This window comes from Orbicella faveolata, unplaced genomic scaffold (genome assembly GCF_042242905.1).
Source record: "Orbicella faveolata isolate gen_17 unplaced genomic scaffold, um_ofav_v1 contig_26, whole genome shotgun sequence".
Taxonomy (NCBI): domain Eukaryota; kingdom Metazoa; phylum Cnidaria; class Anthozoa; order Scleractinia; family Merulinidae; genus Orbicella; species Orbicella faveolata.
The window spans coordinates 6,553,624-6,625,413 of record NW_028301554.1 but is presented as its reverse complement, the minus strand read 5'-3'; the positions used below and the strand labels follow the sequence as shown (position 1 = coordinate 6,625,413).

The 71,790-nt window shown below is 41.6% G+C and overlaps 5 protein-coding genes and 3 pseudogenes across 5 annotated transcripts; 5 read left to right on the top strand and 3 right to left on the bottom strand.

Moving 5' to 3' along the window:
• Window positions 1-19,415: 19,415 nt before the first annotated feature.
• On the bottom strand, window positions 19,416-21,365 carry LOC149107864 (uncharacterized; annotated as a pseudogene).
• Window positions 21,366-33,061: 11,696 nt separating this feature from the next.
• Window positions 33,062-35,234, top strand: LOC149107863 (uncharacterized). The gene has a single exon (XM_089295950.1). The coding sequence runs from the start codon at window positions 33,792-33,794 to the stop codon at window positions 35,232-35,234; it is 1,443 nt and encodes a 480-aa protein (XP_089152076.1). The 5' UTR covers window positions 33,062-33,791.
• LOC149107862 (uncharacterized) lies at window positions 35,231-36,174 on the bottom strand. The gene has a single exon (XM_089295977.1). The coding sequence runs from the start codon at window positions 36,155-36,157 to the stop codon at window positions 35,237-35,239; it is 921 nt and encodes a 306-aa protein (XP_089152103.1). The 5' UTR covers window positions 36,158-36,174; the 3' UTR covers window positions 35,231-35,236.
• A 198-nt stretch (window positions 36,175-36,372) lies between these two features.
• On the top strand, window positions 36,373-38,470 carry LOC149107861 (uncharacterized; annotated as a pseudogene).
• A 2,380-nt stretch (window positions 38,471-40,850) lies between these two features.
• On the top strand, window positions 40,851-42,291 carry LOC149107860 (uncharacterized). Its single transcript, XM_089295987.1, has one exon. The coding sequence runs from the start codon at window positions 40,851-40,853 to the stop codon at window positions 41,274-41,276; it is 426 nt and encodes a 141-aa protein (XP_089152113.1). The 3' UTR covers window positions 41,277-42,291.
• A 131-nt stretch (window positions 42,292-42,422) lies between these two features.
• On the bottom strand, window positions 42,423-45,710 carry LOC149107859 (uncharacterized; annotated as a pseudogene).
• A 2,452-nt stretch (window positions 45,711-48,162) lies between these two features.
• Window positions 48,163-51,010, top strand: LOC149107858 (uncharacterized). The gene is made up of 2 exons (XM_089295954.1): window positions 48,163-48,220; window positions 49,321-51,010. Exon 2 carries the CDS (start codon window positions 49,341-49,343, stop codon window positions 50,961-50,963), a length of 1,623 nt encoding a protein of 540 aa, XP_089152080.1. The 5' UTR covers window positions 48,163-48,220; window positions 49,321-49,340; the 3' UTR covers window positions 50,964-51,010.
• Window positions 50,991-53,790, top strand: LOC149107857 (tetratricopeptide repeat protein 28-like). The gene is made up of 2 exons (XM_089295937.1): window positions 50,991-52,558; window positions 53,522-53,790. The coding sequence occupies exon 1, from the start codon at window positions 51,006-51,008 to the stop codon at window positions 52,554-52,556; it is 1,551 nt and encodes a 516-aa protein (XP_089152063.1). The 5' UTR covers window positions 50,991-51,005; the 3' UTR covers window positions 52,557-52,558; window positions 53,522-53,790.
• Window positions 53,791-71,790: the final 18,000 nt, after the last annotated feature.

Here is a 71,790-nt window from a genome sequence, read left to right as displayed (position 1 = left end):
GAGGTATTATTGGTTTGGGTACTTGAATTTCGTAGCTCATTGAAACATTTGTCTGCATTTTTGTCGATAAAATCGATAATCAGTTGAAAATCTTGTGATTATCGACTTTTATCGACAAATTTAACTTGTCGATTGACAATTATCGACCAATATCGAGTACTATCGACTTATCGGCTACGTTTTCCATGATCGATTTTGATCGACATGTTACGTCCTGGTATGGAGAAAAGCATTTCCAAGGAGTATGTTATACAGCCAAGTTAAATTGCTTACCCACGCAATAACAAGTGAGAAAAGACCCGTAGAAAAACTTTCTTAAACAGTACCCTATTAAGTTTTAGTTTACCTCGGGTAGGAGCTTTTCATTAGCTAGGAATTGCCAGGCTATTTCAGTTTTGCAGCCACTGCAGCTATTTTTCTTTGCACCCAAATCCAACCAGACGAAGGGAAATACCTTCCAAAACTTAACTGATATCATAAAAGGCCACTTCCTCGCAGCTTCAGCGTCAAAATATGTTCATATTATCAAAATCTGCTCAGAATTATCCACTGCCATGTATCCCGCCATGTTAGATTCTCTTTCCTTTCAGTTTCTTTGGGTCGACACGGACGCGTCACGGAAAAAATTCGCGGGAACACTGTTTCACGCGGGAGCTAACGCGAAATCACGTTCATTTTAGCAATGAATCATAGCTAACCATATATATGTCATTTGCCAGCCTTGGTCGGTCCGTATTGGGAAAAGCTGTGCTCGAGATCTTGAGCACAAGACCAAGGACCGACCAAGTCCGGCATTTAGCGTGTCCGACCAAATGAAGATTTGAAAGGACACATGACCCGTTAAAGAGGAAAAATTATTTCCAGCACTGCATTGGGTTCACGTACCCTAGTCTTACGAGTAGGCAACTACTAGAAAGATAAAAGTAAGCTCTACAAGAATTACAAAACACAAAATAAGGACGCAGACAACACGATATGAAACGGTACACCCAAGGAAGGCTGCAGAACGCTGGCAATGGCCGCCCTCGAAGGACCCGGCGAATGCTAATACCCAGTCTACCTATAGGGCAAAATATGCTCCGGAGGTCTGTTACTTGTCGTCCCGTATACTTGCATATTTGCTCTGACTTAGCGGGACTTATGCCCACAAAAACTTAGCTGGAGAAACGGGGAGGGACAGGGGTAAAGACAAGTTTTGTTTTCAACACGCGTATCAAAATGTTGCCAAAAGAGTGACTTCTTGTAAATACTACGGATAGGTATCCAAAATGCAAAAATTGAATTCCTTCAAACTTTTTCACAAGAAAGCCCTCTGGAAACTATTTAAGAAAATACAACTTTTAGTTCGTTTGGATTTATATTTTTCAAGTAAAGCGCTTTTTTAATTTTCACCCTTGGAGAAGCCCTCGAACCACTGAAAAATGTACTTCGTATTTGCGACTCGTGTAAGAAAACTAAAACAATTATCAAATCTATTTTGATATTACACAATTCAATGACCCTTCCTTTACAAAGTACCGTTATTAGAATTGGAAAAGATTCAAACCTAAATTTTTTTAAAAAATTCAAATTTACCCTCCTAAACAGCATTATCAGAAAGCTTGATTTTGGGAAATTTCAACGGCAAAACTCTCTACCTGGTACATGGATTCCGCTGTAAAGATGGTATTTTATAGAAAGAATAAGGCTTCCTCTATCGTTCTGTGAAATAAAATTTTGGGGCAACTTAAACTGCGAATTTAGACGACCAAAAATATTTACCGTACTCGCTTGAAGTTTATGACCTTTGAACTTACAGTTGTCTTCATGAATACAAGAGATAACCTAAACAACAGTTGGAGTTTTAGCCTGAATGCGACCCTTTCCCCCATTTAAATTATTTGTAGTTATTCTTTATCTTCTGTGGGCAATTTTATCGAAAGTAATATTTTTTACGCTGAAAAGGAGTTCGAACTTGTTTATGAGTACGTGCGTATTTGTTTACTGAGGCGGAAATTTGTGGATATTAAATTTATTCCATCTAAGTTCTATTTCGTGTGCTGCAAGGCATTTCGTGTTCTCATTAAAACAAAATGATATTGCCAAGTAGAAGGTTTTCTTCTCAGACTTTAAAACAACATATAACTTTTGACTTACCGTCCACCTGCATGGCTTGATTTACTCAGCAGCGTTACACCGGGTGTGATAGCGATGAGATGGCGTGACGATAATTGACAAATCACTTTTCGCGAATCGAATTCATCAAAATATATTTATTATATCTTTTGACATCATAATGCTTCGAGACTACTTGATAAAGACTCTTGTGAAATAAGTCTACAAACTCTCAAACTCTCATTACGGTGAAATGAAGAACCTGGATCTACTATTTTTATGCCGCGGTCGTGTGATCCTCGAGTATGGTATCACATGACAATAACAACTAAAAAATGGCCACCTGCAGTTATTCTCAAATCGTCGGTGGCATGTGCATCACGTGTGGTCCTAGGGTTTCAAATCCCGCACATGTTCAATTTGTTAAAATTGATAATGTGGCAAAGATATTCGAGGTGTGTTCAGAAACGGCGGAGGTCTGGGTATCTGTCCTTGTTTCTAACGGATATCCCTCCTCGTTTGTACAGAAGATCACAAAGGCACGAACAACCCCAAGAAGAGAGCCCGACGCGGAATTTAAATCCACTGCCGTTTTACCTTATGTCCAAGGAGTTTCGGAGTCTCTTCGCCGCTGCCTAGAACAACAAGGCATTCTCACCGTCCTCAAGTCCGACACGACACTTCGGTCACACTTAGTGCGACCAAAGGACACCGTCAACCCAGCTAAACAAGATGGTGTTGTCTACAGGATTCCCTGTGAGTGCGGCAAAGTCTACATCGGGGAAACAGGGAGATCTATGCAGGAGAGGATCAAAGAACACGACAGGGATATACGACTCGCCCGTACCCAGACCTCCGCCATTTCTGAACACACCCACGAGACTGGCCACTATCCTATCTGGAATGTGATCAAGTTTATTGATCGAGATCCTCACTGGTACACACGTAGGGTCAAGGAAGCTATTCACATAAGACGTCACCCTAATAACATCAACAGGGATAGTGGAATTGCAATTCCTGAAGCATGGATGCCCAAGATCAAGAAACACAACAACAGGAGAACAGTGCAACAGCGGACCACTGAAGGCTGATTTTCACTAGAGCATAAGCATAAGCACAAGCATAAGCATAAGAATGAGCACAAGTGAAAACAGCCACGACATAAGCATAAGCATAAGCTGAAACATGAGAAGAACGAACCCACTTCTTTGCCTTGTGCAGTTTTCACTAGTAACGCGCTCGACATAAGTATAAGCATAAGCAGAAGAAAAACGAACAGCTCCGTTTTTCTTGTGCTTGTGCTTATGCTTATGCTTATGTCGAGCACGTTACTTGTGAAAACTGCACAAGGCAAAGAAGTGGGTTCGTTCTTCTTATGTTTAAGCTTATGCTTATGTTTATGTCGCGCCTGTTTTCACTTGTGCTTATGCTTATGCTTGTGCTTGTGCTTATGTTCTAGTGAAAACCAGCCTTGAGGGAACAGCTACTCGTCGGAACAATGAAACAATAGGAGGATCGAAATGCACCAATCACAGCCGACCTTTGTGATATAAATGATACCGTGCAATCAGTCGACCTTATCGCCTGAAGAAGACTAGCAGTAAGCAGTCGAAACGTCGCGATCTACATCTCAAGTGACTACATGCTGAGACAAACGATTGATAATACACTTTATTATGAGAGCCTGCGGGCAACAACATTTGAGGGTGGAGTCTACTCGACTGAACCAGATTTATCCCACGATCCCCTTTCTGGTTCTTCTTATGTTGTATCCATTGCTCTGGACAGGAACAGTTCTTTTTGGTGTTACGCCACCTTATCCCCCATAGGTCCCGATGACGAGGGCATACTGTTGTGTTCAAAATACCTTCATCCACGTCAAAACAACCTCGGAAACAAAATGTGTGATATACGTTTACTGGAAGTTTAGTTTAATGGTAAGGGTTTCGGAAAACCATGCGACAGCAACCTAACCCCGGGGATGTAAGCCCTTGGATAACATTGAGAAAGGCATCACAGAAAATGTCACGCAGTTTTATAGGACTCCGCTTTCTTACGCAATATAAATGATACGTGAGAATATTTCGGTGACAGAAGAAAGCAGAGGAGCCATCCGCGTTTTTGCTCAGTGAATGGGATTCAATGCTGGTAGGTGCCTTTATACCTTATTTAACAAGCAAGAGGACAACAATGCGATAAGTCATCAGATTCGCGGGTTTTCATAATAACAAGCGGGGTCTACTTAACAATTAGACCCGTAGCCCATGAGGCGAAGCCGAATGGGCTATTGACCCGTGGCCCTTGAGGGCGAAGGGTCTAATTGTTTTAGTATAATAAAGTTAGCAAATGCAAGTTGAAGAAATATTTATTTGGGAATAAAACAAAAGAAAGCGTCACGCTCGACGGCGCCAATTTCGCTACTCAGTGACTATTACTAATAGTCCCCTAGTAGCGTAGCCAATCAAAATGCAGGATTTGCATTAGTCCACTAGTTGGGTGATACTAAAAATTATTATTATTGTTTCAGTCATCTCTGTAATTCCCTTATATGTTACTGCCTTAAAGTTTCTCTTGACTTATCTCTTGTAGTGAGGCAAGCCGACAAGTATTCCCCCCCTGCCCCACCTTTAATTTGTAGTCCCACTTCTCCACGTGGTTAGTATTGGGATTATTTTTGTGGGAGAAACTTGTAAATAGCCGGGCCGCAATATAACTCAAGAAACTATAGTCTCAAGAGACTATTACGCTTTTGCACGGTCAGCTACATTCAAAGAGTGCCATTAGATTTTGATTTCGCGTATCATGAAATCACGCCTTATTGGGCCTCATGGTGATTGTCTGTTACCGTATCATTCAGTATTTTCTCGATAATCTTTCGCAATATTTTCGATCTAAAGAGAAAATTGAATTACGAATACACTGACCTGCTCTAGCCAACAGTAGCCTTGCTTCGTCCAGAGAAGAATCGCTCACATCAATAGCCTTCAAATCACCTTGAATGTCTTTGTCACATTTTCGAATTAAAACACATTGAACATGTGCGAGATTCGTAACACTAGGACCGCACGTGCCACCAACGATTTGAGAATAACTGCAGGTGGCCATTTCTTAGTTGTTACTGTCATGTGATACCACACTAGAGGATCAGACGACCGTGGCATAAAAATAGTAGATCCAGGTTTTTTATTTCACAGCAATAAGAGTTTCAAAATTTGCAGACTTATTTCACAAGAGTCTTTATCAAGTAGTCTCAAAGAAAGATATTATATATACATATTTTTTGATGAATTCGATTCGCGAAAAGTGATTTGTCAATTATCGTCACGCCATCTCACCGCTATCACACCCGGTGTAACGCTGCTGAGTAAATCAAGCCATGCAGGTGGACGGTAAGTCAAAAGTTATATGTTGTTTTAAAATCTGAGAAGAAAACCTTCTACTTGGCAATATCATTTTGTTTTAATGAGAACACGAAATGCCTTGCAGCACACGAAATAGAACTTAGATGGAATAAATTTAATATTCACAAATTTCCGCCTCAGTAAACAAATACGCACGTACTCATAAACAAGTTCGAACTCCTTTTCAGCGTAAAAAACATTACTTTCGATAAAATTGCCCACAGAAGATAAAAAATAACTATAAATCATTTAAATGGGAGAAAGGGTCGCATTCAGGCTAAAACTCCAACTGTTGTTTAGGTTATCTCTTGTATTCATGAAGACAACTGTAAGTTCAAAGGTCATAAACTTCAAGCGAGTACCGTAAATATTTTCCGTCGTCTAAATTCGTAGTTTGAATTGCACCAAAATTTTATTTCACAGAACGATAGAGGAAGCCTTACTCTTTCTATAGAAAACCATCTTTAAAGCGGAATCCATGTACCAGGTAGAGAGTTTTGCTGTTAAAATTTCCCAAAATCGAGCTTTCTGATAATGCTGTTTAGGAGGGTAAATTTGAAATTATTTTAAAAATTCAGGTTTGAATCTTTTCCAATTCTAATAACGGTACTTTGTAAAGGAAGGGTCATTGAATTGTGTAATATCGAAATAGTTTTGATAATTGTTTTAGTTTTCTTACACGAGTCGCAAATACGAAGTACATTTTTCAGTGGTTCGATGGCTTCTCCAAGGGTGAAAATTAAAAAATCGCTTTACTTGAAAAATATAAATCCAAACGAACTAAAAGTTGTATTTTCCTAAATAGTTTCCAGAGGGCTTTCTTGTGAAAAAGTTTGAGGGAATTCGATTTTTGCATTTTGCACACCTATCCGTAGTATTTCCAGAAAGTCACTCTTAACTTCTATACTAAGAAATAACTGCTCTATACTAAGAAATAACTGGCGAGTTTCGTTTGGGATTAAACTGCGTTTTAACAAGGAAAAATGAAATAGCTGATAATTGTGGAAGGCCACTTCGCGCAATGGTACAGATAAAAGAAAACAGATGAAAAAGCGCTTGAGAAGTTGCACATAATCAAGACAAGCTTAAAGTATCGTATGCAATATTGAAGATAGAGTACACGCCGAGGATGTGTCCTGCAATGTAATTTAAACAGTTGACGCAAGTTAAAAATGTGTCGCACAATGTTGTAGATAGTAAAAACACGTTACTTTCATGTTAACTTTATTGCACAGGATGTTGCAGATAGCTAAGACAAGTCGTAATTGTTGCGCGCGTTAAAATTGTTTTGCACAATGTTGAAGACATCTGTTCTCCAAGCCGCAGCAACACGCAAATTGTATCACATTTATACGGCGTGGATAGTGAAATGCTATCGCTTGAGAAGTCAATCTTTGAAAACTACAACTGCGGGGACCAATGCCAGAGGAAAAAAAGAACAGCCGTGTTGGTAAAAACCATGCATCAAAAGGGTCTCTATTTAGGGTTAGAGTTGCCTACATCCTGGCCACAGTTCCTGCAACCTCGTGCTCTGCTGTAAGGTCTTTCAGCGCCCTTCCGCGCATTAAGACATTTTTAAGATCCAATAGGACAAGACCGACTTAGTAGCATCGCTGTTATTACAGCTGAAAGAAAAATAAGACAAGGGATTATCTACTGACATATTTGGACGTTGAAGTTATCTTCATACTTTTTTACGTTTTATATCTCACTTCGTGCTTTCGTAGATTCGAAATTTTGATCTCGATTTACTGAGTGTATTTGCACTATTCTGCGTGCTCTCACGGCTTGGTGAATTAACGCAACTTCACAGGCTTAATCATCTTGCATCTGTGACCAACAATTTTTATTCGCGCGAGTTATGTTCAACACCCCTCTTCCCCCCCCCCTCCCCCACCCCACTGTTTCCAACATAGTTTTTTCTTACGTCGTAACTAGACATATGTGGCACCTCATGAGTCCGTCTGATAGGAGTTGTTCTTTATTAATCCGTGAAAAACCTAAAGAAGCCAGGATTCTCAGATCATGCGCACGTCTTAAGGCCAACATACAAGCTGGTAAGGCGGGGAGGCTGGAAGGAAATAATGAACCAGAGACTCGGGACGAGTTTAATCCGCAATGGTTAAGTAAGAGTTCAGGATGTTTTAATCAACTGGATCAATCATTTTGCAGCCCATGTTAATGCCGAAAGAGGAGAAATTGCACTTTCTCCAGTAGGACCTCCTAACAGGCTTCCAGAAGAAGAAGATTACCTATTGACGATGTCTGACATTGCAAAAGTTCAACTGCGAGCTAAACTGGTGGTACTTAGCTGCTGTCATAGTGCACGTGGGCAGATTAGAGCCGAAGGAGTCGTTGGGATCACTCGAGCGTTCTTAGGATCCGGTGCACGGTCCGTTTTGGTGGCTCTATGGACCATAAGTGACGAAGCAACAGAGCAGCTAATGTGTCGTTTCTACGAGCATCTTGTTCGTGGGGAGAGTGCCAGTGAATCTCTTCACCAGGCCATGAAATGGATGAGAGGTAACGGCTTTAACAACGTTCGCGATTGGGCGCCGTTTATGCTGATGGGAGACAACGTGACATTTGACTTTGGGATATAACGGTAAGTATTTTTTGGAAACAAAACGCTTTTTTGGCGGAGGGAGGGGAGGGGCAAGCTAATAAACGTTAACGAAACTGTCGCCATTGCATGTCATAAGTTAGGAGATCCAAATCCTGCTAGACATGTCAACAACGGTTCTTGAAATCGTTTGCATTTAGAACACTCGCGCAACGATTTCATCTGTTGGTAGTTCTCTCGAAGCCTCGCCCTCGCCAGTGAAGCGTGAGTGTTTATACTAACCATGTAAATTATCAACTGGACAAACAATGTGATTTATAGACGCTTTTGTTTGATACTTTTCAGCAATAAACTCTAACAACTGAGTGCGCACTCTGATCATGAGTGTCTGTGTAGCCAAGGGTTATTTTCCTGTTCTTACCGAGACGCATGGTAACAGCTACGTTTCCAGGCTTTTAAGCGTTGTAATTTAAGATTGCGCTCACATGCATCAAATAAACACTGTTTAAATTCGTTGCCACTTTTTCTCCGTGTGAGATGTCCTTCGAATACAGACAATTTTGAATCAAATGGACGAGTTAGGTTTTTCACGAAATAACTCCGTGGCAAGTCTTATGAACGAGAAAGGAAAGTAATAGCTAGAGATCAGAAAGTGAGTAGTCATTAGTTAAAGATCATCAACACATTGTCCGGGAGACAGGTGATGAGTATAGACCAATCGTCTTGATGTGACACTAAATTCTCAGAACTTACGTTAACAAAACTATATGGTAATTGAGTAGAGAGAATTAATTTTATCTGAGTGTTGTTTAAGCCTAAATCTCTTCGATTTAACTCACTATCGCCGCTAAGCGACTGGTGGTTCCGTGTCGGTTGCAAGTTTAGGGCCTACTTACATGGTGAAAAGTTGTCCCTGTTGAGAATGTTTCCCACTCACCCCTCCCGCGACCCACTGTTACCGAGCGATTATAATGTATGAAAAATTAAAATTTCCTTCTTACCAAGCCTAGAATTTGCCTTCTCCTTCAGATAAGTGTTTGCTTGATTCCAGTTGTTTTTCACCTAGGAGTCACCTCGCGCACGACACAACTTCTGACTAGCGATTTAAACAGTGCGCCATTACTTTTAAAAAGTGTCGTTTATGGTATCATATTAAAAGTTCCATTTTTTAAATTGTTAGTGGGGATGAGTTTTCTCTTTGTGTTTTCGTCACTCAGTTTTTGACTTTTACTAATGTCCAGGAACTCAACAAACAAAAACACAACTGAGCAGGAAAAGTACTTTGCTGAAGCGTATTGGATTGTTTGCAGATTCTGTTCATTTGCAAAACGCATCAATCACTGACTTTAGGTAGTCCAGTTGAGAAAGCTGTGTTTGAATGCTTGATAAATGATATTGATCTCCTTATAATACCATTTAATTTAATTTGCCTCAGGCAAATATCTTGTATTACTTTAGACTAAGCGCCTACTGGCGCCTCGAGAACTGATGATGACTTTAGGGTAGTTACTGTCTCTATAGTTATATTAATGCGTTTGAAATTTAATTCAATCTAACTTTAGCACTAGATAGTTTTTGATGTGTGTTCTAGTGCCTCTTGTAAATAAAGTGAGATCATTTTTAACATCACACAGTTTACTCGCTATCCCCTTTCTTATCGGTTCAGAGCTGTAGTCCAGACTGGAAACCATGCATTCCTGGTTTGCCTTCACTAATATGCAGCAGCTAAGTAAATGCATGCCGGGATCAAGTGCATGATTTCCGGGAGTCAACGCGCGGTGTCTGAGCATCTTGTATATTTGCACAAAAAAAATTATAAATGTTTCTATATTGTATTTTCCGCAACGGTAATTAAGAGGATATTTTCTTAGAAACAATGTAAAATATTAACCTGTTACTAGCCTAGCTTGCTTAAGCCGTACTGGGGAATAATGGCCCAAGGTCGTTGCATTACGGACAGAGCGAAGCGAGGTCCATACAATAACGACCGCGCGAAGGCCAATATTCCCCAGTACGGCTCGAGCAAGCTAGGTCAGTAAGTAGTTTATTATATGACCACCGGGACGTGCTTTCAAAAAACCAAAAATATACGTGTTATGACCGTTTCCATGGAAACGGTTCTTATGGCAAAATCCCGACCCAGAAAGAACGAAACAGAACGCTGAGATCTGCTTAATAACTACCTTGCCATAAAATACAGGCTGCTACTGATAACATTTGTCATTAAATATTCCGGATACTACAAAAACCTCCTCTAATAGGCCGGTAACTCCAAGAATCAAAACTCCTGGCAGGAGTAATCTGCTAGAATTCTATTACTGACCTGCTTTAGCACATGCGTCATACTCCTGCCGAAATTGTCTAAGTAGGACTTTACGTTATCCCACAACGAAAACAGCTCTCTAAGACAAACAAATGTATATATTTATACTGCCTTATTGTACAAAGAAAAACAACAATTGGTGGGATGTTTTGTAGGAGTAGCATTACGTACCGATCAAAGTCAAATTCAATCGTTCTGATATAGCTTGATTGACAGTAGCTCCAGTAAAACTTCGTTGGAATTTCCTCGATTGATAACTTGGTTTTCCAAAGTGCATCAAATAATTTACACTCGCGAGTACCAAGTTACCCTACCAAGGGAGGGAGGCACTGAGGATAACGACGAATGAAATCGGAATTGCTTTATTTTGTAGGGCATTTCCAGGCGTACCCATCAAGCATGCGTGAAAATACATTACGCAGGCGGGATGCGGGAGATTTTAAATAAGTTAATGGCGGAATGCGGAAGAGAAAACTGAAAAACGTTCTTCCTCTGTAAACTTCACAGTCTTTCTAAACAAATTTCTTAAACCGCACTTTATGATCAGCTGTTTTCTTGGAATTTCTGGAAACGCCCGAACCTGCAATTCGTACTTTTCACTTTTCAAAGGGAACCTACTGTAGTAAGTAGCTAAAATGGTATTGTCTACCCTCTCAGTTGACAATAATGTAGAGCTGTGACATTCATAAAAACCGAAAACGAAGACTTATGGCTAACTCGAAGCTGTTTGATTATGTGATGTCGTGGTCTGTTACAATGGAAATTAGGAAGAATGCATCGATCGCATCGATCGTGGAAAGTTTATTATGAAGTGACTGACATAAGTGGTAAATTCACATTCCCCCGTGTCTTAATAATGCGCATGAAGAATTAAAAAAAGGTCGAGAGACATCAGCTAAATTCTTCTTAGCCAGCGAGCGAGCTCACGTTGGAGCACAAGGGCGCGTGGCATAGCAGCGAGCGAGAAATCCGGAAGCGAAGCCGCGACACGAGAAAGTAAACTTTGCGCCTCTTCACCAGATTCCTTCCCGCCGGATCGCATTGCTCTTCGTCGCTCGCGTGCGTGACTCAAAGGTGAGCCTTCTCGCAGGCTAAGTTCTTCTAAGGTCGCCCTCTGTCTTTAAAGCATGTCAGATAGGAAAAGATGTAACACACCCTAGATAGTTTTTTTTCTCTAGTCGAAGGGGAAGTAACTCAATATCATTTCAGTTTCTTGTTGAGCAATTGTTGCGTGAATGTTTGTGAACATGCTCAAATGTCACAAACGGCCTTATGACAAAATCACCTGAACCCAACAATTTCGTTTTTGTCTCCACTTGGCACGTCAGATGCTGTGAAACTGAAACTTTTTTATGAATGTTAATTACACGAGCGACCCTATTATGAACAGTGACACGCGGAAGTCTCTGTGCAATTTTTCTTGAGGAAAGCGGACGGCTGAACACAGACCACTGTGCAACGGTAAGTTACTCATTATTTTGTTTAAAACAATATTTGATTACAAGTTCGACTGATAAAAATTACCATACCAATTTTGCTCATTCGGGATATCGAAAAAAGCCTCCTCGTATAGTTGTATGGCCTAGTGGCTGTTATCTTGAGGTCCTAAATCAAATGCTCTTGGCACCAATAATTTGCTAGCAGATTGTTCCAGTGACCCACATAAGCAAATGCTTTATTTCCCTCTTAACCAGTTTTTCGAATTTACCACATTCAGAGTTGGGAGTAGACTGCAATGAATCAATCTACCCCAAGTAGAAGTGAACACCTTAATCATGACAGGTTGATCCTGAACTGAGGTTTCTTTTCGCCACAAACAGATGTTCTATAAATACTGTCCTTCCTGTACGGAAGACCAAAAAAAACAAACAAAAAAAACAAAAGCAATATTACGTACCGCAAACACGAATTGAATCGTTCTTATATAGTTTGATTTAGCTCCATTAAAACTTCTTTCGATTTTGTTCGATCTTGATAACTTCAAAGCCGCGTATTACATTAAGCTGCCGGAAGGACGAAAATACTAAATATAACGAGAAGAAAAAATATCAGGACAATTTCTTTAGACGGCCTCTCGAGGCGTATTTCCTGCCGCTTGAGACAAAATCCACTCCTCACAGTTCATTTTAGTAACACCGTGGAGTTAAGAAACGATTCGCAATTTGCTGTTTGTCAATGCGTATCCCGCCATTAATTATTAAAGAGTGCATATTATGTTTTTACGAAGAAGTGTCATATTTCGGATCTCGCCTCTTGTTCAAACCCATCGCGCATTCCACCAAACCCCTGCGAAATATATATCATCCTTTTTCCTGAGTGTTTCATAGAATTCACTTTCGACCCTTTCCGATGTGAAATTCCCTGTGGTAGGTAAAAGTTATTCTTTATGTTTTGGTCTTTTCTTAACCAATTAACAATTGAATGTACTCGAGACTAATAGCAAACTCCAAGCTGTTTGGTTCTGTGACTTCAAGGCCTGTTACAACAGGAATGACGACGGATATCATCAACAGACTGACACAAATAGTAAATTTACGGTGACCCTGTATATGAGATTGTCTTTTAATACTTTGGCATTTAAAAGATTGATTAACTGAAGTATCAAACCATATTGGTCATGACGAAATTATTCCGAGCGGTCTGGTTTTTTATATCGGTGAACATAGAAAAGGTCATAAACGGCCGAATGCAAAAATCACGTGCAGACAGCAATATCATTTATTTTGTTGTTCCGCTTGTGACGTCAGATGCTGGGAAACTGAAATAAGTTTACGGATGAATAATTTGTGTGAGCAACAGAATTATTAACAGTAACACACAAACACGCTTCTGCAGTTTTCTTGAGGAGAGCGGACGGCTGTATACAAACTACTGCGCAACGGTAAGTAAGTCGTTGTTGTCGGCTTCTGCTAATGAAATTTTACCATATCCATCTTGTTTATTCGGGATATCGCGAAAACGTCCCAGTTAATTTTATTGCGTCTTGGTTAAAGCAGGAAGGTCTCGAACGAAAACCTTTCCTAGCAGTAATCTGCCAGAAGAGGATATTTGAGCTGCCTTCGCTAGCTTAAGTTATTACTACACATCCTTCCCGACTTCAGGCTTGAGCCAATAGACTGCAATAAATCGATAACACACCTTTTATTATAGTTAGGTAAGGAAGAAATTGTCCATTTCCCGACCCAAGAGGACAATACACTGAGTTCTCCTTCCGATACCTTCCTGGAGGGGGTGGGGGAGGCACTTAGAACTACGAGGAATAAAATCTGACCAGTTAGTTTTATTTTGTTTGGGCTCTTTAGGTGCATTTTGTGTTTCGTGAGCTAATAACGTATTCCCTAAGAGATCAGTTTCGCTCGCACAAAAGTACAAAATACGTTTCTCACGGGAATGCTTCGTAGTTTTCAGTTTTTAAAGGAAGCTCTGCTATGGTAAGCAGCTAATCTTGTATTGTTTGTCCTCTAAGTTGACAATAATAAATCACTACCACATTCATAAAAAAAAACATAGGGAAGGCTGAATTCGAACTCGAAGCTTGTTTGTTCTGTGATTTCCTTAGCAGACGTCATAAAAGGCTTTATCAGTCAAACTTCACGTGCATACGGCAATGTCTTTTTCGTATTTTGTTTCTCTTTCCTCTTGTGATGTCAGATAATTTGAAACTGAAATATTTTTGTGGAACCATAATTTATGCGAACAGCACGCTATACTGTAACAATGTCACATAGACGCCCCTCTGCAATTTTTCTTGAGGAGAGCAAACGGCTGTACACAGTCTGCTGCGCAACGGTAAGTTAGTCGTAATTATATTTTGTTTCTAACATTGTATAATTTCGGCCTCCACTGTTAACAGTTACCATATCCATCTCGCTTATTCGGGATATCGCGAAAACCTCCTCATGTAATTGTATGGCCTAGTGTGTATGGTCTCGATATCGCGAATCAAATGCTTTTGCCAGCACTGCTAGTACTCTATTAGTGACCTGCTTTAGCTAATGCCTCATGTCCCTACCAACCGGTTATGGAATACATTTAGGGTTGAGATAAGACTGCAATGCATCAAGAACACACCTCTATGATCATCTCCACCAGGATTTTTCAAATGGGGGGGGGGGGGGGTGGGGGGAGGTCACACTGTGTCAAAGTGAGAGTACTCACCAGATTGGCATGCCGTTTTTGCCACCTGTTGTAGGTTGTTTCCTTAAAGAAAACTTAAAAAAGGGGGAGTCACAAGCATCTTAGAACCCCCCTCCCTAAGCTACGCCCTTAAAGTAGAACCTAACTCTATCACAGAACGGGTTTCTTTCAGTTACGAAATGCTGTACACATACTGGCCTCACTGTAAGGACGATAACTAATACAAATTTGACATGTTTTGCTCTAGCAACATCAGGAACCAATCAAACTCGAATTAATTCGTTCGCATATATCTTGAATAACCTCGCCAAAAATAAGTTCGATTTTCTTCGATTGATAATTTGGGTGTCCACAACAAATCAAACGAGACAATTTATACCTGCTCGCATTATGTCACCCTACTGGGGAACGGAGGACGGAGGGAGACACCGAGGATAACAAATAAACTCTGAACAGTAGTAGAAATAGTAATCTTTTTGCCTTGTTTTGTTTTGTCTTGTTTGTTTGTTTGTTTGTATCTTTGTTTCTTTGTGGCCACCAGAGGAGTATTTCGTGGTCATTGAGCTAATGCGCGCTCCTTACAAATCAGTTCAGTGAAACTGTAGAGTTTCCAGAGAAAGTGCGATTTCCTGTTTTCTATATTATAATTCCGTGTCTCACCATGAACTCTAAAAGAGTCCCGCCTCCAGCTCGCCGAAGAGGGCAGATTATCTTTCCACCAAGGTATTTTTACCCCGTATCCTTTTTTTAAACCCACGTCCCGGATACCCACAAACGCATGCATGATACAATCAAAAACATGCTTCCTCTATGAACTCCATAGTCTTTCTTAACTAATTTCTTGGAGCGCACTTTATGATCATTTGTTTTCTTGGAATTTCTTGAAACACCCGAATCTGCAATTCGTACTTTTCAAAGGGAACCTACTGTAGAAAGAAGCTAAAATGGTATTGTTTACCCTCTTGATCAGTTGAGAATAATGTATAGCTGTGACATTCATAAATACCGAAAACGAAGATTAATGGTAAACTTGAAGCTGTTTGATTCTGTGATGTCGAGGTCTGTTACAATGGAAATGAGGAAGAATGTCATCGATTGCATCGTGGAAAGTTTATTATGAAGTAACTGACATAAATGGTAAATTCACAATCTCTCGTGTCTTTTTTTATTTATTTATTTATTTATTTATTTATTTATTTAAAGTAACACGTCTTAACAAATTACACGTATCACAAATTACAAAAATTACAATAACAAAGTACTCTGGTATTGCTACTCCGATACTACAATGTACATTACTTATTTACATCAGGTGTTACTTACTTACATTAGGAAAACGAATAACATAAAGTAATTAATTAATTCTGACAGCACACATTAGCTACAATTAAATTAAACAGGATAAAAAGCAAGAAATAAAAATAAAAAGAGAAAGAAAAAACAATAAAAGGAAAGGAAAACTTAAAATTACAAAATAAGCAAAGAAGCAAACAAACAACTAGTAGCGCGGGGAAGGGGGAGGAGGGAGAATTTCTAATCTTGATTTAATACAATTAAAAGTAACTTAGTCTATAAAGTTTGTGAGGAGCATTGTTACGTTACGAGTACTTTTTCGGTGTTAATTTACAAATTTTCAACTTTGTATTTATAGTTGATTCTAGCAATAAAGTGAACTGTTGTTTAGTTTACTTACATACACGTAGAACTTCATAAAAAGGAGGGTGTAATTGAATTTTCTCACTAGCTCCATGTATGTTGGGTGTTTAAAGGTGGCGAAAAGCGTTTCTTTTGTATCTGGTTTAAAGTTTGAACCATTCTGAGTGTTAAACCAATTAATGACTTTGCATGTGAAGGTTTTTGTAAATTCGCAGTCGATGAAGGTGTGATTTTTGGAGTCTGGCTCACCACAGTAGATGCAGTCACTGTCTTTTTTTATCCCATATCTGAAGAGTTCTTTCTTTGTAATGACAATCCTATGGATAAGTTTGAATTGGAATTCTTTCAACTTATTTTCTTTGCATGTTTTTGAAGCCCTTTTAAAAACATCTGTCCAATTCTCAGTGTCTATTGAAATATCTCTTTTCCATCTTTCCGGCCAGTATGAGGTGATTGGTGTTTCTTAACAAGAAGTAGGCGGTAATAGTCTCTTGCCTTATACGTTTCAAAATTGATTTGATTAGTTTCGTTCACTAAAAAAGATTTCCAGTTTTCTCTATAATTAAAGATCGAGTTTTGCTCTAGGACTCGCGCTCTGTTCTTCAAGCTCACAGGAATTGCACTCAAGATTTGATAGAACTGGAGAAAGTTTGTGTTACAATGATATTTAGCGTGAAATTCTTGAAAAGTTAGGTATTGACCGTTTCCATTAAAAAGCTGTTGGATCGTGTGGATACCCTTGATAAACCATTCCGTTATAAATAGCGGTTTTCCATGAACTAAGATTTCTTTGTTATTAAAGAGAATGGTTTCGGTTCCTTGATCATAATTGTACAGAGTCTTGATTTCATCAAATGCAATAAGTATGTCTCTGTAGAATGTTGGAATGTGCCTTAAATATTTGACATCGTAGTTACATCGAAGCACGAAATTGAGACCGTGTTTGTTAAAAAAAAATAGTCCGGTACTACTTTCCAATTGCAGTTATCTTTAAAGAGAAGTCTTTTGATCCATGGAAGTCTGAGCGATTTTATCGTAAGTTCGATGTCAACCATCCGTAAGCCTCCGGTGGAAAGGTCTTGGTACATACTAGTCCGTTTTATTTTGTCCTTCTTATTTTTCCAAAGGAAACGAAACATTTTATCTTTTACCATTGGCACTATTTCCTTAGGGACGTTAACATTTGAAATTGAGTATATTAAGTTAGATAACCCCAAAGATTTAATTATCAGTACTTTTCCATAGAGTGTTAATCCTCTCGATTTCCAAATGTCTAAATTTGTCTGCAGTTTTTGTACTTTCAAATTAAAGTTCATCTGGTTATTACCTTTTTCGTCATAGGAAATATGGATTCCCATTAATTTTGTGAGAGTATTCATCCATTTCATCCCTAGTAGTTTGGTTATATTATTCAACCGTTTCCTAAACAGAATGCTTTTGTTTTCTCTACGTTGAGCACTAATCCAGAGCAATTCCCAAAAGCGCTCATAGTTTTCAGTGCTTGTTCAGCAGAAGCCACATCAGCACAAAATAAGTTGGTATCGTCTGCAAATTGGCTTAGTTTGATCTCTGAGCCCAAAATTCTGATTCCTTTTATGGTTGAGTTTTGTCTTATTTTGTTTGATAGTATTTCTGCTGTCAGGATAAACAGATATGGCGAGAGTGGGCATCCTTGTCTAACTCCTCTAGAGGGTTTAAACCAGTCCATTGCAAAACCGTTGTTCAAAGCTGCGCTTTCTATGTCCATGTAGAAGATCTCGATCCATTTTCTTAAGCTATCACCAAAATTGAATTTTTTGACAGCACTTTGAATACAAGACCATTCCAGTGAGTCAAAAGCTTTTTTAAAATCAACTGATATTAATATACCTGACGTGTTGTTCACCTGAGTTTGCTCCATAATATCACTTATTAATCTTACATTTTCTCCAATATATCTTCCTTTTATGAAGCCCGTTTGGTCCCGATGTACGAGTTTTGAGAGCATTGGCTCAATTCGCCTTGCGATGGCTTTTGATGCAATTTTATAATCCACATTAAGTAAAGTGATCGGTCGCCAATTCTGTAAAAGCAATAATTCAGCGTCGTCTTTCGGTAAAAGCGTAATTATGCCTCTACGCTGAGAGACCGATAACCTCCCATGCTCGTATGCTCCATTCAGGCTTGCTAATAGATCTGCTCCTACAAGATCAAAGAAATGCTTATAAAATTCTACCGTAAAACCATCCTCGCCTGGTGATTTTCCGTTTTCAAAAGTCTCCAATGATTTTTTACATTCTCCGTAAGTCAAAGGACCGTCTAAAGCATCTCTTTTTGCATCGTCTAATTTAGGAATTTCCATGCTTTCGGAAAATATTTCAAAGCTATCCTATGCATCTGTTGTTTGAGAATTGTACAAATTACTATAATATATTTGGATCATTGATAGAATTTGTGTTTCATCAGTAGTTGTTTCATCATTTTCCAATTTAATTTCGTTGATAGTTTTTCTATTATAGTTCTTTTTTTCCAAATTAAAAAAGTATTTTGTGGCTTTTTCGCCATCTTCTACCCAGCGGCATTTAGATCTGAAGATTGCAGCTTTACATGTACCTTTATTATTATATTGATGTTGGAGTTCTTTTTTGAGGTCATCATATTGTTTAAGAATTCCGTCAATGTTATCAAGGTTCTGGCTATTGCAGATTATTTTATCCAGCTCATCAAGTTGTTGTTTGATCTCCGCTTCATGCTTACGAATCGCCTGTGCCTTTCCTTTAGAGAACGAAATGGTTGTGCATCTTATTTCCATTTTAATCAGTTCCCAAAACAGCTGTTGTTCATTTACATAATTATATTTTTCGCGAATCTGAGGATATAATTCTAGAATTTTGGTTGTGTATTCCTCGTCCACTAATAGAGAATTATTGAATTTCCAAAAACCCGGTCCTCGAGGATTCTCGTTCGGCCACGACAATGATAATAATATCGTGTTGTGATCTGGTGCTACTGAGGTTTGGATGTCCACTTTTTAAACAAATTTTGTCAAGTGCTTGGATATTAAAAAGAAGTCTATCCTTGATTTCACGCCTAACGTTTTAGACCTGCAAGAGAACTTGCTAACATTCGGATAACGAGTTCTTTGTATATCGACAAGGTCAAGGGTATCCATGGTGATATTTACCAAATTCCTATATGCTGTTGGCCTCCAAGGAGAACCACCTTTTTTGTCTTTTTTAGATAGCGTACAATGCCAATCACCTCCTACTACAAGAGTTGTAATTTCCGATTTGTCAATTAAGAGACAATTTAGTTCTTGAATGAAACTTACTTGTTGTGTGTGGTCGTTGGGCGCGTATATATTACAAAATGACAATTTTAGACCGTTGTAAGTGAGGTTAATTAAGATTATTCTACCGTCCGCGTCACTGGATATGAAGGTCACTTTTTCTTTCACCGCTCGATTAATCAAGGTACAAACACCTTTGCTATGAGAAGTCCCGTGAGAAAAGTAAATTTCACCTCCCCATTCATTTCTCCAAACGGCTTCGTCGCTTACTTTGGAAAACGTTTCTTGTAGAAAATAAAAATTGGCCTCCTGATCTTTCAAATACGTAAAAATGCTCCTTCTCTTAACCGTATCTCTGAGACCTCTCACATTCAATGAAATTATCGAACATTTGTGTAGGTGTAATTTATGCATTTAAGGATAGATTTTTGGAATAAAAAATTCGGTTCGCATTCCCCCTCGTATTTACAATTGTGAGCACCAAAACAAAACAAAACAAAAAAATTACCAATAATGAATTTAAAAAACAGACCTATTTAAGGAGTTCCTTCGCTTAGCAATCCAGTCCGTAGTCCCTTCTTTTATTTAGCAGTCCTTTGATATTAATACAGTTTAGAGATCGTCCAAGTCCTCTACACGATAAATCCTTACCGGTGCTCCGCTTGGCGATGTCTTTACGAATATTTTTCCATCCATTGTCCAAGTGCTGGTAATGATGTTATCTTTCTTCATCTTGTTTGCTTTCCAGAAAAGCTCTCTTCGATAATTCGTAAGATTCTCGTTGATGAATATACGCTGGTCTTCTCGAGACGCGAAAGCATAGCTTGGAAATACGTCAGAGGTTTTCATGTTTTTAAGCTTGGTTCTCGCTTTGTAGAGAAGAGATTTTACTTTGTGGTTCACGAATTTGACAATTACGGGTTTAGCAGTTTTTCGTTTGAGTTTGTGTGATATTTCTATACCTTCCGGTTTGATATCGACGTTTATGGCTTCTCCGATACGGATAACAACTTCGTCGGTTGATGTGTACGCGCCTTCAGGTACGCCCAAAATTTCCAACGAATTCTTACGAGAATATTGCTCCAGGTTGTCATATTTTTCGTCTAAGTTATTCATTTCTTCAATCTGATCCTTTAGTTTCATTCTTGTGTGGTTAAGCTTGTTCCTCAACGTGTCATTTGCTTTCTCGGCTTTGGTAAGTTTCGTTTTAAGCTTCTCCGTTCCCTTTGGTTGGCATTTAGGGCGGATTTCAGCTCTAGAATTTCTTGCTTCAGTTCTTGGTTTTCCCTGAGTATCGTTGCAACTGTAGTTTGTATGTCAACTAGCATCTCCTTGATGTCAATTAGGTTTGGTTCGGGCTGAGTGGCTGCAACAGTTGGTACTTCGCCGACACTATCCGCCATATTGCATCGTTTCGAAACGTTATCTTCTTCTTCCAATGAACCTCTTTCTCCTCTTTTATGTTTCCCACTAGTCTTCTTCATTGAAATTCGCACTACATAGCATCACTCCAAGATGTGATTAAGGTCGAAAATACCAAGGAAATACTATAAAAGAAGGAAACTTAAGCTTCGCTCAGAAACTACGTCCGACCATGACGGGCTCACGCATGAATCTTTCGTGTCTTGATGATTACAAATCTTGTTAATTACAAAATATCGAGCGACAGTTAAATTTTTCTTAGCCTGCGAGCGAGCTCACGTTGGAGCACAAGGGCGCGTGGCATAGCGGCGAGTGCGTAGTCGGGCGGCGAAGCTGCGAGACAAGAAAGTAAAGTTTGTGCCTTTTCACCAGACTTCTTCCCGCCGCATCGCATTGCTCTTTGCCGCTCGCGCGCGTGACTCAAAGGTGAGCCTTCTCGCAGGCTAAGTTCTTCTAAAGTCGCCCTCTGTCTTTAAAGCATGTCAGATAGGAAAAGATGTAACACACTCTAGATAGTTTTTTCCTCTGGTCGCAGGGGAAGTAACTCGATATCATTTCAGTTTCTTTTTGAGCAATTATTGCGTGAATATCTGTGAACATGCACAAATGTCATAAACGGTCTTATGACAAAATCACGTGAACCCAACAATTTCGTTTTTGTTACCACTTGGCACGTCAGATGCTGTGAAACTGAAATGCTTTTATGAATCAGCAATGTCAATTACACGAGCGACCCTATTATGAACAGTGACACACGGAAGTCTCTGTGCAATTTTTCTTGACGAAAGCGGACGGCTAACCGCAGACTACTGCGCAACGGTAAGTTACTCATTATTTAGTTTTAAAAGAATATTTGATTTCAAGTTCGACTGATAAAAATTACCATACCCATTTTGCTCATTCGGGATATCAAAAAAAACCTCCTCGTATAGTTGTATGGCCTAGTGGCTATTATCTTGAGATCCCAGATCAAATGCTCTTGGCACTAATAATCTGCTAACAGTTTGTTAGTGACCTTCATAAGCAAATGCTTTATTTCCCTCTTAACTAGTTTTTCGAATTTACCACATTCAGAGTTGCAATGAATCAATCCACCCCAAGTAGAAGTGAACACCTTAATCATGACAGGTTGATCCTGAACTGAGGTTTCTTTTCGCCACAAACAGATGTTCTATAAATACTGCCCTTAATGTACGGAAGAACAAAAAAAAAAAAAAAAAAAAAAGGAACAAAAGCAATATTAAGTACCGCAAACACGAATTGAATCTTCTTATGTAGTTTGGTTTAGCTCCATTAAAACTTCTTTCGATTTTGTTCGATCTTGATAACTTCAAAACCGCGTATTACATTAAGCTGCCGGAAGGACGAAACTACTAAGTATAACGAGAAAAAAAATACCAGGACAATTTCTTTAGACGACCTCTGGAGGCGTATTTCCTGCCGCTTGAGATAAAATTCACTCCTCACAGTTCATTTTAGTGACACCGTGGAGTTAAGAAACGATTCGCAATTTGCTGTTTGTCAATGCGTATCCCGCCATTAATTTTTAAAGAGCGCATATTAGGCTTCTGCGAAGAAGTGTCATATCCCGTACCCTGCCTCTTGTTCAAACCCATCGCGCATTCTGCCAAACCCCGGCGTAATATATATCATCCTTTTTTCTGAATGTTTCATAGAATTCAATTTCGACCCTTTCCAATCTGAAATTCCCTGTGGTAGGTATAACTTCTCCTTTATTTTTTGGTCTTTTCTTAACCAATTAACAATTAAATGTAGTCGAGACTAATAGCAAACTCGAAGCTGTTTGGTTCTGTGACTTCACGGCCCGTCGGCAACGAGAATTAGGACGAATATCATCAAGAGACTGACACAAATAATAAATTTACGGTGTCCCTGTGTGTGAAATTGTCATTTAATACTTTGACATTTAAAAGATCGATGAACTAAAGTATCAAACAACATTGGACATGACGAAATTATTCCGAGCGGTCTGGTTTTTTATCGGTGAACATAGAAAAGCTCATAAACGGCCTAATGCAAAATTCAGGTGCAGACAGCAATTTATCTTGTTGTTTCCGCTTATGACGTCAGATGCTGGGAAACTGAAATAGTTTTACGGATGAATAATTTATGTCAGCAACAGAATTATCAACAGTAATACTCAAACACCCTTCTGTACACAAACTACTGCGCAACGGTAAGTTAGTCGCTGTTGGCGGCTTCTGCTAATGAAATTTTACCATATCCGTCTTGTTTATTCGGGATACCAGAAAAACGCCCCAGTCGATTTTATTGCGCTTTGGTTAAAGCACGAAGGTCTCGAATTTAAACCTTTGCTAGCAGTAATCTGTCAGGAGAAGATATGTGACCTGCCTTCGCTAGCTTAAGTTATTACTACACATCCTTCCCGACTTCAGGCTTGAGCCAATAGACTGCAATAAATTGATAACACACCTTTTATTATAGCTGGTTTTCACATGACGTCACCAAAATTCGAAGTACAAAACTATTGATCTTCCTGAGATTTTACTATGATGATGTATAAGAGCAGCTGAAAACTAATATTCATACAAATTTTCGCTTCGAATGGGTTCTTGGGTTTGTGATACACTACGTTTGAATTTCTATGCGTGACACGGCATTTACATGACGGTCTAGAGAGCTGTCATGATGGTTAAAAAAGTGACTTATTTCGGGAAACTTGGCTATCTGAACAGTTCGTGTCTTAGAAAAAGTATTATTTTAATGTTTTAGAGTTCCTCGAGGGATAAATTCACGCTTTTGTAGCAAAACTCAGTGACAGATGTTTCTCTTGGTTTCCGGCCACCACGTTGGTGCCCATACCGACGGGCACCAGCATGGCGTCTCCATACAAATCTCTATAAATTTGGGTAAAAAATTTTTCCGCATATCTCGCATGAGAAAAATTGCTGTGACCAGAATTTTGGCGAGAGTCTTTGTATATTTACCTTCTTTCATATCCCAGATTCTGGGACTTTATCTATTGACCGGTTTTGACTTTTATTTTAATCTATTTTGAATTGCGTGACACTGAAAACCAGCATATAGTTCGCTAAGGAAGAAATTGTCTCGATATCCCGAATCAAATGCTTTTGCCAGCACTAGTCTGCTAGCACTCTATTAGTGACCTGTTTTAGCTAATGTCTCATGTCTCTACTAACCAGTTATCAGCGAATACGTTCAGGGTTGGGATAAGACTGTAGTGGATCAAGAACACACCTCTATGATAGTCACTTTACAAAGACGTTGATCATTTCCTACCCGTAACAAGAAGCTAACTCTATCGTTGAACGGGTCTCTTTCAGTTACGAAATGCTGTACACATAAAGTTACCTCACCGTAAAGATAAAAACTAACACAAATTTGGCATGTTTTGTTTTAGCTAGCTTAAGTTATTACTACACATCCTTCCCGACTTCAGGCTTGAGCCGATAGACTGCAATAATCGATAACACACCTTTTATTATAGTTCGTTAAGGAAGAAATTGTCCATTTCTCACACCGACTCAAGAAGAGCAATACCCTGAGTTCTCCTTCCGCTGGAACAAAATGCTTCACGCACAACTGAGCCTTACTGTGCTAACAAAAAAAGGTTTTGGTATGGGATTGTTTTGTACAAGCAACAGTACTAACTCCACTTTAGTAGTACACAAATAGCTTGATTTACCCGCAGCAACACTTCGTTCGACTTTCTAGGTTTGTTACTCGGGTGGCGCATCAAACTAGACAATTTCCACCCGATACCCTCCTGGAGGGGGTGGGGGAGGCACTTAGAACAACGAGGAATAAAATCTGACCAGTCAGTTTTATTTTGTTAAGATCAGTTCTTTAGGTGTATTTTGTGTTTCTTGAGCTAATAATGTATTCCCTAAGAGAGCAGTTCCGCTTGAACAAAAGTACAAAATACGTTTCTCACCGAAATGCTTCGTAGTTTTCAGTTTTCAAAGGAAGCTCTGCTATGGTAAGCAGCTAATCTTGTATTGTTTGTCCTCTCAGTTGAGAATGACAACTTGTTACCATATTCATAAAAAAGAAACATAGGGAAAGTTGAATTCGAACTCGAAGCTTGTTTGTTCTGTGATTTGCTTAGCGGAAGTCATAAATGGCTTTATCAGTGCAAAGTTCACGTGCATACGGCAATTTCTTTTTCCTATTTTTTCTCTTTCCGCTTGTGGCGTCAGATGCTTTGAAACTGAAATAATTTTGTGGAACCATAATTTATGCGAACAACACGCTATATTAACAATGTCACATAGACCCCCCTCTGCAGTTTTTCTTGAGGAGAGCAAACGGCTGTACACAGTCTGCTGCGTAACGGTAAGTTAGCCGTAATTATATTTTGTTTCTAACATTGTATAATTTCGGCTTCCACTGTTAACAGTTACCATATCCATCTCGCTTATTCGGGATATCCCGAAAACCTCCTCATATCATTGTATGGCTTAGTGTTTATGGTCTCGATATCCCGAATCAAATGCTTTTGCCAGCACTGTTAGTACTCTATTAGTGACCTGCTTTAGCTAATGCCTCATGTCCCTACCAACCGGTTATGAGCGAACACATTCAGGGTTGAGATAAGACTATAATGGATCACGAACACACCTCTATGATAGTCACTAAGACGTTGATCATCCCCCAACCCTAAGTTAACAGGGGCGTAACCAGGATTTTTCAAATAAGGGGGGGGGGGGGGGGGGGTCGCACTCTGTCAAAGTGAGAGTACTCACCAGATTTTCATTTTTTTTTTTTTTTTTTACACGACTTTCGTTACAATACTTTAGTACTTTACTATACATAATAAACAGGACTTACGGTTTAACGCAACTAATTCACACTCACTCACGTACACACACTACGAACAAGTTTACATAGCAAAGTCACACCTATTTGAGCCTGACACATTCTAAGTTACTCAACTAATTCTAGTATTTATATTGCCCACTTCATCCTAAACATATCTAAATTATTATTTTTCAGTCTCATACTTTAATTTGACTTTTGATTTAAAACCTCATATACTTGGAAGTTCTTTATTCCTTCTACACGCCCATAAATAAATTTCTCCTATAAGTAACAGATAATTAAGTAAGGGAAGTTCTGGTGTTAAAAGACCGATTAATATATCCTTCAAATTAAGATGTTTCTGCTGTTTTGTCAAAGATAAGTAATATACTTCGAAATCTTTCCAGAAAGAAATTGAATAAGAGCAATCATAAAAGAAATGCTGCATTGTTTCTGATTCACGTTTGCAGAAAGAACATAGATAATCTGCAATGTACCCGATTTTGTGTAATTTGGAATTCGTGTAGAGAAAAAAGTTCAATATTTTGAACTGAAACGCCTTGACATATGGCTCAAAAGCAACCGAATGGGGAAGAGAAAAAGCTTTTTTCAGTGCCTCATCAGTTAAATTAAATTCACACTTTAATTTTCTCGCGTTATTAGGAGAGCAAGCCTTTTTACGGACAAAAAGAGAGTAATAGTCTTTCGATTTCTTTTTAGTTACATCAAAAACTCCGCAGTCAATTTTGAAGGATGGATTTAGGGCTGTATGATCTGGATCATGATAAGCATTCCTTAAATCGAACGGTACAGAGTGACGAAGACCGGTCCATTCCAGAAAGTTCGTCTTCTGTATGTGTTTTGCGATTAGTTCATAAGAATCGACGTTATTAAGATCGAAACGCAAGTCTCCCACTGTCTGAATTCCATAATTAAAGTACCTTTTATAAAAGACTGGTTTGTTGTTTATTCTTATTTCCTGGTTATTCCAAATTCGGTAAAGCCAATTAGTTTCAACCACATTATCTTTCCGAAATTCAGACCGCCATTTCAGTAGCTCCATGTAGAATTGGGAACTGACGGTTAAGTCTTTGACGTTATAGTTGCAATTAAAAATAACCAGACCACCTGTTTCTTTTAGAAGATATTCTAAATAACTTTTTCCATGCGCCAGAATTATCACCAAAGATTCTTTTCAGCCAGGCGAGACGGAGAGATTTAATCATGCTCTCAATAACAACCATTTTGATGCCTCCTCCTTCATAATCATTTATCGCAAATTTTCTCGTTACTTTGTCTTTACCTTTCCATAAAAAATTGTAAATCAAATGGTTTAATTCTTTAATTATATTTTCAGGGGTAGGTAACAAAGATGACATGTACACAACCTTCGGTAGGAGCAAAGATTTAATTATAGTCACCTTTCCGTAAAGGGATAATCCTCTAGAGGACCAGATATTAATTAATTTTTTTATCTTGTCAAGTTTTCCCGTGAAGTTTTTCAAATAGAGCATTTTTTAATCGTACGAGAAGAAGATTCCTAGGGCTTTTTTGGGATCTTGTGGCCATTTGATTCCAAGTGGTTTCATTTCACTTCCTTTTAAAGATCATATCCAGAGTCCCTCTGTCTTTGAACTATTTACCTTTAAACCTGATACTTTTTTAAATTTGTCTAGCAATTGAAAACGTTTATAGGCCGATTCTGTATCAGAGAGAACCGCCGTTGTATCATCAGCATATTGTAATAATTTGGTCTCTTGTTTATCAATAACAATTCCTTTTATCTCCACATTTTCCCTAATGGCAATTGCTAAGGTTTCAACAGCTAAAAGAAAAAGATAAGGAGACAAAGGGTCACCTTGCCTAACTCCACGTGTAAGGTTAAGATAGGCTGAAGACAGGCCATTATTTATCACACAACTTTGAATATTTTTATAAAAAGTACTTATCCATCGCTTAAATTCATGGCCAAAATTAAAGGCGTCTAGACAGTTAAACAGAAAGTTCCACTCTGAAGTGTCAAATGCTTTACGAAAATCAATAAATATCATCAAACCAGGGATATTCTTTTTTTCTGTGAAATCCATGATGTCAAGAATCGATCTTACTGTCTCACCAATATAACGATCTTTGACGTAACCAGTTTGATTGCTGTGAATGATATAGGGTAAAACATTTTTAATTCTTGAAGCAATCACTTTCGAGATTATTTTAGCATCAACATTGACCAGCGAGATGGGTCTCCAATTTTCGATTAGCGTGCGATCTTTCCCTTGTTTTTCTATTAAAATAATGACAGCTTGCTTTTGGGAATTGGACATTTCTTCCTTTACGAAGGACTCATTAATGCAATTAATGAACGGTTGACAAACAGTTTTTATAGAATTCAATTGGGATTCCGTCATTTCCTGGAGACTTGTTGTTTTGAAAAGTTTCTAAAATCTTTTTGCATTCTTCTGTGGTAATCTGGCCTTCACAGTTTAGTTTTTGTTCTTCAGATAATTGCGGTATACTTAAATTGTTTAGAAAAGACTTGATAGAATCCTTGTCTACCGCTTTAGTTTCGTACAAGTTGTAATAAAAGTTTTTTGTTCGGAAAGTATTTGGTATGGGTCTGTTGTTATAGCGCCGCTAATTACTAATTTTCTGATGTGTTTTTTAACATGATTTCTCTTTTCTAAGTTCAAAAACTACATGTACTTAGTGCTTCTTTCTCCATGCTCATGCCAGCGAGCTCTTGCACGTACAATAATTCCATTTGTTTTCTCTTCATAAAATAATTCCAGTTTCTCTTTGATTTCATTGAGCCGAGATCTGTTGTAATCATTTGGATCTTTTTCAAAACGCCGGGTAGCTTCCTCATATTCCTGTTGAATCATCCTTTCTTTGTCATTTCTCTGTTTAGCTTTTTCTTTAGAGTACCTGATAGCGTGCATTCGAATATTGTATTTAATTCAGTCCCAAACGTAACGTTTATCTGATAATTCTTTTTCCCCCTCTGATTTCCATTTAGGTATGTTAACACTCAGATAATCTAAATATTCTTCATCATTTAATAGCGAAACATTCATTTTCCACATGCCAGGTCCTTTTGCCTCTCCAATTTCGCCAAGGTTTAAACGAATTGCCGCATGATCAGTTCTTATTACAGGGATAATATCGGTTGAATTTACAAAATCGCAAAGATTATTGGAAATAAGCCAAAAATCTAGACGACACAATATAGCAGGCGATTTTTGACTCCAAGTGTAACTTTTTGTTTGAGGATTTTTAATTCTCCAGATATCGACCAGATCTGATTCACTTTGCAAACATTCTATACTGTTCACGACCGATTTCCTTGGTATCATTATTCCACCTCTTTTATCTAAAGTTGGGTTTAATGGACAATTGAAATCTCCGCCTACAATAACGTTCTCCTCGGAATCTAAATTTTCAGTTTGAAGCAAAGTATGCAATTTCTTAAAAAATTGGATCGAGTCTTTATTTTTGTTTGGTGCATAAATATTGACAAGTACATCTACTTTATCATCAACTTGAACTTTAGAAATAATAAAGCGCCCAAGGGATCCGGAACTGTACAAAGCACTGTACAATTCACCTTGTTGTTTATCAGTATTGCGGTACCACATGAATTTGGACTACCATGTGAAAAAAGCATTTTTCCGCCCCATTCATGTTGCCATTGATTTTCTGTTGCTTTATTTGAATGCGTTTCCTGTAAGAAAAATCACGTCTGCATTCTTTCTGCGACACCATGTGAAAATGGTGCGTCTTTTTTTTGAAATTGCTAACTCCCCTTACGTTCAAAGAAACTATTTTTAAAGCAGCTGACGAGACTTTAACATCCACAAACAATAAGCTCCAAATCTAAAAGCTAAAATTCTCAACAAAAGAGTGAAGGTTGAAGAAATTAAGAACAACCATAATAACTTTATTCCCGATTGTTTTGAGTTAAATACAAACGACAACTTTCTTCGCTTACAGCTCAATAGTGCGATTGCTACAAACAAACCTCCCACTGAAATAAAACTGAGTAATTTACAACAAGAGAACACACATAAACAAATAAACACATAATCCACCTCTAAGAATGAAAGATGGAACAAATTAAACTCCATCTAACATTCAGAGCTCCCGCCTTAACTAGCCGTTGAATGCAATTTGTAAAACTTTCTGCCCGCCAAATCGATATCAAATCACAAAAATAATAATTTATATGGAAATAGCCGTTACCTCTCAAATATAATGGAGAAACGTAATTAAAAGTGCATAGCTTAACCAAACAGAATATTACACTGGAACGAATTTACCATTAATATAGAGTTTGTCCGGTTCTGCTTTACTAAAAGATACCTTAATACCGTTTCTTTTTGCTTCCTTTAAGGTAATTCCTCTGAAATAAAAGTGACAATAGATTTTTGTTCAAACTTTGTCCACTGAATATTTGTCATATGATGACTTCAATTTTGAAATAAAAAAGGGGGGTGCCCATGCTCATTAAGGAGCAATGAGGCATTGAAAATGCCCCATTTTGGCATTATTTAATGCTTATCATAAGAACGCATTCCCAGTAATTGTAACATCTTTGTGAGCCCGGACTCATAAGAACACGCATTAAACTACAGTCAATACAATGTGTCGGACACAAATAAACGTTTTAAGTGTGATTCAGACGGAAAGCTAAATCCTTCATTAAAAATTTGAACCAAATTTCTTGACGTGGTTACCGACTGCAAAATAGAAAAGACCACAGTGTATCTGCTATTTTTCTTATTTATTCAATTTTCAACAATAGAAATTAAATCAGTCTTTTCTCACGCAAAGCTTATGATTAGTTGATTACAATGACTGGAAAAAAAATTGGGGTGCCCGTGCTCGTTGGTGAGCTAGAGCCATTTTTCAACTGACAGAGCTCAATATCAAGGCAAATCCGTCATGTTTTCAATGTGCGCGTGCACGAGCCCGCGCTAATGACGCCATAAATTATGCGCAGTAAGGATGCGCAATGCAAATGTGAGAAATGACCTTAACTTCGACATTTGTTTTCGTCGGCACTCGATAATTTCTTGCGGATAATCTTCTAGAACTTTAATCTCGGGGTCTCGAAGATGAAACGAAGCTCTCAATACCATCTCGCGATCCTGGTAACGCAGAAATCTTGCTATAATCGGTCGTGTTTTTCTAAAAGCGGGTTTTCCCAAACGATGTACTCTCTGCAATTCAAATTTCTTTTCCGGTTCTTCAAATCCAAGGCCATTCTTCAGAAATTCAAATAGCAGATCGCGTGTATTTATCGCCTCGCTGACTTCTGAGTCGCCCTTTGTTTCTTTTTCAGCCAGGCCAAAGAATTTCAAATTCTCCCTACGGCTGTAGGCTTCCTCATAAAGTTGCTTCGTATGTAGGTCTTCTTTAGCAGCTTCAAGAAACTTCATCCTCAATTTTATGTCATCCAGTTCTCTATCTAACCATTTTAAACCTTCACCCATCTGCTGCAGTTTATTATCAGTGTCGTTTTCATGTCGTTTTCGCAACTGTTGTAGGTTGTTTGCTTAAAAAAAGGCTACGCCCCTGAAGTAGAACCTAACTATCACAGAACGGGTCTCTTTCAGTTACGAAATGCTGTACACATACTGGCCTCACTGTTAGGACGATAACTAACATAAATTTGGCATGTTTTGTTCTAGCAATATCATGAGCAGTAGTATATAGGGGATTGGACAAATACCGTTTCGCAGAGGGAGCTTTATTTCACCTTATCGCAGCCCCCACCATCAAGTCCGGCCCTCACAAGCTCGGGCCGGTTGAACCTGGGGGCTGCGAAACGGTGAAATTCAGCTCCCTCTTTGAAACAGTATTTGACCAATCCCCTATATACTACTTACAACAACGAGTACCGACAATTAGAAACAAGCGAGCCCGTTGTTATACCGCCCGAGCCGGGATGACTCGAGCGCCAAACAAGTGCGGGTGGCTGATGCGGGGCCGGAAAGAAAGCTGCGGACTTTCCGAGGCCATTCAAAACCTCCCTCCAGAGCTCCGTGAGATGATTCTCAAGGAGTACATCGCGATAAAAATCAAGGAAAAAAAGGAAATGGGGTGGGGTGAGGTACACGAGAACATTTTAAAACTGCCATTCTGTGAACTCAAGCAGCAGATTTCCCCAATGATAATATGCTTCGAATATCCCGACTACCCTTTCGAGGGGAAATGTTTCCACTGTTTAGATGAGGGAACTGTTCATGAAATGGCGCTGACGGAGGTAATGCCTCTCATTGAAGCCAACCCTGAGTACAAGGGTTTTTTAAAAACCATGTTCCTGGTATGGCTATTATTATCACGAATTGTTCATTTCCGACGGCATATTGCTTTAGCGAAAAACTTCAGCACCCGCCTCAGCAATCGCAGCGACGACTTCGCGCGTAATATCGCGAGCCTCTTTTTGCCACTCAGGTGTGAAATATTCATTCAAAAGAAACGCAACCAAGTGGAAGCAGACAATCATGTTTTTGTAACATGCAAACAAAACCGTCTGTTTCTAAAAGTCAGTTCGAAGCGGGAGGGTTCGTGATTTTTATCATTTCCGCTTCAACTTTGCCGCGGATGTCATTCTCCATTTTCTTGACATCAACCTCGGTAAGCCCTCTCTTCGACGGTTGGCGAAGAATCTTTGCTCGGACCTGATCTTTCAGAAAGTTGTACTGCTGAAACTCGGAAAGGATTGTGTCGAACTCGTGGGAAGACACCTCGTTGTTGTTCAAAGCGTTGGAGAGCAGTCTGTTGACGGTATCCCGCTTGGCAACGGCGAGCGTGGTGATCTCTTGATGCTTCTTTATTTTCGAGTCGAGTTTTTTGCTGGCGATTATCAGCCCCGACGAAATGAGAGAGAAGCATCCACCAGCGCCGCCAAGAGGAACTGCTGCCGGCAGGCCAACCACAGACAGAGCGGAGCCAAAACTCGCGCTGGAAAACGCTGCGGAGAGAACGCTGGAGCCTGCAGCGCCCCAATTAACGAACTTTCTCGCGCGTTTGTATTTTTTGGCAACGAGGCGATAGTGGTGGACCTCACCGGCCAAAGTGTTGGAAATCTCGTTGACCTTCTGCAAACGGAAATTTTGAGAAGGCTCCACCAGCGCCGGATATAGAGGGTCGGCAGGCGGCGCGCTTGGTGGCAACAGATTTGCCGAAGACATTGCGTATATATAGAAATTTAATTTAACTCTAATTCAAAAAGAAGTGGCAAGCCCTTGAAATCAAAGAGTTCACCGTTTTCATCTTTGACGCTGATGGTGATGCTATTTATGAAAGCGCCTGTAGAGCAGTCTCGCAAGACCTGTTGCGGAGAAGCCTGGTAGTTTACCTTTTCAAAAGGGTTTCCTTTCACATCAAACGAGGCCAAGACATCTGACCTTTTGCCATTGAACAGATTCTTTTGTTTGTCGATCAAGTCGCAATGAATGAAATATGTCGCAGGAGAGCCAAGCTTTTTCACGAAACCAAGCATATTGGCCAAATCGCGATCAAATTCGATAGGTTTTGCCCCAGAACCAAAATTTCTGATTACAAGCTGGCCAAGAGGTTGGTTTATTGCTGTTTTCAACGCTTTATATTGATATTTTTCGAACAGACCCTCAATTTCTTTTGCCATTCTTTCTAAACTGTAGTGCCCTGGGACTATTTTACCGACTGATACGGCTTTGTCGTTGTCTTTATCTCCCAAGGTGGCCGAACCTTCTCTTGTCGAATTGTACCAGCTGTTGTACAAACTGCAAGAAATGAGTTTCATGAAATCGACTCTCGGTATCGGCTTTTCAAAATTGATAGTCTCTCCGTTCTGTTGCGTGACAATTGTGAGAACAACCATTTTATATTTAACAAATAAAATTGTGTTCAAATAATATGGCGAATTTGTGGAATGGTCCTGCGTTAAAAAAAGCGGAGGCGGCGAAGAAAAAGGCGTGGACAAACTTTTTAAACCGCTTCCCCAAAGCGGACAAAAGCCGGTTCGTTTCGTAAGGAAGCGTCGACGAGAGAAATAACGTGACCGCGGAGGTGTTTTTCAAAGAAAGCGAAGACTCGTTTCAAAGCGTCTTCGGCTCAGACAGAAAATATTGGAGCGCCGAAATGAAAGAAGCGCTCGGTTTGGGAGACAGCGATGGTTTTCCTTATCAATTGTCGCCCCTCGGTTCAAAAGTTTCCCTGCCAATCCCTGCGGTACCTTTCGACGGCAAAGCACCAAGCTTGAAGAAAATATTCGACGATGCAATCCAAATATACGTCACGCCTGACCAATATTTCACAACGAAATTCAGAGAAATATTTCAAGACACCAAAATCAAACACACGTCTGGAACCGAATCAAAACACTGGTTAGGAGGGCCAGACATGAAATATTGGCCGCAACAGCTCAACTTCGCGGTTTTCTGCGCGACACAGGGGTGCGGAGTTTCTCGCGAAATCTTTGAGAGCGGGATGAATCTCCCCCCGCAGATAAGAGCTTTCTACAAATTCCACGTGTATTTCACGGTCAGGCGAATTTTGTTCCAGCTAGGGGGTTTTCAGAGCATAAGCGCTTTGCCCGGAGACCCGACGTTCGACCAGATGAATAATCATTACGACGTCGCTTCGTATAAAAGGATATGCGGCGAATTCGGAATAGACTCATCAAGCGACTTCAGATTTACTTCGGGTGCAAATAGTGGTTTGGGGGTGTTGTATGTTAAGCCTTGGGGGGAATCGCCAACAAAAACAGATTATAAGTATCCTGATTGGAACAAGTTTAGCGACGAAGGTGGAAAACTGATTAAGGGGGACCTTATTGAGTTTATACAGCCCGATGTTTTTGGAGATAGGCAGTTCGACTGGTTTGCGCCCAACACCGCGAATGGTTTGACGCAGGCGGGCTTGTCGAGAATCAACCAGTCAATCGAGGCTTTCGTTTACTGCATCTTGGGCGCGCAAGTCAACGTCCGCAGCAGCATTCTCGGTTCTGGTGGCAGGGCGAAAGAAGCCCAGAGCGAGTTCCTAGTGCTGATGGAAGACGAGATCAGACAGCCCGACTTGGCCAAGAGCGTGCAAAGGTACCAGCTCGCGGTGGATCAAGCGAAGGTCAGGCTAAATCTCGCTGTAGCCCCCATGGCCTGGCTCATGCCCGCGCAAATGATAATAAACACCGCAAGCACGATCGGTTACAACAACAAGCTGAAACAGGCGGTCTCCGGGATGAAACTTGGGGTGAACAACGAGGTAAACCCGGGGACAAAAAAAGCTGGTCTCAAACTAATGGCAGGCGGCCCGTCAAAAATTAACCCACCCAACAGCCACCCGTCCAACCCGATACACAAAGCCGCAACAGCCGAATCAAGGAGGGGCAAGCCCCTCGACCCGGGGCGTGGGGTGGAACCCCACAGGAAACCATCTTCGTCCGAAACTCAGCAAGCGCAACCAACAGCGCAAAAAATAGAGCCCACGGTTCCAGATAAAACACCGCAACATGAAATTAACAAAACGGCTGTAATTGTCGGTGTACTCGTATTGTCGGCGTTGCTGTTCATGGCTTGGCGGTAAAGTTAACGCTGCTTCTTAAAATATTGTTCGAACAAAAAGGCCACCGCGGCAAGAACGAGCAACCAGGTGTGCTCGGCCAGAAACCCGACGACTTGGCCGGCGGCTTTGAAAAGGAAGCTCACAATCGAGCCAATCAGCCCGGGCAGCAGAGAACCAGGTTTCGCGGCAATATCTTTGAGGCCATTTCCCAAAGCTTTTCCGGTGGCTTTCAAACCTCTGGTGAGGACCCCGATGACAGCTCCGATTGTGGTCCCGGCGACGATAAGAATAGCGACCAAGGTCACGCCATGTGTTTTGAAGATCTCTTTGACCCTTTCCAAGAGAGGCCGCCCCCTTTCCCTTTCCGTGATCTGAGTTTGCAAACGCGCGATCTCCTCGTTTCTTTCTGCCACTCTGCCTTCTGCGGCTTCTTTGTCGGAGGGCGAGGCATTCTCATCTTGGATGATTGCCTGGTCTTCCTCGTTTTGGCGCTGCAGCTCGCTTTCCTGCTCTTTCAGGTCGTCCAGCGGTTTTGTTTGGTTTAGCCTTTCTTCGACGTTGTTTCTTTCGCTTTCTTTTGCCGCGAGGCTGGCTCTAAGTCTGTCGACCTTTGCTTGTTCTTCTTCTCTGTTTTTTGCTTGTTTTTCAAGCGCGGCCACCTCTGTTTTTGCGTTTTCTAAATCTGTTCGTAAATTCTTTTGCAGTTGCTTCAGCCTGCGCAGTTCTGCTTCACTTTCAACATTGGAACCATACTCATCATGAAATTCATCAATCTTTCTTTGGTTTCTCTCTATTCGTTGCCTAAGCTCCTGCACCTCTTGTAAGGCTTTTTCCCTTTCCGCGGCGAGCGTTTCTGCCTCTTTTAATTGCTTTTCAGCGTCTTTCAAATTTTGTCGGACGGTTCTTAGGGTCTCATTTTCTTGATCAATAACTTCTTGTGCCATCGGGCCAAGAGAGTCTTTGATCTCTTTTGAAAGTTGCGGGTTTAGATGTTGCTTGCCTGTACTCTTTTCTTTGGTGAAGAGTTTACAAAGTTTTTTGCCAAAGCCCTGCCTTTTGACATACAGTTGTCCCTTTTCGTATTTAGTTTCTAGATCAATCGCACTCGCTTTCGAATAAACTCTCGTTAAATTGTCCCATGATCTTTGCTGTTCATCTTGCGCGCCTAACAAAGGGGTTTCTTCCCCCATGAATGATGTCTCGGCATAAGAAGGGTCAGGCAGGCCGGACTGCTCGCGCTGCATAGATATTTCCGTTTATTCACCACCGTGGTAGGGAGTTGATGCCACGACTGGGCCAAAAGGTTCGGTTGTGTTAACCTCTTGTCCGACATCATCATCATCATCGTGGTCAATCTTATTGTCAAGGCCCTTGTTCGTAACCAAATTCGCCATCTTCCGCCATAACGATATATTGCAAGCCTAGTATTTTTCAAATTAGAAAATAATCGCCGGCGTATTATACAATGTCAGTTCCCGAGAACCTTCGCGCAACGTACAGCAAAAAAACATTACACGGCATGCGGGCCGAGCGCGCGGTCAAGCGAATCACCTTTTCCCGCACTGAAGCCAACCCCGGCGATACTCTGTACGTTTACGTGCCCAAGCTGAACGTGAACAAGGTTCTGGTGCCGGGCTCGCTAGCGCTTGTCTTTAACATTGAACTTTCTGGAGGGCACGCCAACAACTTTCTTGTCCAGAACGCCACGCGAGCGCTCGTTGACAGGCTGCACGTGAAGTTTGGAGGCACTACCCTGCAAGACACGGTTGGCTATGGCATCTACAAAATCTTTGATGACCTTTTCCTTTCGCAGGAAGAAAGAGACAACAGGATCTTCGAAGGGATTCAGAGCGAGGATCTGTGCAAGATCCGCTCAGGCGCGGGAGACAAGAAAACCTCGGGCGTCGACGCTGAAAACAAGCTGAACGAGGTATACGGGAGCAAGTACCGGATCAGGCTGGACCATCAGATCCTAACCGATCACGGCGTTTTCTACCCCCAGGCCCCTTACAAAGACCTCACGTTCGAAATAACCCTTGCTGAAGCTGCACATGTGGTCAATGGCTCCGACACAACCCAGCTGAGATACAAGCTGACCAACATCCAGCTCGAGTACGATATGATCCGCAGCAAGACTCTGGCAGACGAGGCGCATAGCGTTTACTCCAGCGGAAAAGAGTTCGCCTATGACCCCGTGATGCGTTCCCAAGTGGTGACCTTCAAAAAAGACACCGACACGAGGAAGAACATCAAAATCGACGCCCAAAAAAGGTCGCTAAAAGCCCTCCTGCTACTGTTCATAGAGCCTTATACCGACGGAGCCAGAGATTCGGAAAAATAAATCTTCCCGGATCTGACGAAAGTCAGCGTCACAATCAGCGGCTCGCCCAACATGATTTACAACAATGGCGTCGAAGGCAAGGACATGTGGGAAGAGGCCCAACGCTTCTTCGTGAAGGAAAAAAATAAAACCGAGCACATGGATGCGACAAAGTTTTACACCGGAGATAATTTCGGGCTTCTGATTGATATGCGCTCCATGGGGGACCAAGAAATTCATGGAAGCGGCAAGCGCATTGTGAACAGTACGGACGGGGTCCAGCTGGAAATCGAGAGGAAAGCCGAAGGCTCAGGCAACGTGAACTGCCACGTATTCGTCATCGCCGACTCCTAGTTCAACATTATGGACAGACAGCTGGAATCTATACAGAATTGAATATGAACATGGACCCGACCAAGATACCCTTCAACGCTCTCATCGTGGGGCCGACTAATTCAGGCAAATCGAGGTTCGTGGTGGACCAGCTCTACTGCCCTTTCCGCGGAAAGTTCGACTACATCGTGCTCATCTGCCCGACGTTCACGCACAACAAGACCTACCACCGGCTTGGCGAAAACGATCCAAGAATGGATGTGATAGTCTGCGAGCAACACGATGTGGAAAAGTGGTTGAAGCTCATGAGATGGCTTTTCGTGGGCACCAACACGCTCATAATCCTCGACGACTGCGCGGCCTCCAAAGACGTGAAAGGGCGCACTAGCAAGCTGGTGAATCTCGCCTTTTCTGCCCGACATATGGGTATCAGCGTTTGGGTGCTGACCCAGAAGATGACCGGCATTACATCTTCCTTCAGGAGAACGTGGCGGCGATCGTCCTCTTTTACACCCCCTCGGCCAGGACAACGAAAGCCATCTTCGAGGATTACGCCGGCGAGCTCTCCCCGGATGAGTACAAAGGTCTGGTTTCAAAGCTGAAAGAGCGAAAGTTCTCTTATCTTGTGTTCACGCTTCGCCACCCCTATGGGGTAAAGTTATTTGAATAAAAAAAATGGAGCTGTATATAACCTTGCACAATGGCTGGAGAAGACGCCGCGTTAGCAGACGTTATGAACCTTCTTCAAACAGAGCCCGAGCCAAGTGGTCAAGCAGGCGGCGTCGTTCCAACAACCGCCCCCAGAACCTGACATTTCTGCTCTTCGCGAGCAGCTGGCCGTGCTGGTGTCCACAGGCAAAGCCAAAGAGGCAATCGGAGTGCAGCTAACCCACGAGCAGGTGAAGCGCCTGAGCGACAAAGAGGTCGAGAAATTCACCAAACGCTACGAGACGTATGTGGGCTCAAAGACAACGGAAAGCCTGATCGACAGCTTTATTTTTCTTGCAACCAAAGTGGTGGGAATGACCGTCAAAATCAAAGACATCGACGCTTATCAGAAAGAGCTCAGAAACGACTAAATCTTGAACAAAGAGCTCTCCATTCGTGCCGGCAACCTTGCTTTGAAGTGCGGCCGGTTTCTTGCCGCGGCCAACGCGGCGCTGATCACCACAAAACATATTGATTTTAGTCCACAGTTGCCGGAGAAGAGCCACCCTTCTCGTGATGAACACGGCTATCTGCTTGAGGGCGTTGATGAAGTACCCGGCTCATCAACTGCAGAATTACTAACCAGCATTCGTTAAAATCTGCTGAGGGCTTGCTGCCAAATTGTTAACAATTAAACTTTTTTTCATTTGCTTAGAATACGGTTCGCTTCAGAATGTCAACCGAACAATCCGAGAGCGCGCCTGCCGTCACGGCGCCTCAGGTCGAGACCCAGGCAGCACCTGCAGTCGATGCCACACAGCAAGCGACAACTCCGACTGCAACCACGCAGCGCGTAAAAAATCCAAAGCGTGTGGCCGCTGGAAAAATGGTTGCTGCAAGAACGCGGCTGGCCCGGGAAGAACAGAAGAAAGCCGCTGAGGCTTATCACGCGGAAAAAGTCGCCACAGCGACCCCTGAGCCAACCCCAACTACAGAAGGTGAAAGCCCAAAGAGGGAAAGCCCAAAGAGCGGCGGCCTCAGCGCCAACCAATGGATTGCTTTGGCGGCATAGGCGTTTCACTGCTCGGGATCTATTACAAACGTGAAGAGCTCAAGGCAATGGCCAAGCCCGCGTTCGACAAATTGAAAACGCCGGAGCCCGCGCCTGAGCCCGCGAGTGTCGAGCCAAAACCTGCTCGCGCGACACAGCGAAAAGGATTAAGAAAAATGATTTAAACTTTTGCGAGTGATGTATATCGCGATGCCGAACCCAAGGGTTGTGCAGCTTCTAGTCTCTACAGCCGCAATTGGTGGAATTACCGTATTATGGGTCGACTTCACCTTAAAAGCTATCAAAAAGGTGATGTGTCTTTCCGACGAAAAGTTTACTGATAAAGCCGCAGAAAAAAGAAAAAGAAGGAGAAAAATAGAAGAAGAAGTAAGAAGAAGAATAGGCGAAATAATAAGAAGAAGAGAAGAAGAAGAAGAAGAAGCCGCGGGAAAGGAAGATTAAATTCACACAGTTTGGAGAAAAGTTTTTTAAAAATATACTCAGATGGAAGTCTACTGCGTGAAAGACCGGCGAGTGACGCCGAACGTCCGAGGAACGACAAAAATTGTTGCTACAAAAAACAACCGGCGACTGCTAAAAGTGAAGTGCGCTGTGTGCGGAATCACCAAAACAAAGTTTTTGCCTGGAATTCCTAGAAAGAAGAATTAATTTTGTTTTAAACTTTTGTTTTTTACTTATATCGAGCGCATCATGTCTGACAACAAGCTTGTCAAGACCGTCATTGACGCCGCAACTCTCACGGGATTAGCCGCGGGCATCGGCTGGGCCGCAAAAAAGGTTGTGAAAGAGAATTTCACTTCTGATCCCAGCAGCAGCGTGATGAATTACGTGAAGTTCACCGCCGTCATGTCTGGAAGCATTGCGCTCAAAAAGTACCTCGAGGACCAGAAAATCCTCCTCGACAGCGTTTGAAGAAATAAAAGTCTGTTTTATTGCACCATGGCAAGTATTGTAAGCGTCGACGTTCACGAGGCTGTTTCGAGATCCCCGAGAGAAGACGAAGCACTCAAGGAGTTTCTTGAGCGTTTCGAGCGTTCACTTCTCAACTTCGACTGGATCGAGGCAAACTTGGACAAAAAAGGTACGGAGTTTTTGAAAGATTGTCAGCAGCGAGCCGCCGAGGCGTATCAAAACGCCAAAGAAAAATACAAGACCGAACCCGAAGGCCTTCTCGACTGGATTGCGAACAACGCGGTACCATTCGAGGAAAAACAGGAATAACTTAGAGTTGTGATTTGAAAAAAGCTCCCGTTAATATATAGCCATGGCGAGCATCGCGATCAAGATTGGCGGGGCTGTGTTGAACGCCACGGCTTTCATTGGCGGCAATTATCTGGCGAGGGCGCTTGGCGGGGGCGACAAAGCCGCGTTTGAAGAAAAGAAGCGCCACGACAAAGCTCTCGAAGATTATCAAGAGGCTTACGCCAAATACACACGCGACCGAACACAACTTCTCGATTGGATCGCGACCAACACGCAAACAAAGAAGCAGGCCAAGCAGAACTTCACCAACACCGACTGCGCCTTCAAACTCTACAACCAGGCGCATCCTGACGGACGAATGGTACCCCCCAAGGAGCCCAAGTTCTCAGATTTCTATCAGCCAAGCGAGCGGCAGAAAAAGGGTGAACTCGCGATCGTGGGCGCTGGTGCTCTCGCTGTGGGCTACGCGCCCTTCCGGTTCCTTTAAACTTTTTTACACCTTACTTATATGGACGCCAAACTCGCAAATATTTACTACGGCTCCGGGGGCCATTGGAAAGGAATCGCCGCGATAAAAAAATTAGCCGAGGCAGCCAAGGTTCCTGAAGAAACCGCAAAAACGTGGCTGATCAGGCAAGCGCGCTGGCAGATATTCCTCCCCGCGCCGAAGCGAATTCCTCGGCGAAATTCGACGTTCCCACGCCCAACAAGGTGCATCAGGCGGAACTTCTTTTTCTGCCGCACGACAAGCTCCCTCGCGGCCGCAAAGTTTTCAAATACGCGCTGACTGTTGTCGACGTGGCCAGCCGCTACAAAGAGGCTGAACTCCTGACTTCGAAAAATTCTGATGGTCGCCCAGGCCTTTCAGAAGATTTACAAGCGCTCGCCTCTGGAATGGCCTGAAATACTGCAGGTTGACCCCGGGCGCGAATTCATGGGCGCTGTCACAAAAGAGATGGACAAGCACAAAACCTTCATCCGGCGCGGGCGCGTTGACATTCACCGCGGCCAGGCCATTGTTGAACGTTTCAACCGCACCCTGGCTGAGCGCTTGTTCGGTCACCAGTACGCCGTGGAAATGCTTTTCCCTGAGGGCTAGCGGTCCACTGCCTGGGTGAAAAGACTTCCTGAAGTTGTTTCGGCTTTAAACAACGAGGTCACAAGCCTCATCGGCAAGAAACCCGCCGTTGCCATCAAAGAAAAATCTGTTTATGCGAGGCCATCGACACCTTATTCGAGGCTTGTTGGAAAAAGCGAAAAAATCCTCCCCTCTCTTGTCCAAGTTCGTTATCTCTACCAGCCTGGCGAGCTTGAAGGGGGCGTGAAAAGAGCCACGGACCCAATCTGGTCTTTGAAAGTTTACAACATTGAAAGGTCTTTTTCCAAACCGGATCAACCCGTTCTCTACTATCTGCGCGACGGGCCCAAGCGCGGCTTCGTGCGTGAAGAGCTGCTGGTTGTCCCTCCAAACACGCAGTTACCACCCAACTTTCTTCCGTGAATGCGCACAGGATTTTTTGTTTTGAAGAAAAAGAAATCTATTATATCTCACCATGCCCTCTACTACAATCGTGGATGTTCTTTACTGGGCCATTGAGTTTTCCACGAAAGAAAAAGGGAAGAGCGTCCAAGAAGAAAGCGAGCATTTCACAGAGCGTTTCAATGAATTTGTTCTCAGCGACGAAGGAAAAGAACTTTTCTTGGTTGACGAGGCGACCACGGAGTATGAAAACGCTCTAGAACAATACAAGTACGCTCCCATAAAACTTATCGACTGGATCGTGGGCAGCTCGCGAGATAAAGGAGCTCTATCATAATAAAATTTATGAAATGGCTAAAAACTCCCCCTCCAAACACTATTCTTCCTCCGGCTGACGTGAACTAGATGTGATATTCGATTGGGTCGGTGTGTATCCCGTCGGGCAGCACCCACCGCTTGTCGTAATAAGCGCTCAGCCCCAGCTTCTCCTGCTCGTAAGTGACGATCTGGCCGTCCTGCATCCTGAAACCTTTGTTGGTGGCCATGTCCTTGCTTCCTTCCAGCGCGTCCTTAAAACGCTGCCACGTTATCTCGTTCTACTTCTTCGACATCCCCTTCGTACTGAACTTCTTTTTTTCGCCCTCTCCTTCGTCGACATAATAACACTTCGAGCAGAGCGCGATCATCCGGCTGCCCTCGCACTCAAGCTTGAAGAGACCTGGGGTGCGGCCGCTCCACTTGTCCCAAGACAGCCACTGATTTTTTTCCGCCTGGAATTCTTGCTTCAGCTCTGGCCGGACGACGTCCTCGAGCCGCTCGCCCGAGATCGCCATGTAGTTGCTGTCCGTGTCCATCTGGATCAGTTGTCTAGTTGTCTATCAACTTTATTGGTCACAAAATTACAATATAATTAAAAGAAAAAAAGGAGCTCGAAATCTCTTCTGTCGACGTACTTGTCGAGAAAGTCGTAGTAGAATTCCAGCATCCGCAGCTTCGCCAGCTGGTAGACGGCGATTCCGATCTGGAACGGCCGCCTTATCGTGATTCGGGGCTTGCGGCTTTCCAGCTAGTAGGCCTCCCCGATCTCGTCGAGGTCTTCGAAATACGCACTCCGCAGCGCTCTGTCGACAACCTTCTCGTCTTTCGTGTATATCACGTTCGTTTGCCGCTCCAGAGCTTCTATCAGTTTCCCATAAGCGCTGTTTCCGAGTAGTTTAAACACTTCAGCGAGCAGCGCCTTGCTTCTGTCCACGTCTCCTGTCCGGCGCGCCTCCGTCACCTGCTCCACGAACCAGGTGAAGATCTTGCCCGGTTCGTAGTCGATTGTTCTGGAAACCTTCGTGACAACCGCCCCATGGTTCACGTACCACCGCAGCAGAGGGGCGTACACCAGCATCCGTTCTGCGGACAGAGCGCCTACAGGCTTTCTCCCGTCTCCGCGCTGTCTGCCCGTTCTCGCCAAGTACTCTTTCATGTGTTCCGGCACAGCTTCGGCGGGGACCCTTTTGTTGTAATAGAAAGGGCACATCTCCTCGAACATTGGCCGCAAACGCTCTGGGATCTCTATGCGGACTTCGGCGAAGCCGAACCACTCCCCGGCTTTCAACCGGCGAATCAGAACTTCGGCCGCTTCCGCTTGGCGGTCATCGTCGTAGTGTACGACCTTCTCCTTCCCGCAAGGCATTTCTCTGTGCATGGTCGAGAGATAGAGAGCGCTGGCGTCGAAACCGAGAATCTTTTTGCAAAGACGCGGTTCTTCGAACTGATGCGACCTTATCCGTGTCACACCGGCCTCGTGCCGTCTTGTGAAAACCAGGCTCGGTCCGCCAACAACCGCCCCTTTGAGCGTTTCGTAAGCTTCTTTGCTTGGGCTGTAAAGGTCTGCGCCGCGCTCGATTGCCCCTCGGAGCAAATAATGCAAACTCACCCCTGGCAGGCTCATCGCGTCTTTCAGAATGTCGATTCCTCTCTCGGTGTAGAAGCTTTTCATCTTTTCCAGCGCCTCGAGGCCGGGAGCCACATCAAGATTGTTGTAATAGCGCAGCCAGTCTGCGAAGATCCGCATCCCCTTTTCTTTGAACAGCCGCTTGCACTCCTCCCACTCCTTCCGCGTGAGAACGTATCCGCCCTTCAGTTTCGAATACCAGGCCTCGTATTCTGGGAGCCCAGGGAAATCGAGCTTTTCGGGCGCGTCGAACCATTCGTAAGGGAACCAGGATTTCTCGGACTCACTTCCGTAGGCTTTCACCCATTTCGCGTAGCTCATGCCCGGGCCCAGATAGTTGATGACATCGAGGAAACGGGCCCCCCAGGTGAGCAGGAACATGGTTTTGTTCCCCTTCCTGGCCACTTTGACTTTTTTTGATATTTCGGCGAGAGTGCTGGCGAAGTGGTTTTTGATCAGATTCAGGTCGGACGAACCTGAGTTGAAGCCCACGACAGGGACCTGGTTGCACCATTCATTAATTTTTTGCTGCTGGTCTTTTGTCAGCAGGTGCATGTCTTCTGGCACAAACTCCGCTCTCACCTGGTCCTGGATGTTTTTCTCGCGTCTCTCCAGCTCTTTCAGGAACTTGCGGACCAGCTCCACGGGGTTTCTTTCGCAGATGTGGGTGGGCTCTCTTTCAAGATTGTCCCCGACGTTCACGGAGATCGGCACGTGCGCGTTTTCTATCGTTAACGCCCCTGTTGGCTCTTTCCGATAGTTTTTGTCGCCATAGGCCTCGAAATCGTACAAGATCGCGTGTTGGTAAGTTTTAGTTTGCTCCCTCGGGAGTTCCCCCTTAAGAGGCCCAACTTCGCAAGACCAGGCCTCGATAACCTTGTAGTCTCTCTTTCGCAGAAATGCGGTACGGTTCACTGTGGCTTGGTACAGTTGTTCGGCTGTTTTACCGTTTGTTATGATAACATTTTGGGCATCCGTGGAAGGGGCAGCCGTGGTATTGTAATACCGTCCTCGTTTTGTGGTGGTACCCGTCGACAGGAGAAGACTTCATTTTCCCGCCTTCTCGAGTAAGCCATCTCTCGCCCCCGTGCCCGCACATCGCATGGTGGAGGTGTATCCCCCGTCGCTTCGCTTCCCGCTCCAGCCACAGAATCGCTTGTTTCGATGCTGAGCCTTTTGGGTACATCACTTTCTCGAAAGCTGTCTGTGGCGCTTCAACTATTGTCTCCGGGCAAAAGATTACCGCGCTGCAGGTTTGGTGATGCCGTTGTAGATGACAAGCTTGTGTGAACCTCTGCCCGCAATGCGTGCATGCATAGGTTTTTGCCAGCTTTGCGATATCTTTTATCAAGAAAGCATCGCCTTCGTAGACACCTATCGTCAAAATCTTTTTGAGTTTGGGGTTCGGGTTTATTCTGAGGTGCCAAACCACTTCTCCGGTTTCCAGACGCTCAGGCTCGTGGACACGAATTCCAAGCAAAGATGCGATGGGTAAGCCCTCATTCAGATGGGCTTCGACCTTTTCCAACTCATCAAGAGAAATTTTTGCGAAGTTTTCTGGAATGGTCTTGAGTTTGTAGAAACTCTTGGCGAGACTTCGGGCTTCTTTTGTGCAACGGTCGTTGCGCGCCCCTCGGTGCACAGCGATGCACCGCCATAGGCACGGGTTGTCGTTATACACGTCCAAAGATACCATTGCCCGGCTATGGGCAAGGTTGCGCAGCCAGTCAGGCAAAGGCCCTGTTCCCACCAACGGCTTCCTGTCAATCACAACCTTCAGGTCTACGTTGAAAAAGGCTTCGAACACCCACTTCGTGTTGGGCCTGTCGGTTTTTTCATTGTCGAGACGCAGTTCTTCCTGCTGGTTAAGCCATTTTTCCGCGTCTTCCAGTTTGTCAAACCACTGTGAGCCCTTGGGGTTCGAGTAGTACACGATCACAGTTCCATCCTCAATGTTGCGCAACTGATACGCGAAAACGTGCCTCAGATAAAACGACGTGCTTACTCTTTCACGAATCCTCGACATAAAGTCTGGTGTTAGGTTTCTCCCCAGACGTTTGATAAAGCGCCAGCGAATGAAACGCCGGCCTGTAGTCTCTTCTTTCGCTTCTTTCTCTGCGTCATCGAACAGATCCAGAATCTCCTTCTGGTAGTCTGTCACTGTTCGGGTTTTCTGCGCAGGGAAGGGGTCGCACTCCCTCAGAAGCGCTTGCGCTTTTCTCGGCTTTCTTTGGCGTGGAGGGGCTCTTGGCTGGTAAGGCTTCGGAAGAAGTGGCTTCTGCAGATGCGCCTGCGTTTCTTGAGAAATTGGTTCATCCTGCACGTTCTGGACAACCTTTCTTACCGCTGGTGCGTTTTCTGCAAGAAGTTGGTCGAAATAACGCAATACCGCGGGATCAATTTTTGCGAGTTCTTCTTCCAGTCTTTCTTGGTTGTGGGAAGCCATAGTTCCTTACGTTATAACCGAAGGTTTCATTTCTCTAACTGATGTGTTTTCTTTCTTTCAGCTCGAGCAAAACAAGTTCAATTTTTTTTTTGTTTTTTCACGCTTGCGGATAAGACGTTGTTTTAGCGCGTTACCGCCGCAGGGCTTGCAGAGACGGTAGTCGCACAGAAGGCCGACTCCGCAAACTCTGCAAGGCTCTGGCATTTTCATTCCTTAATTCAGCTGGTTGTTGTGCTGCCCGCAATACTCCCCGTAACAACGCTTTCCGCAGCTTTCTTTCCGGCCCCGCATCAGCCACCTGCACTTGTTTGGCGCTCGAGTCATCCCGGCTCGGGCGCTATAACAACGGGCTCGCTTGTTTCTAATTGTCGGTACTCGTTGTTGTAAGTAGTATATAGGGGATTGGACAAATACTGTTTCAAAGAGGGAGCTGAATTTCACCGTTTCGCAGCCCCCAGGTTCAACCGGCCCGAGCTTGTGAGGGCCGGACTTGATGGTGGGGGCTGCGATAAGGTGAAATAAAGCTCCCTCTGCGAAACGGTATTTGTCCAATCCCCTATATACTACTCGAGCCAGTCAAACTCGAATTAAATCGTTCGCATATATCTTGAATTAGCTCGGCAAAAATAAGTTGGATTTTCTTCGATTGATAATTTGTGTGTCCACAATAAATCAAACGAAACAATTCATACCCGCGCGTATCATGTTACCCTACTGGGGGTGGGAGGACCCATGGAGACACCGAGGATAACGAATGAACTCTGAGCAGTAGTAGTATAGTAGTAATATTTTTGTTTTGTTTTGTTTTGTTTGTTTGTTTGTTTATTTGTTTGCATCTTTGTTTTCTTCTGGCCTCTAGAGGGGTATTTCGTGGTCATTGAGCTAATGCGCGCTCCTTGGAAATCAGTTCAGTGAAACTGTAGAGTTTACAGAGAAAATGCGATTCGCGCCTCCTGCTCGTCGAAGAGGGCAGATTATCTTTTCACCAAGGTATTTTTACCCCGTATCCTTTTTTTTAAACCCACATCCCGGATACACACAAACGCATGCGTGATACGATCCTCTGTTTCCTTGAAATTTGGGCTATCTCGTCTGTATATGAAAATTAAAGTTAGCAAAGAATGTCATACTCATTTAGTTGTCTTCCAGCTATTCTATTTGTATTTGTCATTGTCTGCCTTTATATTGCAGGGGAACTCCCTTACTGTTATTTCAGTTTCTTAGTTGTGGTTTCCCTTTGATGTCAAGATAGTGTAACTAAACACCGTAAATTTACATCGTGTTTCAAAACATAAGCTTATAACACTGCCAGAAAAGTCAATATTAAATACTATTAAATAATTTCCCCTGCAAGAAATTTACATGTATATAGCGTGACAAATGCTATTTGCGTTGCGAGCTCTGACAATGCAAAAAAATGTAGTCACGCGAATGAATGCTCGCTAGAAGTAATGCTTTTCGATATATAATCTGCGTAACTTCTTCTTTGTTATTATTGAAACAGTTGCTGTTGCTGACTCGGTTTGATTTTGGATTCATCCAGTTGATCTGACCAGACTGGTGAGTACAAATGAACTTATAGTAGGATAAGATGATTAAAAAGTTCTTCATAATTTTTGTGCAAGAAGGAAAAATTTGTTTATTGTGGAAGGTGCTGCATTCTCTATTCTGGGCTTAATTAATTTATCCTACTTCTGTACGAATTCAAACGGTTTACGATTTAAAATTTTATAGAAGTGAAATTAACTACAGTGAAACCTGTAGTTAAACCTGTACGACCCTCATTAGTGTCCGCTTAATACAGGGTGTCCGTTCAAAACAGGGTCTAATATGCGGTGCGATAATAGTTAACTATTAACTCTTTTATAACACAGTGTAACACGGTGTAAGATCAAGCACTGCTCATAGGACAATGTCCAGTCAGTAAATGCATCAATCTGGAATAATAGCTTAGCTTTTAGACAACATCGCTGAACAATGTTAAAGGAGTCTCAGGTAGACGTTTAGAAGTAAAAAGCTCTTGAGGTTTCCGCTTATTGCTGCTTTTGTGAAGTTCGGTGTCCGCGTCCGCTTAACAAAGGTGTCCGCTGAATGCAGGTTTATTTTACAGTAAATGTGGGACTTCAGCTGGTGTCCGCTTCATAGAGCGTGCCCACTTGATATGGGGTCCGCTTAATACAGGTTTCACTGTAAATGCTGTTTCGTAGAATAACTCAAGCGAACTTTCTATAAGGTCAATTCGACAGCCACTGCACAGCTTAGATTACAAACAGATTAGACACATATTAGACACAGCTTATAGAGGTAAAGACATGGAAAGACATGTAAGCAGCCTGAACTTTAACGGTGATTTTTGCAGAAGAAAAAGGCAACTGCAACTCTAAAAAAAACGCATTGCCCTGAAATGATCAAGAAAGACAACTAACACACGCAAAGACAACTAACAGCATTCAACCAGCGGCCTCGTATTTTCAGCAGTTTTCTCTTGTGTAGGTTGAGACTGTTTATACTCCCCTATGACGAAATGCAAGTCCTTAACAGGGTTACCCCCAGCTTTGAATTCGCTATTATCCAGTTAGACAACCAAGTAGAAAGACAAACAAAACTATGTTATTACTCGAAATAGCTACAACTCTTAATTCGTGTTTTCCGTTTGACAGGGCTCATACAAGTGGACGCTATGACCATTATAAAAGACACTTTACAAGCCATCTCTATTGGCTTGATTGTTGCTACTTTCCTTCGCAACACTGGTCGTAGTCTAAAGGCCATTGAGGTCTGCCAAGAATGTTTGATCTTCCTAAATAATGGAGTGCTAAAAACGGGAGGAGGAGTTTTCAATTTAGTCAAAATTTGTACATATCAAACTATCTTCAGGGCGTATTGTCTTATCTCTGATTATACAAAAGCCTTACTCTACGGCAGGGAAATTATTGAAATTTACCGCAAGTGTGGTAAAAAACACAAGGAAGGGATTGTTACATTAACAGTGGCCAAAATATCTCAACAGCAATGTAGATACGTAGAAGCAAGAGAACTTTATGAGAAAGCCGTAAAAATCATGAAAGAAATGAGAGACAGAAAAAATGAAGCATTCGCTGATGAACAATTGGGAATAACGTCTTATTGTCTCGGTGACTATGACACAGCTAGAGAATATCTTGAGAAAGGACTTGCCATCAGAATACAAATTGGCGACAAAAAAGGAGTAGCAAGAGATTACGGAGACTTAGGAACTGTGTTCCTATCTCGTGGTGAATATGACAAAGCTAAAGAATATCTTGAGAAAGCACTTGCCATCAGAATACAAATTGGTGACAAAGAGGGAGAAGCCAGCTCGTACGGAAACTTAGGAACTGTGTTTCAATCCCTTGGTGAATATGAAAAAGCTAAAGAATATATTGAGAAAGCACTTTCCATCAGAATACAATTTGGTGACAAAGAAGGAGAAGCAGCAGACTACGGAAACTTAGGAACTGTGTTCCTATCTCTTAGTGAATATGACAAAGCTAAAGAATATCTTGAGAAAGCACTTGCCATTAAAATACAAATTGGTGACAAAAAGGGAGAAGCAGGAAATTACGGAAACTTGGGAAATGTGTTTGAATCTCTTGGTGAATATGACAAAGCTAAAGACTATATTGAGAAAGCACTTGCCATCACAACACAAATTGGTGACAAAAAGGGAGAAGCCATTTTATACGGAAATTTGGGAACTGTGTTTCAAACTCTTGGTGAATATGACAAAGCTAAAGAATATATTGAGAAAGCACTTGCCATCAAAATACAAATAGGTGACAAAACGGGAGAAGCAGCAGATTACGGAAACTTAGGAACTGTGTTTCAATCGCTTGGTGAATATGAAAAAGCTAAAGAATATATTGAGAAAGCACTTGCCATCAGAATACAAATTGGTGAGAAAGCGGGGGAAGCAGCAGATTACGGAAACTTAGGATATGTGTTCCTATCTCTTGGTAAATATGACAAAGCTAAAGAATATATTGAGAAGGCACTTGCCATCAGAATACAAATTGGTGAGAAAGCGGGAGAAGCCAGTTCCTACGAAAACTTGGGAACTATGTTTGAATCTCTTGGTGAATATGACAAAGCTAAAGAATATATTGAGAAAGCACTTGCCATCCAAATACAAATTGGTGACAAAGAGGGAGAAGCCACTTCATACGGAAACTTGGGAAATGTGTTCCAATCTCTTGGTGAATATGACAAAGCTATAGAATATCGTGAGAAAGCACTTGCCATCAATATACAAATTGGCAACAAAAAGGGAGAAGCCACTTCGTGAGGAGCCTTGGGAACTGTGTTTCAATCTCTTGGTGAATATGTCATGGCTGAGCGTTATATTGAGAAGGTACTGTCAATTAGTCGAGACATCAAAGACTTAGAGAATGAGTTCATAAGTCTTAATAACCTTTCAGTGGTGAAGTTATGCCAATACAAGATCCCGGAAGCGTTTGACTCTATGTTTCTGTGCATGAACAGAAGCGAAACTTTACGGAGTTTCTTAGGGGACAACGACGATTTTAAAATATCGTCTTCAGACGTTCGCGAGTTTTCTTACCGGAATCTTAGTGCATTATTTTGTTTTGGGGGAAATCCGAACCATGCACTTTATGTTTTAGAGCTGGCACGGGCTAGAGCGTTAGCAGACTTGATGGCAACTCAATATTTTCTTGAAAGCCAAATCTCAGCTGATCCGCAATCGTGGATTGGTATTGAAAATATTATGAAAAAAGAAAGTAACTCTTCTTGTCTGTACATTTCCTATCATGATCATGATCTGTTTTTCTGGGTTCTCAAGACAAGTGGAATCATTCAGTTCCGAAGAATAACGGTAGATGAGAAACTAGTTGGTGGTGGACTAGTTGGCAAGTTAGATGATTTCTTCGCAAAAAGCTTTCGAAGCTTTGGTATTTTATCAGAGAAAGATTGCGAAGATCGATCTTTAAGTGACGTTAAGAACCTTACAACATTAAGACTGATAGAGGAAGAAGATGAAGAAAGTCGAAACTCCAAATCGAGCGTAACTTTTTATTACAGAATATTAATCAGTCCGGTAGCTGATCTACTTGATGAGCCCAAGCTCATAGTTGTACCTGATCGCTGCTTAAACCAAGTTCCGTTTCCAGCGTTAAAGGATGAAGGCGGTAGGTATTTATCAGAGAAATACAGAATCCGCATCGTTCCATCTTTGATTACTCTCAAGCTCATTCAGGACAGTCCTACATACTATCACAGTCAGACTGGTGCTCTGATAGTGGGGGATCCAGTTGTCGGTACGGTGTGTTACAAAGGAACAAAAAGCTGGGTTTCTAGGTTACCCTGTGCAGGAAATGAAGCAGCCATGATTGGACGACTGCTAAGTGTTCAGCCTTTGTTGGGACGGCAGGCAACAAAGCAGGCGGTACTTCACATGTTACATTCAGTGAGTCTGATACATTTTGCAGCCCATGGTAATGCCGAAAGAGGAGAAATTGCCCTTTCTCCAGTAGGCCCTCCTAACAGGGTTCCAGAAGAAGATGATTACCTATTGACGATGTCTGACATTGCACAAGTTCAACTGCGAGCTAAACTGGTGGTACTTAGTTGCTGTCATAGTGCACGTGGGCAGATTAGAGCCGAAGGAGTCGTTGGGATCGCTCGAGCGTTCTTAGGATCTGGTGCACGGTCCGTTTTGGTGGCTCTATGGGCCATAAGTGATGAGGCAACAGAGCAGCTGATGTGTCGTTTCTACGAGCATCTCGTTCGTGGAGACAGTGCCAGTGAATCTCTTCACCAGGCCATGATATGGATGAGAGGTAACGGCTTTAACAACGTTCGCGACTGGGCGCCGTTTATACTGATTGGAGACAACGTGACATTTGACTTTGGGAAATAACGGTAAGTATTTTTTAGAAATAAAACGCTTTTTTGGCGGAGGTAGGAGAGAGGGAAGCTAATAAACGTTAACGAAACTGTCGCCATTTCATAACATAAGTAACGAGATCCAAATCCTGCTAGACATATCAACAACGGGTCTTCAAATCGTTTGCATTTAGAACACTCGCGCAAGGTTTTTTATCTGTTGATAGTTCACTCGAAGTTTCGCCCTCCCCAATGAGGTGTGAGTGTTTACGCTAACAATGTAAATCATCAACTCGACACACAATGTGAGTTATAGGCGTTTTTGTTTAATACTTTTCAGCAATAACCTCTAACAACGGGACGCGCTCTCTGAGTGCCTCTATAGCCAATGAGATTGGGAATTTACGCGGTAGTCAGACACTTTAGTACTCTGATTAACAACTAGATCATGAACGCGACATTTCTATCGCGTGATTGTTTACGAGGGCGCAGTCGGAGTTAACCATCACAGATGGAAATTAAGAGCAAATAATCTAATTGTTTTAGTGCAAATCTAGTAGTCGTTCAAACCTTTGATCTAAATTACCTTTAAAGACATTTCGAAAACGGAAAGAAGAGACCCCCAGCGCTCACTGCCAGGCATTCGTGATATAACGCTAGTATATTTATACTAACATTCGATAGCAACCTCCCACTGGCAGGTCGCTAAAAGTAAGTCAGGATATTTTGCTAAACATGGCCTAAAAAGCACTGATCTTATTCCCCAAGTCGAGCAAAGCAAAAATACATATAAGACATATTAGCCTGTCATGAAGAATTAATTTCTAACTTACCTCAGAGTTGCGTCACAAGGAGCAATGCGCTATCCTTGCCAGTCCTTGCCAATAGTGAAAATTTCGAAAATATCCCGATCTGTCGAGCCAAAATTGTCGAAATTAGCGCCATTTTCGAGTAAATGGTAAACAATCACGGTCATTGGTTATTTTTCTGTTCTTGCAGAGACGCACGGTAACAGCCACGTCCCCGAGGTTTCAAGTGTTGTAATCCAAGATTGCGGTCACATGCATTAAATGAACACGGTTTAAATTTGTTACCACTTTTCCTCCGTGTGGGAGGTCTTATGAACGAGAAAGGAAAGTGATAGCTTAGAGGTAAGAAAGTGAGTAGCCATTAATTAAAGATTATCAACACAAGTGATTAGTATAGATAAATAGCTGTTATTGCAATCGAGTCTGCGCTCAAATATTCTCTTGTTTTAAAAGGCATGCAAACGAGGCGAAAGGGTCAATACAATACAGAATTGACCCTTTCGCCTCCTTTGTTTGTCGAGCCGCTGACAACTGCAACAACAGCTGTTGTCCTGAAGTAACAGTAAATAATTTTCAGAACTCACGTTAACAAAAATATGTGGTAATTAAGTAGACAGAAATAATGCTTTCCTCTGACTGCTATTTAAACCTAAGTCTGTTCGATTTAACCCACAATCGTCGGTAGGCGACTGGTGGTTCAGTGTCGGTCGCAAATTAAGGGCCTACTTACATGGTGAAAAGTTGTCTCTGTTGAAAATGTTTCCCACTCAGCCCTACCTCGCGTCACTGTAAACGAGCGATTATAATGTATGAAGAATTAAAATTTCCTTATTACCAAGCCTAGAATTTGCCTTCTCCTTCAGGATAAGTGTTTGATTTTTCACCCAATAGTCACCTCGCGCGCGACACAACTTCTGACTTGCGATTTAAGCAGTGCGCCATTACTTTGAAGGAGTGTCGTTTGTGGTATCATATTAAAAGTTCCATTTGTCAAATTGTTAGCGGAGATGAGTTTTCTCTTTGGGTTTTTGTCACTCAGTGTTTTGACTTGTACTAATGTCCAGGAACTCTACAAACAAAAACAGAAGTAGGAAAAATACTTTGCCGACGTGTAATGGACTGTTTACAGATTCTGTTCATTTGCAATACGCATCAATCACTGAATTTATGTAGTGCAGTTAACAAGGCTGTGTTTGAATACCTGATAATGATGTTAATCACCTTATAATACCATTTAATTTAATGTGCTTCCGGCATATATCTTGTATTACTTTAGAGTATGCGCCTACTGGCGCCTCGAGAACTGATGATGACTTTAGGGTAGTTACTGTCTCTATAGGTATATTAATGCATTTGAAATTTGATTCAATCTAAATTTAGCACTAGATTGTTTTTGATGTGTGTTCTAGGACCTCTCGTAAATAAAGTGAGATCATTTTTAACATCACACAGTTTACTCGCTATCCCCTTTCTTATCGGTTCAGAGCTGCAGTCGACACTGGAAACCATGCATTCCTGGTCTGCCTTCACTAATCTGCAGCAGCTAAGTAAATGCATGCCGGGATCAAGTACATGATTTCCGGGAGTTCACGCGCGATTTCTGAGCATCTTGTATAGTTCCACAGAGAAAAATAAAAATGTTTCCATATTATATTTTCCGCAAAGGTAATTAAGAGGGTATTTTCTTAGAAACAATGTAAAGCATTAACCTGTTACTAACCTAGCTTCCTTGAGCCGTATTGGGAATAATGGCCAAAGGTCGTTGCATTACGGACAGAGCGAAGCGAGGTCCGTACAATAATTACCCGGACGAAGGCCAATATTCCCCAGTACGGCTCGAGCAAGCTAGGTTAGTAAGTAGTTTATTATATGGCCCTCAGGAAGTGCTTTCCAAAACAAGAAATACACGGCTTATGACCGTTTCCATTGAAACGGTTCTTATGGCAAGATCCCGACCAAGAAAGAACCAAACGGTACGCTGGGATTTGCCTACTGACTACCTTGCATAAAATACAGACTTCTACTGATAACACTTGTCTTTAAATATTCCGGGTACTACAAAAACTTCCTCTAATAGGCCGGTAGCTCCAAGAATCAAAACTCCTGCCAGGAGTAATCTGCTAGAAATCTATTACTGACCTGCTTTAACACATGCTTTTTATTCCTGCCGAAACTTTCTCTAAGAACGGACTGCAATGAATCGCACACACGATGGTGATGGTAGGAGAAAAATTGTGTAAGTAGAACTTTACTCTATCCCATAACGAAAACAACTCTCTACTACAAACAAATGTTTATATTTATACTAGCCTTATTGTACAAAGAAAAAATACAACAGTTGGGAGATGTTTTGTAGAAGTAGCTTTACGTACCGATCAAACTCAAATTCAATCGTTCTGATATAGTTTGTTTGACAGTAGCTCCAGTAAAACTTCGTTCGAATTTCTTCAATTGATAACTTGGTTGTCCAAGGTGCATCAAATAATTTACACTCGCGAGTACCAACTTACCCTATTAGGGGAGGGAGGCACTGAGGATAGCGACGAATGAAATCGGAATTGCTTTATTTTGTAGGGCATTTCTAGGCGTACCCATCAAGCATGCGTGAAAATACCTTACGCATCCTCGGCAGGCGGGATGCGGGAGATTTTAAATAAGTTAATGGCAGGATGCGGAAGGGAAAACTGAAAAACGTACTTCCTCTTTAAACTTCATTGTCTTTTAAACTAATTTCTTGGAGCGTACTTTATGATCAGCTGTTTTCTTTGAATTTCTGGAAACACCCGAAACTGCAATTCGTACTTTTCACTTTTCAAAGAAAACCTACCGTAGTAAGTAGCTAAAATGGTATTGTTTACTCTCTCAGTTGAGAATAATGTATAACTGTGAGGGACATAAAACCAAAAACCAATACTAATGGTAAACTCAAAGCTGTTTGATCCTGTGATGTCGTGGTCTGTTACAATGGAAATGAGGAAGAATGTCATCGATCGCATCGTGGAAAGTTTATTATGCAGGAGTACCCGTCGGATCCGCCCCGCAAAATATCCGCTCTGCAGACTAAAGTTGAGCTGGCTGGGAATCTTAGCAATAAACAGAATCTTGCTGAGAATTTAGCTTATCGAGAGCTAGCTAGCTGGAAAATTTTTTGGTGTTCAAATAGCTTACATTGGGGTTTTACAAACCAGTTCTGGCTGGAAATTACATTCCGGATGCGGTCACTGACTGAAGTGTGTCACTTGACACTCTCTGACTGCTTGACCTTTTCTTTGAAAACATGCTTACAATATAATGTTAGTTGTTTATTAAAGTTTTATTTACCAGCAAACAATAGAAGTCTGTGTCGAGGAAAAGGTTGTTGTTATTCATCGTGGTAGATGCAATAATAAAGTGTATTATCGTTTTATCTCACGATGTTGTCACTTGAGAGGTAGATCGCGACCTTTCGACTGCTTACTGCTAGTCTTCTTCAGGCGATAAGGTCGACTGATTGCACGGTATCATTTATATCACAAAGGTCGGCTGTGATTGGTGCATTTCGATCCTCCTATTGTTCCATTGCTCCGGCGAGTAGCTGTTCCCTCAGTGGTCCGCTGTTGTACCGTTCTCCTGTTGTTGTGTTTCTTGATCGTGGGTATCCATGCTTCAGGAATTTCAATTGCACTATCCCTGTTGATGTTGTTAGGATGAAGTCTTATGTGAATAGCTTCCTTGACCCTACGTGGGTACCAGTGTGGATCTCGATCAATAAACTTGACCTCATTCCAGATAGGATAGTGGCCGGTCTCGTAGGTGTGTTCAGAAACGGCGGAGGTCTGGGTACGGGCGAGTCGTACATCCCTGTCGTGTTCTTTGATCCTCTCCTGCATAGATCTCCCTGTTTCCCCGATGTAAACTTTGCCGCACTCACAGGGAATCGTATAGACAACACCATCTTGTTTAGCCGAGTTGACGGTGTCCTTTGGTCGCACTAAGTGTGACCGAAGTGTCGTGTCGGACTTAAAGACGGTGCGAATGCCTTGTTGTTCTAGGCAGCGGCGGAGAGACTCCGAAACTCCTTGGACATAAGGTAAAACGGCGGTGGATTTAAATTCCGCGACAGGCTCTCTTCTTGGGGTTGTTCGTGCCTTTGTGATCATCTGTACAAAAGAGGAGGGATATCCGTTAGCAACAAATACAGATGACAGATGTTTCTTCTCTCCAGCGATTACTGATGGTTTGGTGACGAGACGTTTAGCCCGGTCGTACGGACACTTCACAATACCGCGCTTTACTAACTGAGTGTGGTGTGAATCATACGCTAGGTACTGATCAGTCTGTGTTGGTTTCCTGTAGACACTGGTGGTAAGGCGGTCATCAGGTTCTCTGTAAACTGACGTGTCGAGAAAGGCGATCTTGTTGTTGTTCTCCATCTCCATGGTGAAACGGATTGATGGTTGTTTACTGTTCAGGTGTTGCAGAAAGACGTCAACTCTATCCCGATCCAGGATGGTGAAAGTATCATCTACGTAGCGTTTCCAGATCTTAGGCTTGCAAGGTGCGGACTCTATTGCTTGTTCTTCAAATATCTCCATATAGAGATTAGCAATAACTGCGGATACAGGGCTCCCCATGGCTGTGCCGTCTCGTTGTTCGTAAATCGATCCGTTGTACTGGAAGTACGTAGATCTTAATACGAAATTCAAGAGGTCCGCGATTTGAACTAGTGTAAGTGTCGTGCGGTCAGCCAGGCCTGCGTCGTTCTCCATTTTTTGTAGCGCGGCTTGTACGGCGCCCTCGATCGGTACGTCGGTAAACAGTGACTCTACGTCGAAAGACACCATGATCTCGTGGTCCTGGATCTCTTCACTGGCGATGGTAGAGGCGAAGTCAGTTGAGTTCTTCACTGTGAAGTTCGAGTTACCTGCAAGAGGAGATAATACGTTAGCCAAGAAAGCAGACAGGTCGTATGCAAAGGTGTTGACACGCGACACAATTGGCCTAAGCGGTGTGTCGACCTTGTGGATCTTCGGCAAACCATAGATCCTAGGTGGTTGTTTTACCTTACCAAGGAGTTTCGGAGTCTCTCCGCCGCTGCCTAGAACAACAAGGCATTCGCACCGTCTTTAAGTCCGACACGACACTTCGGTCACACTTAGGGCGACCAAAGGACACCGTCAACCCGGCTAAACAAGATGGTGTTGTCTATAGGATTCCTTGTGAGTGCGGCAAAGTTTACATCGGGGAAACAGGGAGATCTATGCAGGAGAGGATCAAAGAACACGACAGGGATGTACGACTCGCCCGTACCCAGACCTCCGCCGTTTCTGAACACACCCACGAAACCGGCCACTATCCTATCTGGAATGAGGTCAAGTTTATTGATCGAGATTCTCACTGGTACCCACGTAGGGTCATGGAAGCTATTCACATAAAACTTCACCCTAACAACATCAACAGGGATAGTGGAATTGAAATTCCTGAAGCATGGATACCCACGATCAAGAAACACAACAACAGGAGAACGGTACAACAGCGGACCACTGAGGGAACAGCTACTCGCCGGAGCAATGGAACAATAGGAGGATCGAAATGCACCAATCACAGCCGACCTTTGTGATATAAATGATACCGTGCAATCAGTCGACCTTATCGCCTGAAGAAGACTAGCAGTAAGCAGTCGAAACGTCGCGATCTGCATCTCAAGTGACTACATCGTGAGACAAACGATAATGCACTTTATTAATAGAAGTCTGTTCTGCTGTCATTTATAGCGTGAAATTAGATCGGTTTCTTTTCCCTTGACGCTCCTTTTTCCCACGTTCAGTTGTATGTTTAACCACCGTTGATCCGGTCGCGGAAAATCATCGTCTGTTCTGCTTTCATGTTCTACCGTGATACAACTGGTTATCTGGTAATGACGTTTCTTCGTTCGTGCAGTCTTTTCACATTTTTGCCTGGGGCCCGGTGAGACTCCGGTAACCTCGTAATATTTTGGAACTGGAACATTGTTCCCGTATAATTTTGTGTCCAACGGTCGCTTTCAAGCGCGGTCAGATTTTCCCGACCAGTTGTTTGAGGGTTTGGCTGCCAGAGAACTCTGAGGGACTCCACTAATAAATTCAAAGGTTCAGGTAAGAACTACTTTGGAGTTGAACTAGCTGAATCAGCCTATGTATTTAATATTGATAATGTTAAGCAATGTGTGCGGGAAAGCCGGCGCAGTTTTTCAAACTGTATTCGCCACTATATTGCATTTCAAACCCCGGGCTCAAACCAACGGACAGTCCAGCTTCAGTGAAGACAATGAAAGCAACAAAAGGCCTAATATGTCTCAGAACTTGAAAAGGTTTTCGAAATTGTCAGTTCATTCATCCACAGTGATCCTACTTCCAAGTGTAATTTCAATTGTTTAATTTTAACGACCAGTAAAATCCGATCCCGGTGCTGCAGTCGATGATGACCGCTTTTTAACGCGTCGCACGTTAAAACATGAGCTTTTGAAACACATTTGCCGCGTCTTGGACAAACTGACGAGATATTGAAATGATCATTTTTTCCCGGTGTAAGAAAGTATTGTTTCCATCGCTTTCTTTACTGAAGTCCAATCATGTTCTTTATATAACTGAAGGCTGTTTACCTATTGCTGCCTTTTGGTATCGCCGAAAATTTGCCCTGAAAGAGCTGTTGACCAACACACCTGATTGATCTAGTTCCATGCTAATTGTACTGTACGTTGGCATTTAAAAGTAGGCAATCATATCATTCCAGATTTCGTTCTTTCGGTGCCGATAGTGCCAGGACAATAATGTGTGATTTAATTTCTTATGCGTTCCCATTTGTTAACGTACGTGTTTTTCGCACATTCAGTTTCTGTCAGAGAACAAGTTATTTTGCATGCCTGCGTTGCTACCGGAAATGGCGACATTTCGCCTTATTGTCCCTCTTTTTATGATGGCACAGACAGTGGAACAATTATCGCGCGGTTCAGTTCATGTAGCTTAATGGCAAAGCGCGAAACATGGCACACGAAAAAATAGAGGAGGGGCGTGGCACCAGTTCACACCAATCACTGAATTCACGCTTCTGGGTTATAGTTTGATGACGAAACGAGCGGTTAAAAACTATTCCACAATTATTGCTTTCTTAAACAGTTAAATCCTTGCTTCTTTGACTTGCCCCAGGGAATGTAATTTGCAGCAATGTAACATCAGTTAAAATCTAAGACATTTCATTGAATACTCTCATGAATGAGCTATTTTTGTGAACATAGTTCTTGATCTAGATCTTACATTGAGGGGCCCGATAGTATCACCAGTTTTGTATATTATTATGTGTCCGTGGCTGTATGCGTATTTGGATGCATGTGTGTGTGTGTGTGGACGCGGGGAGGACGCCGGTATAAGAGGGATTGTGCAGTATGTTACATTTTCTAAAACATATCCTTTTTCAGGTGTAAAATTAATCGCGTGAACTATAAGAAGCACAGCTAAAGATGCTGCAAACGTTACCCGATGTCATGGACTGGTACCCAAGAAAAGATGAGCAAATTTGTTGATGAAAGGCCATGAGATTTAGTTTGTGAATCTTTTATGCTGATCGTCCAGTGTATACTTATGACATTACATTGATCTGATTGACACATTTTGTTAACGAGTCTCTAGTCGTAATGATGCTGTTGATAGCGATACTTTTACGGTGAACGGCCTATAACATCCAAACAATGCCGGGGTCTTTGCTGCGAAACTTTGCACTTAACTGAGTGAAACTTTTACGGTGAACGGCCTGTAACATTCCAACAATGCCGGGGTCTTTGCTGCGAAACTTTGCACTTAACTGTGTGAAACTTTTACGGTGAACGGTCTGTAACATCCCAACCATGACGGGGTCTTTGCTGGGAAACTTTGCACTTACTGTGTAAAACTTTTACGGTGAACGGCCTGTAACATCCCAACAATGCCGGGGTCTTTGCTGCGAAACTTTGCACTTAACTGTGTGAAACTTTTACGGTGAACGGTCTGTAACATCCCAACCAAACCGGGATCTTTGCTGCGAAACTTTGCACTTAACTGTGTGAAACTTTTACGGTGAAGGGCCTATAACATCCCAACAATGCCGGGGTCTTTGCTGCAAAACTTTGCACTTAACTGTGTGAAACTTTTACGGTGAACGGCCTGTAACATCCCAACCATGCCGGGATCTTTGCTGCGAAACTTTGCACTTAACTGTGTGAAACTTTTACGGTGAACGGCCTGTAACATCCCAACAATGCCGGGGTCTTTGCTGCGAAACTTTGCACTTAACTGTGTGAAACTTTTACGATGAACGGTCTGTAACATCCCAGCAATGCCGGGGTCTTTGCTGCGAAACTTTGCACTTAACTGTGTGAAACTTTCACGGTGAACGGCCTTTAACATCCCTTCAATGGGTACTTATGAAATTTTTACGGTAAACTACCTCTAGGAATATGAGTGTCTTTGGCTGTTTAGCTTTCAAGTTAAATTAATTTTGTGAAAGTTGTGTTGACAGTGCTTTGCCGTCTTGGGCAAGACATTGATCAGTGACATGGACTGAGATGGATCACCAACATTCAAGGTATGTATTATCAAGATTTTTTAAATTCATTTTGTGATAAAGATTCTAATGTGGTTTATACACTTTTATCTCGCAATTCCAGAGTGGGTAGCTCAGAGAAGACAGTTGTCCAAAGAAAAAAAAAGACGTTTTTCAATACTTTTGAGGTAAACATGGTGTAACTAATCAATACTAAGCCAGTTCCCTTTAGTTGTTTTAGGGAGCTGGCATAATCCTTTATTTTTCAAAAAAATCATTAGAAATAATTGTAAACTACTAAATCGGGGTAAACATATAAAGTGTGCTGCTGTTGTTGAAATTACAATCATTATTGGGCTAGCAATGTAGAAGTAAGGCCGATATGTATTAGTAAGAGACTTCAATATTATTTTTTTGTTCATTTCCCTTACAGCATTATATAAAAGTAATTTTGCAACAAATATTTCTTTGGTGACAGCAAGTTTTATCTGAATGTCTAGGAGGATCAGAGGGGTCTTATTTTAAACATCAGCGTGATTCATTTTAGATATCAGAACGTAAAGTGCCGAACTGTCACAGGTATGCTGAACCTGGAAGGCATCTGAAGTATCGGAAAACAACACCTCGTCCGATCCGCTTAAGACATAAATGGTAAGTTGTATTGTTTTTAAGAGATAAGATAATCAAAGTGTAGATTTTGCTCATAGCGGCAAAAATAACTACATATTGCTAATTTATCTCTAATAATAGTCAACAGACAATAGGCTGCTGAATAAAGGTCCTAAACAATGCGTTTGTTTTTAATCTGGGTCAAAACGCTGGCCAGAACATTTTTTTCGCCTATAATTGCCTTGCTGGCATTTCAAATGTTACTCTTTACTGCTGGCTGGCTACTTGGCTAATTGCCATTTTTCTAGCTCGGTATTCAAAATTTTCATTATGTCTGCCTGGGAGTTTTATGAAATAAAGTCGATCTTGCTAGCAGTGAAGAGCGGATATTTTTTTCCCAGGAAAGTTAATTATTAACGGTAATTGACGTGGGAGCACAGAATCAGTGCTTGGGAAGTCACATCTTAAATTTCCAGTTAAAGTGTCGTTGGGTACTCCTGATTATGAAGTGACTCACATAAATGGTACATTCACACTCTCTAGTGTCTTGATAATTCCAAATCTTGATAATTACAAAAGATTGGGCGACATCAGCTAAATTCTTCTTAGCCTGCGAGCGGGCTCACGTTGGAGCACAAGCGCGCGTGGCATAGCAGCGAGCGAGAAATCGGGAAGCGAAGCCGCGACACGAGAAAGTAAACATTGCTCCTCCTCACCAGATTCCTTCCTGCCGCATCGCATTGCTCTTCGTCGCTTGCACGCGTGACTCAAAGGTGAGCCTGCTCGTAAGCTAAGTTCTTCTAAAGTCGCCCTTTGTCTTTAAAGCATGTCAGATAGGAAAACACGTAACACACTGTAGATAGTTTTTTTCTTCTGTCTCAGGGGAAGTAACTCAAAATCGTTTCAGTTTCTTGTTAAGCAATTATTGCGTGAATATCTGTGAACATGCTCAAATGTCATAAACAAACTTATGACAAAATCGCGTGAACACAGCAATTTCCTTTTTGTTTCCACTTGACACGTCAGATGCTGTGAAACTGAATTTTTTTTATCAATAAGCAATGTCAATTGCACGAGCGACCCTATTATGAACAGTGACACGCGGAAGTCTCTGTGCAATTTTTCTTGAGGAAAGCGGACGGCTGAACACAGACCACTGTGCAACGGTATGTCACTCATTATTTTGTTTAAAACAATGTTTGATTTTAAGTTCGACTGATGAAAATTACCATACCCATTGTGCTCAATCGCGATATCGCAAAAACTTCCTGGTAAAATTCTATGGCCTAGCGGCTATTATCTTGAGGTCCCAACTCAAATGCTCTTGGCACCAATAATCAGCTAGCAGTTTGTTAGTGACCTACATAAGCAAATGCTTTATGTCCCTCTCAACCAGTTTTTCGAATTTCCCAAGTTAAGAGTTGAGAATGGACTGCAAAAATCACTCCACCCCAAGTAGAAGTGAACACCTTAATCATGACAGGTTGATCCTGAACAGTTGTTTCTTTTCGCCACAAACAGATGTTCTATAAGTACTGCCCTTAATGTACAGAAGAACAAAAGCAATATTACGTACCGAAAACACGAATGGAATCGTTCTTATATAGTTTGATTTAGCTCCATTAAAACTTCTTTCGATTTTGTTCGATCTTGATAACTTCAAAACCACGTATTACTTTAAGCTGCCGGAGGGACGACAATACTAAGTATAACGAGAAAAATATAAGGACAATTTCTTTAGACGGCCTCTCGAGGCGTATTTCCTGTCGCTTGAGACAAAATCCACTCCTCACAGCTTATTTTAGTGACTCTGCGGAGTTAAGAAACGATTCGCAATTTGCTGTTTGTCAATGCGCATCCCGCCATTAATTTTTAAAGAGTGCATATTATGCTTCTGAGAAGAAGTGTCATATCCCATATCCCGCCTCTTGTTCAAACCCATCGCGCATTACGCCAAACCCCGGCGTCATATATATCATCCTTTTTCTGAGTGTTTCATAGAATTCACTTTCGACCCTTTCCAATGTGAAATTCCCTGTGGTAGGTAAAAGTTATCCTTTATATTTTGGTCTTTTCTTAACCAATTAACAATTAAATGTAGTCGAGACTAACGGCAAACTCGAAGCTGTTTGGTTCTAAGACTTCACGGCCTGTTACAACGCGAATTAGGACGAATATCATCAACAGACTGACACAAATAGTAAATTTACGGTGTCCCTGTATGGGAGATTCTCATTTAATACTTTGACATTTAAAAGATTAATTAACTAAAGTATCAAACAACATTGGTCATGACGAAATTATTCCGAGCGGTCTATTTTTTCAGTATCGGTGAACATAGAAAAGGTCATAAGCGGCCTTATGCAAAAATCACATGCAGACAGCAACCTATTTTGCTGTTTCCGCTTATGACGTCAGACGGCAGTGAAACTGAAATAGTCTTACGGATGAATAATTTGTGCGTGCAACAGAATTATTAACAGTAACACACAAACACCCTTCTGCAGTTTTCTTGAGGAGAACAGACGGCTGTATACAAACTACTGCGCAACGGTAAGTAAGTTGTTGTTATTGGCTTTTGCTAATGAAATTTTACTATATCCATCTTGTTTCTTCGGGATATCACGAAAACGTCCTAGTTAATTTGATTGCGTTTTGGTCAAAGCAGGAAGATCTCGAACGAAAACCTTTCCTAGCCGGAATCTGCCAGAAGAGGATATTTGACCTGCCTTCGCTAGCTTAAGTTATTACTACACATCCTTCCCGACTTCAGGCTTGAGCCGATAGACTGCAATAAATCTATAACACACCTTTTATTATAGCCCGGTAAGGAAATAAATTGTCCATTTCCCATCCCGACCCAAGAAGAGCAATATCCTGAGTTCTCCTTCCGCTGGAACAAAATGCTCTACGCACAATTAAACCTTTAGTTACTGTGCCGACGAAAAAATGGTTTTGGTGTGGGATTGTTTTGTATAAGCAACAGTACTTACTCCAGTTTAGTAGTACACAAATAGCTTGATTTACCCTCAGCAAAACGTTCGACTTTCTACGTTTGATAACTCGGGTGGCGTATCAAACTAGACAATTTACACCCGATACCCTGCTCGAGGGGGTCGGGGAGGCAGTTAGAACAATAAGGAATAAAATCTGAGCAGTCAGTTTTATTTTGTTTGGACTCTTTAGATGTATTTTGTGTTTCTTGAGCTAATAATGTATTCCCTAAGAGATCAGTTCTGCTTGAACAAAAGTACAAAATACGTTTCTCACCGGAATGCTTCGTAGTTTTCAGTTTTCAAAGGAAGCTCTAATATGGTAAGCAGCTAATCTTGTATTGTTTGTCCTCTTAGTCGAGAATAATAACTCGTTACCATATTCATAAGAAAAAACATAGGGCAGGCTGAATTCGAACTCGAATCTTGTTTGTTCTGTGATTTCCTTAGCAGAGGTCATAAATGGCTTTATCAGTGCAAAGTTTACGTGCATACGGCCCCGGGGGGGGGGGGGTGACTCCCATATGGAGTGGACGGGGATGGTCGTCCGAAATTTTGAATTTAACCCCTAAAAGAGACCAATCTAGGCCTGGCCGAAGCTTATGCAGACCTTTAAAAGAGACCAGTTTATAAAACAGACAAATAAAAAGTACAGTGACTTTTAATGATGGCGAATTTGTTTATATGAATTGAGTAAACATAAAGAATCAAAATTCTTTCTGTTTTGCTATTTCTTCGCGTGCAACCCTTAACGAGACCTTGACGGCTAAAAATAATGACATTTTGCCCAGAACACCCTAAGCGAGACCAAAATCCGAAATTTACACCCTTAAGCGAGACGACGAGCATCCCCGTCCATTCCATATGGGAGTTCCCCCTCCCGGGCATACGGCAATATCTTTTTCGTATTTTGTTTCTGTTTCCCCTTGTGACGTCAGATGCTTTGAAACTGAAATAATTTTGTGGAACCATAATTTATGCGAACAACACGCTATATTAACAATGTCACATAGACCCCCCTCTGCAGTTTTTCTTGAGGAGAGCAAACGGCTATACACAGTCTGCTGTGCAACGGTAAGTTAGCCGTAATTATATTTTGTTTCTAACATTGTATAATTTCGGCTTCCACTGTTAACAGTTACCATATTCATCTCGCTTATTCGGGATATCCCGAAAACCTCCTCATATCATTGTATGGCCTAGTGTTTATGGTCTCGATATCCCGAATCAAATGCTTTTGCCAGCACTAGTCTGCTAGTACTCGATTAGTGATCTGCTTTAGCTAATGCCTCATGTCCCTACCAACCGGGTATGGGCGAATACATTAAGGGTTGAGATAAGACTATAATGGATCATGAACACACCTCTATTACATTTACTAAGACATTGATCATCTCCCCTCCCTAAGTTAACAGGAGCTTAACCAGGATTTTTTAAATGGGTGGGGGTAAATTGGGGGGTCACAATGTGTCAAAGTGAGAGTACTCACCAGGTTTTCATGTCGTTTTCGCAACTTTTGTAGGTTATTTGCTTAAAAAAGGCTTATAAAAGGGGGGTCATGGGCACCCCAGGGTCCTCCTAGCTACCCCCGTGAAGTAGAACCTAACTCTATTGCAGAACGGGTCTCTTTCAGTCACGCAATGCTGTACACATACTGGCCTCACTGTAAGGACGATAACTAACTCAAATTTGGCATGTTTTGTTCTACCAACATTAAGAACCAGTCAAACTCGAATAATATCGTTCGCATATATCTTGAATTAGGTCGGCAAATATAAGTTCGATTTTCTTCGATTGATAATTTGGGTGTCCACAACAAATCAAACAAAACAATTTATAGCCGCGCGTATCACGTCACCCTACTGAGGGAGGGAGGACCCAGGGAGGAAACGAGGATAACGAATGAACTCTGAACAGTAGCAGTAGTCATTTTGTTTTGTTTTGTTTTTTGTTTCTTTGTTTCTTTGTTTCTTTGTTTCTTTGTTTCTTTGTTTCTTTGTTTCTTTGTTTCTTTGTTTCTTTGTTTCTTTGTTTCTTTGTTTCTTTGTTTCTTTGTTTCTTTGTTTCTTTGTTTCTTTGTTTCTTTGTTTCTTTGTTTCTTTGTTTCTTTGTTCTTTGTTTCTTTGTTTCTTTGTTTCTTTGTTTCTTTGTTTCTTTGTTTCTTTGTTTCTTTGTTTCTTTGTTTCTTTGTTTCTTTGTTTCTTTGTTTCTTTGTTTCTTTGTTTCTTTGTTTCTTTGTTTCTTTGTTTCTTTGTTTCTTTGTTTCTTTGTTTCTTTGTTTCTTTGTTTCTTTGTTTCTTTGTTTCTTTGTTTCTTTGTTTCTTTGTTTCTTTGTTTCTTTGTTTCTTTGTTTCTTTGTTTCTTTGTTTCTTTGTTTCTTTGTTTCTTTTTTCTTGTGGCCTCTAGAGGGGTATTTGGTGGTTATTGAGCTTGTGCGCGCTCCTTAGAAATCAGTTCAGTGAAACTGTAGAGTTTACAGTGAAAATGCGATTTCCTGTTTTTTATATTATAATTCTGTATCCCACCATTAACTCTAAAAGAGTCGCGCCTCCCGCTCGCCGAAGACTGCAAATGATCTTTCCACCAAAAACAAGGTATATTTTTCCCGTACCCTGTTTTAAACCCACAATCCCGAATACCGACAAACGCATGCATGATACAATCATCTGTTTCCTTCAAATTTGGGCTATCTCGTCTGTATATGAAAGTGAAAGATAGCAAAGAATGTGACACTCATTAGAATTACTCGTTTATTTAGCAGTCTTCCAGCTATTCTATTTGTATTTGTCATTGCCTGCCTTTATCTTGCAGGGGAATTTCCTCAATGTTATTTCAGTTTCTTGGTTTCACTTTGATGTCGATATAGTGTAACTAAACACTGTAAATTTACATCGTGCTTCAAAACATGAGCTTATAACACTGCCACAAAAGTCAATATTAAACACTATTAAATAATTTCCCCTGCAAGAAATTTGCATGCATAGCGTGACAAATGTTACTTGGGTTGCGAGCTCTAACAATCCGTCACGCAAGAAAATATAGTCGCTCCAATGAATGCTGGCTAGAAGTAACGCTTTTCCATATATAATCTGCTTAACTTCTTCTTTGTTATTATTGAAACAGTTGCTGTTGTTGACGCGATTTGATTTTGGATTCATCCTGTTGATCTGAAAAGACTGGTGAGTAGAAATTAATTTATAGTGGGAGAAGATCATTTAAAAGTTCTTCATAATTTATGTGCAACAAGCAAAAATTGTCTATTGTGGAAGGTGCTGCATTCTCTACTCTGGGCTTAATTAATTCACCCTACTTCTGTAAGAACTCAAACGGTTTACGATTTACAATTTTTTGGAAGTGAAATTAACTAAGACAAGCAAACTTTCTACAAAGTCAATTCGACAGCCACTGCACAGATTAGATTACACGCAGAAAGAAAAAGATTAGACACAGATTAGCGGTATGGTTCAGATCTTCCAAAACAACATTGTTAGCCATGACACTGACAACATTATTAAATTAAAGTTCTCCATTGTTCCTCTTATTGTAATGGGTGACACGTTCAGGCGAACTTAGGTATCGTAATCATGAGAAAGAAAAGAAATTCCGAGGACACTGATTTTCTTTTATACCTTGCTATTTTACAGTGGATCTCTGTTAATACGGCCATCAACGGTCCATGAAAATGTGGCCGTATTAACGGGTAGGATCAAATTTCATGATTGGTCTAAATTGAGTGAGGTCTTAACATATGTATCACAATTGTACTTCTAAAAACAACTGTTCTTCAATCATTACATACCATATTAACAATGGAAAGATGAACATAACTGGTTTGAGTGGCAGTATAAACGGGGTAAAATTATCAAGGGTTATACAGATTGGGATTTCAGAATGTGGCCGTTGGCCGTAATAACGGGGTGGCCGCATTAACGGGGCTTTCTTATAAAGAAAAGTATGGGCGTTTCACCGAGACAAAAAAGGTGGCTGTGATAATGAGGTGATCGTAAGGCGGGATTCCACTGTACTGGAAACAATTTTGACAGAAACATTCATCCCTCTGTAAACAAAGTGACGCACGTTCAATATGCCTTTAAAGCTACTGGACTTTCCCCTTAGTATGTTTGCAAAAAATGGAGATAGCAAAAAACGTAATAACACACTTTAGAACAAGTGTTTTAATTCGATTGTTTTGAGCCACGTTTGAAAGTTATATAAATTTTACTTTGCATTTTTTGTTAACTTCCACTTGCCATGTAGGGAAACTCTTACAGTGCGTTTTTTCAGTTTCTATCACTTTTGGTTTCACCTTCATCACAAGATCGAAAAACTGAATACGATAAGTCTATAAACAGCAAGCTGTCTGTGACTGGTAGAGTTGGGTGTACATAAAACAAGTGATAAGCTTGCTTTTAATACTTTAAGTTTACACTGGGAAGGATTTGTATGAATCATGTGACTGATTTTCCTTATGTTGTCATAGCTAATAGTGAGTCACACGAATAATTGTTTGCAAGCATCATTTGCGCAGTGCTAATTTGTTTAACCATTTTAATAGCTCTGTTATCCATAGTGGACTAAAATCATTAAGTAAACTGTTCGCAGTCGATTTAATATTTGAACGCAACGAAAGAACCTTTGAAAATTTGTTGCCGTAGCGTCGACCGTAATCAATAACTACTTTTAACTCTAACGTCATGTTATTAAAGACTAATTTGAACCATTTATAGTTAATGACTATTAGTTATAGATAATGACGCTGGTGCGACTGAAACGCGACTGGAAAACTGTTTTAGAAACTCATTAGTGTTTCCAAACACTCCCGAAAGGTAAATTTATTTCTCCACTCATTTAGTAACCGTGATTTGCTTTTTTTCATCCCGCATCGCGCCCCTCAATATCAGATTTATCCCGCACTTCCTGGTTGAAATGAACACATGCTGCTCAGGCCAAGATATTTTTATCCCAAATCCCACATCCTGCATTCCACATCCCGCCACAATTTTCAGCTTATCTTGCATATCCCCCCAAGTTTATGTTTTGACACTCCAGAAACTTCGAAATAGATCTTCCATGCATGACTTATTATGATAATCAGTGTTTTCTCGAAATATCGAGAACCCTTCAGGCGGTTTTCGTAGTTTCACTGTGCATCCTCTGGTTTCTATCTTAACCAGTTAGAATAATATAGAGCTCGATTGTGATATCCACGACCCGCACCCAATCATGCGGTGATAATTAATCTCAAACTCAATTAAGAGTCCCTCCCCATAAAAATGGAAAATAACTCGGGAAGGGTCGAAAATTCGATTTCGCTCATATTTTCATGGTAGATAGGCTAAGGCATGACAAAAACTACTGGATAGTTTTTTTGGCAAAATATCCTTTTATTTCAAAGAAATATGCAAATCACCAACTTCCGTTACAATCGTCATTTGACGCACCATTTTATTAAACAAGTTTGAGAGCCTCGCATGCAAAACCACAACATTCTTCCGTCTTTAAAACACTCAAATATTTTTGTGCAATGTTTAAATGTGTACTGGGTTGGTTTTAGGGAATGTTGCGTTGTCTTTTTGGGTGCAAAATAATTAAATTTCGAAGACATGTACTTCATTCACTTGAAAGTATTTCGTGTATATAATTAATTTTCACCATGTGCGAAACCTTCAAATGGATTAAGCTTTTGGTGGTTGAATCGCAGAAGGATGATCTACAGATTCCTGTAAAAATTTTTTTGGGCAAATGATTGTGAGCGACGCGAGAGCTTTTCAACGTACGTCAAAAATGCAAATATTTGACCATTCCCTCGTCAAATTTCAATTTACGGGTTAGACGTATATTTTAGCATGCGCCACATGACTTGACCAATATTAAGTTGAAATAGACACAGAGCTGATAATTTCGAAATGTTCTAACCTCATTTGCTGAAAAAGCAGGTCCAAAGCCGATTTGACGTGTTTTTCTCACCATTCGTCGCACAAAAAGCAGAAGTTTGCTTTTGTTGACATAACATCCGATGTACATCGCCAACTGTCAACCTATTATTGGTCGAATACCATGAATCTGTGACCCTCTATCGACACATATGATCACCACTGCATCTAAGTCAAAAACGGCTGAGTCATTTGTAGATAGTTGCTTCCTTTGCACTACACCAAAACATTACGTTTGATCATCATGGTTTGATGGCTCGAATCCTTGCTTGCAGCGGTTCCTTGTTCGTCACGCAATACTGTCATCCCATTTTAGGGGGTAGGGGTAGGGCAATTTCTATCCTAATACATAAGGCTCCGTAAGGCTGGGAACCACTGGGAGCACGCAATCG

Coding starts and splice junctions, on each gene's coding strand:
- LOC149107863 (XM_089295950.1), top strand. CDS start 33,792: ATGAAAGAAGCGCTCGGTTTGGGAGACAGCGATGGTTTTCCTTATCAA.
- LOC149107862 (XM_089295977.1), bottom strand. CDS start 36,157: ATGGCACAAGAAGTTATTGATCAAGAAAATGAGACCCTAAGAACCGTC.
- LOC149107860 (XM_089295987.1), top strand. CDS start 40,851: ATGGCGAGCATCGCGATCAAGATTGGCGGGGCTGTGTTGAACGCCACG.
- LOC149107858 (XM_089295954.1), top strand. CDS start 49,341: ATGACCATTATAAAAGACACTTTACAAGCCATCTCTATTGGCTTGATT.
- LOC149107857 (XM_089295937.1), top strand. CDS start 51,006: ATGGCTGAGCGTTATATTGAGAAGGTACTGTCAATTAGTCGAGACATC.